The 60,948-nt window shown below is 27.9% G+C and overlaps 6 protein-coding genes and 2 non-coding genes across 14 annotated transcripts; 6 read left to right on the top strand and 2 right to left on the bottom strand.

Annotated features, from left to right (window-relative positions):
- The first annotated feature begins 3,202 nt into the window (after positions 1 to 3,202).
- On the top strand, positions 3,203 to 3,284 carry TRNAS-AGA (transfer RNA serine (anticodon AGA)). The gene has a single exon. It is a non-coding gene; the product is annotated as a tRNA-Ser (tRNA).
- Positions 3,285 to 3,338: 54 nt separating this feature from the next.
- Positions 3,339 to 3,412, bottom strand: TRNAN-GUU (transfer RNA asparagine (anticodon GUU)). The gene has a single exon. It is a non-coding gene; the product is annotated as a tRNA-Asn (tRNA).
- A 2,354-nt stretch (positions 3,413 to 5,766) lies between these two features.
- On the top strand, positions 5,767 to 9,743 carry LOC109793384 (double-stranded RNA-binding protein 4). 6 transcript variants are annotated; one of them, XR_014429595.1, is made up of 8 exons: positions 5,767 to 5,935; positions 6,233 to 6,489; positions 7,405 to 7,621; positions 7,708 to 8,101; positions 8,255 to 8,322; positions 8,665 to 8,718; positions 9,159 to 9,212; positions 9,407 to 9,423. XR_014429595.1 is itself a non-coding variant. In XM_020352848.3 (7 exons), exons 1-7 carry the CDS (start codon positions 5,848 to 5,850, stop codon positions 9,462 to 9,464), a joined length of 1,122 nt encoding a protein of 373 aa, XP_020208437.1. In that variant the 5' UTR covers positions 5,768 to 5,847; the 3' UTR covers positions 9,465 to 9,743. The 6 variants fall into 6 exon arrangements, 4 of the variants coding, with proteins under 4 accessions (XP_020208457.1, XP_020208471.1, XP_020208437.1 ...); XR_014429594.1 differs by lacking the exon at positions 9,407 to 9,423 and having other exon boundaries at positions 9,159 to 9,350; XM_020352848.3 differs by lacking the exon at positions 8,255 to 8,322 and having other exon boundaries at positions 5,768 to 5,935; positions 9,407 to 9,743.
- A 6,202-nt stretch (positions 9,744 to 15,945) lies between these two features.
- On the top strand, positions 15,946 to 18,526 carry LOC109807076 (putative transcription factor bHLH086). Its single transcript, XM_020369606.3, has 5 exons — positions 15,946 to 16,954; positions 17,093 to 17,200; positions 17,324 to 17,389; positions 17,551 to 17,616; positions 17,736 to 18,526. The coding sequence occupies exons 1-5, from the start codon at positions 16,412 to 16,414 to the stop codon at positions 17,835 to 17,837; spliced, it is 885 nt and encodes a 294-aa protein (XP_020225195.1). The 5' UTR covers positions 15,946 to 16,411; the 3' UTR covers positions 17,838 to 18,526.
- A 12,642-nt stretch (positions 18,527 to 31,168) lies between these two features.
- Positions 31,169 to 35,131, top strand: LOC109805282 (U-box domain-containing protein 45). Of its 2 annotated transcripts, XM_083063565.1 has the most exons (3): positions 31,169 to 31,566; positions 33,229 to 33,340; positions 33,999 to 35,131. In XM_083063565.1, exons 1-3 carry the CDS (start codon positions 31,467 to 31,469, stop codon positions 34,849 to 34,851), a joined length of 1,065 nt encoding a protein of 354 aa, XP_082919691.1. In that variant the 5' UTR covers positions 31,169 to 31,466; the 3' UTR covers positions 34,852 to 35,131. The 2 variants fall into 2 exon arrangements, with proteins under 2 accessions (XP_082919691.1, XP_020222904.1); XM_020367315.3 differs by lacking the exon at positions 33,229 to 33,340.
- A 1,978-nt stretch (positions 35,132 to 37,109) lies between these two features.
- Positions 37,110 to 39,910, top strand: LOC109805219 (putative aquaporin NIP-type). The gene is made up of 5 exons (XM_020367238.2): positions 37,110 to 37,353; positions 37,454 to 37,675; positions 38,910 to 39,107; positions 39,233 to 39,294; positions 39,475 to 39,910. The coding sequence occupies exons 1-5, from the start codon at positions 37,222 to 37,224 to the stop codon at positions 39,641 to 39,643; spliced, it is 783 nt and encodes a 260-aa protein (XP_020222827.1). The 5' UTR covers positions 37,110 to 37,221; the 3' UTR covers positions 39,644 to 39,910.
- A 7,300-nt stretch (positions 39,911 to 47,210) lies between these two features.
- LOC109795021 (uncharacterized) lies at positions 47,211 to 48,068 on the top strand. The gene has a single exon (XM_020354427.3). The coding sequence runs from the start codon at positions 47,316 to 47,318 to the stop codon at positions 47,700 to 47,702; it is 387 nt and encodes a 128-aa protein (XP_020210016.1). The 5' UTR covers positions 47,211 to 47,315; the 3' UTR covers positions 47,703 to 48,068.
- Positions 48,069 to 52,852: 4,784 nt separating this feature from the next.
- LOC109790903 (uncharacterized protein At1g66480) lies at positions 52,853 to 55,170 on the bottom strand. The gene is made up of 2 exons (XM_020350151.3): positions 54,360 to 55,170; positions 52,853 to 53,174 (listed from the first exon to the last, which is right to left on the bottom strand). Exons 1-2 carry the CDS (start codon positions 55,020 to 55,022, stop codon positions 53,112 to 53,114), a joined length of 726 nt encoding a protein of 241 aa, XP_020205740.1. The 5' UTR covers positions 55,023 to 55,170; the 3' UTR covers positions 52,853 to 53,111.
- Positions 55,171 to 60,948: the final 5,778 nt, after the last annotated feature.

Genomic DNA, 60,948 nt, shown 5'->3' with positions numbered 1-60,948 from the left:
AAACAAAAACTTTATTATTTCGGAAAGTACTTTTCGGAACAAAAACTTTACTATTCCATAAAGTACTTTCCGGAACAAAACAAAAAGGAAAAAAATATTGCAAAAATTGAAAAGGGTAGAAGAGGAGGTAGAGAGGTCGGAGAAGAAAGTAACGAAAAAGATAAGAAGAAAGGTGTGGAAAAGAAAGAAGAAGGGAGGTGCTCGGAAAAAGAAAGAAGAAGGGAGGTGCGAGGAAAAGAAAGAACAAGAGATATGCAAATCTGAAAATTATAAGTTTTGAAAAATATTAAAGTTAATTTAGGGATTTAATATATTTAAAAAAAAATAAGGGAGTGCGTTTATATAAAAATGGAGGTGTGTTTATCATAAACCTAAATAGTTTTATAAGTTTAGGAAAGTTGAAAATTTTGAAATTTGGGTTATTTTGATCATTTTTAAAATATTTTATTTAGATAAGTCAATTTAAAATTTTTTAATTTTAAATTTAATGGTAATTTGATTTTTATTACGGGTAAAATTGATTTTAAATATCTATCTATATATATATATTAAAATTTATAAAAATAAATATTAGCCAATTTTTAAATATTTAATAATTTTAAAAAATTAATATTAGATAATATTTAACAATTGAAAAATATTTTTGAATATTCAATAATTAAGAGATAGGAAATAAAAATAATAAAAATATATATAGGTGAAATAAGAAAAAGAATATGAATTTTCAAATTCTTACTTTTTTAAAAGAATTTGAGATTCTACTATTTTAAGGAACTCCACAAATGTTTGAATTTCAAATTCCTTGTAAATTCTTGATCAAAACAAAATATATCATCCCAAAAAAATTGAAATTCTTCAAAAAAAAAATTACTTCATTTAAATTTCTCATCCAAACTTATTATGAAAAACTCGATTAAAATTATACTACTAATAATGGTCATCCTTGAGGTACATTAATTATAAGTACTAATGCAAAGTTATCGATAAAATATCTACTAATACATTAAATTTTAATTTTAATTATAAAAAATAAAAACATTATTTAAGCACATATTTTAATATAGTATGGTACATTTCAAAATATTAATTTTACAAATATAAAAAAGTTTTGATACTAACGATTAGGGTATTTTAGGATTAATTGAATTTAAATTGATATTTAAGAAAGTAAAAAATGTACTCTTATATATTAAACACAAATGGTTGTTTTGTGTGAGAATATTTTGAGATTTTTTGTAACAACCTATCACTGATCCCTACATTTAATGACATAACTACTAACAATATAAAATAAAATAAACAATCACCTAAGGACAACATCAAACAATTAATGGACACTTTACAATTAATGTACTAGACAAGTCTGCAACTAAACTAAAGCAAATCATATATATGTATAAAACTATACAGTAATCCGTATAACTGAAAAAAGCAATCATAGGTGTCAGTTAAAACATCTATATAAAAGTTACATAGTAGTAATATCAAAAGACAACAATTCACCATCCGCTAGATGGCCTCAACTACACAATACTTATCCATACTTTACTCTCATATCAAGTATAATCATTACAGTTCAACCACATGAAAACACATAAGGGGCAAGCTGGAGTTCAAATAAATCAACATATACAACAAAAGAAATACGAGCAACAAGATATATCATCACATCTCATATTTAAACAACTCTAACATCGAAACACATTCTACACTATTATCATAAATAACTCAACCTACTACAAGACAATGTCAACTGAAACAACACAACATCAATGACTCAAATTTCAACACAATCTACACATTTTATGATAGGTCAACATCACATATGAATAACTCAATTTAATCAACACATCATATGCATAAACAACAATTATATGCGTCATTACACATTTCAACTAGGAGATTACTTACAATACAGATGAACAATTTAAATGTCTTAATCTTATTGAACTAATAACACATGATGATATTTTTGGGCTTGTTAGATCATAACAACAAATTTGGATATAAATCCATAACATAACTTAATTTATCGGATGTCACCACTTAAACTACGAAGTCTAGCCTTCTTGTCAAGGTATAATAGTTTGGGTATGAGCCTACTATGGTTTTAACTAGCTTAACTAAACCTTTTATGAGATTAGCTTACTAACCACCCTTCGAATATGATGCCCCTTCAATGCTTAATTAGAAATTAAGTCATTGACTTCGTATATTATTCAAATCGGTCACTTGTAATCGGTACAATTTGACCCACCTAACCTAGCTTGCTAACTTGTCCTAGCCTGCCAACCTTTTTTATTTTTTATTTTAATTATTTATTTTATGTTTTTTGTTTATTTTTTAATGCAAATTTAATTAAAACACTTTAGATTTATTTTGTGTATAATTTATGATTTATTGTACAATAAATCTACGGTGCATTTAATTTAATTTATTATATGTAATTTGAGATTTTTTTATTTTGTTTAGGTACATTGATTCATGTAACTCTTTTAGATATTGAAAAATAATATGTTGGAATAGTAACTCAAAATAAATATGTAATCTTTTTCTTTTCTTTTTTTCTTTAAAATGTTAATGGTAGCCCCAAGTCTAAACGAGTTGATCCGACTTATTTTTCCATTTATAGTAAAATATATGATATTGTGAACTTATGATATTGAGCATAAAAACTGCAAAATATTATATTTTTTGAAAAGTTATTTACTTAGATAAGAGTGTACATACATTTCACTTGTTATTTATATCTTTTCTAATTATATTTTTATTTTGTATTATATTTCATTTGTTTTTTTTTTCAACTTTTTTTATTACTATTTTTTATTTCAAACTTTTATACTTTTTTTGTGTGGAAGAAATTGAGTTACTACAACACGTATTTAAAAAGACTTTGGTGAAAAACAAAATTAATTTTAATCATTTCTATTTTTGAAATGAGTAAACATTTGATTATTGATTGAAATTTGTTTTTGATTAAAAAATAATATATTATTTTATTTATTGACTTTTGTGAATTTTTACCATACTAATGCAATGTTTTATATTTCCAAAAAACAACTTTTATGTTCAAAAGTCTTTTGTAACAGTAGTTCTAAAGAAATATTAAAGAAAAATATTGAATTATCCATGGTAAACAAGAAGAATGCAAGCAATAGAGAAGTTAGAATGAAATCAAGAATTGACATTTCCAATGATAGATGTGGGCGTGCCGGAGTGGTTATCGGGCATGACTAGAAATCATGTGGGCTCTGCCCGCGCAGGTTCGAATCCTGCCGCTCACGTTTTTTAATTTTTCAATCTATTTTCAAATGAAAAAAATTAAATAAACAAATAATCGCTAGAAGGAGGGCTTGAACCTCCGACCTTGTGGTTAACAGCCACACGCTCTAACCAACTGAGCTATTCCAGCTTGTTGATATATTAAATTATGTAGATCAATAAACCAAATAAGATCATTAAAATATCTTGGAAGGGACAAATCGGGGGCGAAAAATCTAGCGTGAAAGCGACGTGACTTTTATTGTAGTAAATAACGAACTGCACCGGTTATGAATCCTTTTCATTTTAACTTTTTTTTTACACTTTGACCTTTTCATATTGAGATACACTGTCATATAAAGATTTTTACATTTGATAATTAATTATATTTTTTAAATTATTTTATTTTAATTTATTTTTATTTAATTAAATAAGTAAATAACATGATATTATTAAAAAATGTGATTGGTTGTCAGTGTAAAAAAACTTTACACTATATAAGTGATTAACTTTTTCGTATTTTTATTTAATTTTTTTGAAATAAGTAGCTTTTTTATATATATTTTTTTAAAAATAACATCTGTTCATTTTTTAAAATCACTTATTAATTTTTTTTTTTAACTTTGAATAAACAAATCTTATACTAGATATGAATATAATACTCTCTTTGTTTAGACTTATGGTTTTATATATATATATATATATATATATATATATATATATATATATTTTCAATAAAAAATATAACTCATTTTTACTGATATACTTTTATAAAAAATTGTGGTATTTTTGGTCATAACTTTATGTGAAAGTCAAAAATTAATTAAGAAATTCAAATGTTAACTTGTGTTAATCACTTTTTAATAATATATAATTATATTAGATATAAATATAATATAAAATATTAAGATTAGTTTAGTGGTGTAATAAGAATAGTATATATATATATATATATATATATATCATAATGACTTTAAATTCAAATTCATTTGTTTTCATCGTAATTTTTATCAATAATAAAAAAAATGGATATAATACTACGTATTCGTACAATAATATATAATTATTGATTGCATTGACACATATAATCATACTAATATTAATATCCCAAATTCTATGAAATCTTTATTATTATACAAGTTTAGATGAAAGTTATATTTCAACGAATGTAAATTATATTTGTTATATTGTAGATATGACATCTTCTACCTATTATATGTTTATTAATATAAATGTGATAATAAATAAATAAATAAATAAAATTTTTAAAATCTTTTCTTAAATGGATAAGAATATCATATATGAAGTAGTTATTTTAGTTGATTTTAATATTTTTTAATTATAATGTATTTATGATCATAAAAAAAATGTACTAATTTTATTCTTATTATTTATTATTAAGTTATTATGTTAATTCTAATGATATTAAAAATGATTTTCTTAAGCAAGGTTTTGAGGGTATTTTCAATGGAAGCAACTCATTTGAGTTGCTTCATGCATTGAAAACTGAAATAAGTGGTCCCTAGTGTGCCATGTCAAAATTAAGTAACTCAAACACAAATTTAATGGTAAGAAACTTTAAGAAATTCAACTTTTATAATTTTTTTCTAATCATTTATGAACCAAATTTAAATTTTTATTAAAAAAGATAATTGCACTACAATAAAATAAAATAAATTACAAGAAAAAATATAAATAAAATAATAGTAAATACATAAACATTATACGAAATTAATTTTCATCATTATTATTTTCGAAACGTTTCCAAATATGTTCAATAAAATCTGCTTGAAATCTGGTAAGGAACGGTTGCTTGAAGAAATAACTCTCTCTTCTTCAAGCAACTCATGTTGCCACGTCAGAGTTCTCCAATAGCAAGAAACCGAGACTTAAGTTACTTCATGGGACGAACAACTCCCATTAGAGTTGCTCTGAATTTTAACTTTTTAAATAAAATAAAATTAGTTAAGAGGGGAGACCAACCATATTAATCATTTACAAATTTAATAAATATTTTACATTGATAATATAATTATAAAAAGTTATTATAGTAAAAGTGAAAATATTGCTCAGCATAAAAAAATTATGCTAACCTTTTTCAATTTTTTAAATTTCTTATAATATTATTATTTTTCATAATTTTTATTATATTTATAATATTTTTTTTTATCATTTTTAAAGAATCACTTTAACTAAAATCTAAAGATTAAACGACTAAAATGATTTCTGAAATAATAAAAAACAAAACAAGACAATATATATATATATATATATATATATAGATATATATATTTAACTTTTTTTATTAGATTATAGATATAAATTATTTATTAACTTTAACTTTGTTGATAAAAAAAATTTAATCTAACTGCACATCTTTATTAAAGTTTCTCCAAATCTAATCAAATTAATTGATTAAATAAAAAAAAATCACATTTTTTTTTTACTAATTTACTGTATTTAATTCCATGATTAGTGACAGCTAAGTTACGAAAGGGTACTTCGCTCACTCACTCACTCACCGTAAACAATATATCATATTCTTTCACTTCCAACACTCTCGCTTCATTTTTGAACCCTAGCTTCATGGATTCTTCTTCTTCTCATCTTCCACCTTCAATTCCCCTTCAACCTCAACCTCAACCTCAACCTCAACCCCAACCTCAACCTCCTTGTAAGTCTTCATTTCACCTTTCGTAAAATTCATTTCTAATTTTCAAAATTAATTTTAATTAGCGCTATTCTTCTGCAAGGTATTTCACTATTTCGCTGTTTGACTTACATGCCTTTCGTTTGTTTTCATTTCTAGATTCTAGATGTTTCATGAGGCTTCATAGATATTAGATACATATATGCGTACCTTTAATGTGGTCGTGTTTAGTTTTTGGGGATTTTTTTTTTTTTTGAATTTTTGGCCTGAATCTATGTAAATGCGTCTAATTTCGTGAATTGCTCTTGTGAGATTTTTCAGATCACTCGATGTACAAAAATCGTTTGCAAGAGTTTGCGCAGAAGGCAAGCATAGGAGTTCCTGTGTATCAAACTGTTTTTGTGGAGGGGCAGCCACATGCTCCCAAGTTTCATTCAACCGTGTGGGTGGGAGGAATGAGTTTTACTAGCTCGTTCACATTTCCCAGCAGAAAAGCTGCAGAACAGGAAGCAGCTAAGGTTGCTTTGGATACTCTCCTTCAAAGGACCAGAGATGAATTGCCATCCCTTGTCAATGAGGTGTTTTGACACAGAATTTTTTGTGTCGATTTTAGTTTTTAGTAGGTGCATCATTGGTTTGATTGACCCGTGTGAGAATTGTTAAGTAAATTTGAGCTGATGTTTGTTAATAATACTTTTTGGACAATTTAGATACTGCTGTACCTGTATATTAGCTTTGTTTTTTTGCTTGCTTTGCATTTGGTTGGCAATAATCCTAGTGCTTTGTAGTAATTAGAAGAATTTGTTTTATTTTTGTGAAAATATCTGCTATCTTCCCTTAAATGTAGTTTCTCTATTTTTTTTCCCCTTCTGATGATCTCTTTGGTATATCTAGTAAAAGCAATTTTGTCTAGTGACATGAGGTATTTTTCATATCCCGTCATTCTCAGTTAAGTGTACATATTTGCTGAGATGGATCTTGTCTATTTGAATAGGTTTTCTATAAGATTCTGCAAACTACCTTTTATTCGGATGTATATATCTCTTGTAGTTATAGAGTATCTAAGTTGAAGATCTGTGTGACATGTCACTGAGATTCTTAGTTTTCAGCAGGTAAGGTTAGAATAGGATATTCATGCAAAGTTGATATGAAAGAAGTATCATTGCAACAAATAATTTTTGGTTTTGCCAATGGAACTAGAGTTTAGACCCATCCTTATATTTTTTTAATAATGGTTTGAAACTGATCTAATGTAGCTTGAAGTAATCATTCTTAAATCAATGTCTTGGAAAATCATTTTCATATTCATTACTGTTGTAACTACTCATTGCTGACTTGCAAAAAATAAATAGCTGGTGAAATAGAATTAATCTTAATAATTGCTTTAATTGATATTTGATAATTGTTATTGCTTCATTTTGGCTTGGTTTGGCAATATCATTCAATATTATCTATCTTTAAAATGTTGACTTTTTGTTGTCATCATCTTCCAGATTTCTCCATTTTGCAAGTCTATCATTAATGAATATGCTGCTAAACTGCATGTAGAAAGACCTACATACAACACTGTTCAGCAACAGCTAGGAGGAGTGCTTCCTGTTTTTACGACTTCCTTAGTTTTCAATGGTACTAGTTACACTGGCGATGCTGCTAGAACCAAAAAGGAAGCAGAGCAGTCAGCAGCGCATGCTGCTATTCTAACAATTATGGGTATCCTTTTGCATATGCTTTATTACATGTTTTGGGTGGATTTTAGTTAGAAATGTGCCTACCTACTAAATGAGTATTTAATGCAGGTGATCCTAGCTCAGGAACTAAGCTCATTGAGATGATTAAGTCAAAGTCTATATTTTATGATGCACTCAAAGGAAAGAGCCTACCTCTGTTACAGGCCAATGCAGAGTTACCCACAGCAAATGCAGGACAATTGGCTGTTACATTGGATCATAAAGATACAGGAGTTACAGACTGTGTGTCTGATAATAATGAAGCTAAAGTTGAATTTCCCGAGTCTTCTAAGATGCTTTCCACCTTTGAAGGATTTCAAATGCCAAAACAAGATATCCCCCCTGAAGCCACCAATGTAGCTCTGCAACCGGGTTCAACAAATTCTATTGATGATGGTTCTAGTTCGAAAAAGCGGAGAAAGAACAAGAAGAAGGCTAATAAGAAGGCACGGCTGGAATCTCTGTAAGTTTCAATAATATCTCATCTGTTATTTTGTGTGGTGTTTCTTTTTGCTTCCTTTGCTATTTTTTTCTTCATTCTCCCCCAGCCCTCCCTAGCATTTTGTCTACATGTTTCCCTTGTCTGTCCATGATTTTTGAAGTTTGCATTGTCCAGATGGATGTTAATGCTATGCCTCAGTAAATTACCAGGGAGGTGAACTTGCAATGAATAGTAAATAAAAAGTGAGTGAATATTAGTTTAATAATTTCTGGATACTTTTCATTCTAAAGAAAAAACAAATTCACCTTACAATCTGTTTGAGATCATCCTTGTTGTGTTGGTGCGTGTATGCTGGAGCTTTTGCTTGGGTAAAAGAAGTTTGTGTTGGAATAACCATATTATGTAGTGAGGGATGACGTGTACAATACATGTTTAAGTGGCCTTATAGTGGGATGTGATTTAAGCTAGATAGGTAAGTACATGTATTTGCTTGTGTGGGAGGCAAAGTTATTTATATGCTTGCTTTTTTCTGTGTGGATGTGTGTATTATGATTAATTGAATGTTATGTTGTGAAAATTTGCAGGTTACCGGTTACTGCAGTTCCCATGAACCAAGTCCCTCCTTGTTCGATGGTTCAGTAAGTTGTGTTTGTATTATGTAGTGAGGGACTATGTATACAATTCATGTTTTAGTGGATTTATAATGAGATGTGATTAAAGATAGATAGATATGTACATATATTTTCTTGTTTGGGAGGCATATATATATATATATATATATATATATATATATTTGTGTGTGGATGTGTGTCTTGTGATTAATTGAATGTTTTGTGAATTTTGTTGTACTACGTTTCCCATGAACCTAGTCCCTCATTTGATGGCACATTAAGTCATGTTTGTATTTTGTAGTGGGGGACAATATGTACAATACATGTTTTAGTGGCTTTATAATTGGATGTGACTTAAGCTAGGTAGATATGTACACATGCTTGCATGGGAGGCAAAGTTATTTAAATCTTGTTTTGGGTGGATGTGTGGCTTGTGATTAATTGAATGTTGTTTTGGAAATTTGCAGGTTACCGGTTACTGCAGTTTCCATGAACCAAGTCCCTCCTTGTTCGGTGGCACAGTAAGAAGTTTGTGTTTGTATTATGTAGCGAGGGACAATATATAGAATACATGTTTTAGTGGCTTTATAACGGGATGCGATTATGTTAGATAGATATGTACATATATTTGATAATGTAGGAGGCAAAGCTTTTTTTTTTTTTGTGTGCATTTGTGTCTTGTGATTAATTGAATGTTTTGTTGTAAAATATGCAGATTCCCAATCACTACAGCTCCTATGAACCAAGCCCCTTCTTATTCGGTGGCACAGTAAAAATGTGGATGTGTGATGAATTTTTTTGTAGATGTCGCAAATCTTGTTGCAAATGTGCTTCCATGGAGAAAAAAACCAAAGTTCCTGGTTAACATTTAGAACTTTGTTAAAATCCTTGTTCAGTTGTATTTTATTTATTAAGTCCATGCCTTAACATGTTTTGGGCTTCGAACTTCTGTGGCACACAAAAAATGTGGAAGTGTGATGAAGCATTTGTAAATGTCACAAACTGTAAAGATGAAAAGTTAGTGGATAAGAAACGGAATTTCCTTGTTAAAATTTTTTTCAGTGGTTGCTTGCTTGTATTAAGCCATGCCTTGCATTATTTGAGCTTCCAACTTCTGTTGAGAATGCATAGGTTTGCTCTCCAGTGGGAGTGTTTAACTGTTTATAAACCATTTTCTCCCACTAACTTGTCTCAATTTGGCATGATGGTTTTATATTATATATATTAGTAGGATAGAGCCACTTTGTGTCGGCATTGTATTAAAAAATAGTTATTTTTATGAGTAATTATTCATAAGTAGTTTTAGAATAAAAAAATGAAGAGTTTAAAAAAATTGTACAAAAAAAAAGAATAAAAGAAAAAAGAAAAATAGATAGTAGAGGATTATTTTTAGCAAGTTGTAGAAAATAAATAAGGATAAAAGAAATATTGTTAATATTATTCATTAGAGGAAAAATTGTAAATTGTATTTTAATTCTAGTTTTTTGTTTTTTCTAATTCTATTTTTGTACTTTTATATTATGTTAAAATTGACATTTTATGTTTACAAATTGGTGTCATAATACTAGATTTGATTTAAATGTTCTTTTGGACTTCGTAAGCTTTAGAAGATAAATTTGTCTTAATTTGGCTTGTTAGCAAAACGAGATTCTGACCAATTCATCTACATTTTTTTTGTTCTTATGTGGTCTTTGTGTGTGCTTGTATAATCGAGTGTTGGTTAAGATTGATTTTGTGGTAAAAAAAATTATATTTAGATATTTTTACTTTGAAAATAATGTTGTAGAATGTATTGTAATTTTTTTTAACCTGACACAAGCTATTTCTCTAGTACTTTTAGTCAAATTGAAATTTAAAGGAAAAATCAATTTTGAAAAATGTAGTAATATACTTTTTAACATATTTTGAACATATATTTTACTATTAATTGAAAATTATTATGAGAATTGTTATATAACGCGAAGATGTTTCGTATGAAGTATGAACTAAGAGCAAAAACATGCCACAAAAATCACGGTTGTATCTATCATATTAGTCGATGTCAAAGTTTGTGCGATACTTACGTGTAGGATTAAGCATTTTTTTTAATGTTAAAAATCATAAAATTTTATAGATCTTACATGTTATTTAACAAATTTCTCATGATTTTGTATTTTCTTTTATAAAAATAATCGATAGGAGTATGCGTTGCTAAATGTTAACACTTTCCATCGTTACTTTTTGAACAATAATCAAACATTTGAATCATGTTTGACAAGGATAAAATGTATGTTTTAGTGAAAGGAACGCTCGTCACTTGAAGCATATTTAAGTAGCTTGTGCGCCATTTTAACTTATTTAATGTATTTATTTGTTTATTTGTTTATTTTTTATTTATATGTGTGTTCCCAATACAAAATTAAACACACTAAAAAATCACCTATAAATATTTATTTCTACAAATTTCACATTCGAAGTGTCCAGTTCTTGATACAAGGGAGTATGTTAAAGATCCAGCATTATCTAGGAATAATGTCATATAAATTTCATGTTCGAGATGTTTAGTCTTTGGTGTAAAAAATGTGTTGGAGATCTTTCATCGATTAGAAATAAGATCATAATAATGTATATAAATAGAGAAAAATCTTCACATTACAAATCAATTTTATAAGACTGAGTTAAACCCCAAATTAAATTTTTTTAATATTTTTTCCTTCAACTCTTTCATAATAAGTGTTGTTTAAAATCTTTTTATTTTACATAAAAAAAAACTGGTACCAAATTTCCTTCATTTTAAAATGAGATGTATTTGTGGCTTGTCTTAATTAGTTTGCTGTTTGTTGTCCACCATTCTTCATCTGTCGTATCAAACATGCCCATTATCAAACTGCTTGTGGAAGTTTTATTATAATTTATAACATAGACTTATAATTTATAAATTATTAAAAATATATATACAATTGTATTTTAATGGTTGGACATAAATATAGTTTTAAATTTTTTTTAGAGAATAGTTTTAATCACTTAAATATTAAATATACGAGATAGAGTCGTTTTAAATCTTTTAAAATTTAAAATTATTTTTTAGTTCTTTAATAAAAAAACTTATATCAATTTCCTTTACTAAAATATTGTTAGTAAATTCATATACTAAAATGTCTTGTTAATAAAAATATGACATTAAACTTAATTAATGATTTATAATCGACTAAATCTTATTTGTTATTATTTTAAATTTATAGTAAATATTTATTATATAATAATTACTATTTTCGTTATCTGTAATATTTATAGTATTAGTTTACTACATTTTTAATATTTTATGATAAAACATTATAATTGTGTAGGACTGTTCATTAGTATTCAATACTAACAACCATTTTATTCCAATTTGCACTAGTGGAAAAAAGACTTTTAAAATCGGTTATTTTTAACTTTTAAAATCGGTTCTTTAACCGATTTTAAAAGAGTCGATTTTAAAAGTTAGACTTTTAAAATCGGTTAAACAACCGATTTTAAAAGTTAACTTTTAAGATCGGTTGTTTAATAACCGATCTTAAAAGACTGGCTGGAAAAAAAATTAAACTGGAGGGGGCCATTCCAAAAATGGAACGGGCCGTTCCAGTTTAATCAAAAGACCTAAATTTAATTTTAAGTACGGGGCGTTCTCTTTGGAGAACGACATGTTCCCAATGGAGAACGGCCCGTTCTCCTTGCAGAACGGGCCGTTCCAGGTTCGAAATTTAGCCAAAATGAGCCTAAAATAGAGAGAAAAAAAGCGTGAGAAAACAAAAAGAGACACGACAAGAACATGAGAAGACGAAAATTAAAACGAAAACGACAACAAAATTTACCTTATTGGAGACTTTAGAAAATGAGAGCGTCACAGATTAAAAAGAAGAATGAAGGGAAAGATTAAAGAGAATGAGAATGGAGGGGAATATAAAAGATTTCTGACGATACTTTTAAAATCGGTTATTGAAGAACCGATTTTGTATACTACATACAAAATCGGTTATAGAATAACCGATCTTAAAATTACTTTTAAGATCAGTTATTCTATAACCGATCTTAAAAGTACTTTTAAGATCGGTTCTTTTGTAACCGATCTTAAAAGTGTTACTTTTAAGATCAGTTCTTTTATAACCGATCTTAAAAGTGTTTATTTTATTTACAAATTTGCCACCGCGTCACTTTTAAGATCGGTTACCTTATAACCGATCTTAAAAGTCCGATTTTAAATCCAATTTTTGCACTAGTGTTGTATAGACCAGTCAAGAAACTCTCTCAAATAAAGAAAGGGTATTTTTTTTTTTTGGAGATAATTAGAGTAAAATTAGCTTAGATATATTTATATTCAGGTTCATTATTCATCAATTTTTTATTGCTTATCTTTAAATCTTGAAAAAAAAAAGGATCTAATAATTTCTCCATTGGTTCACTTTACAGGAAATTGTTTTGACAATGAAATCTAAAACCATAGATGTCTTTCTTTCGGGGAAGAAGAAGTTGCCCAAAGATTCGAGCACATTCTTTCTTGGCCACAGCAATTTAGTATATGCATTGATAAGTATGTATATTGTATATATATATATGAGAAAGATGCGCCATAATCATTTCATTATTTAGTATTAACATATAATTATATATATATATATATATATATATATATATATATATATATATATATATATAACTTAAACCTTTTACCAATAAACAATATAATTATGGAAAGCTAATGACAGAACTAATTGGAAAATTTTGAAGATGTGCACAAAATGTTTAAGTGGATTTGGAAGATATGGAAAATTCTGATCTGCTCCCTGATCAAGAGTTTCCAAGTTCATGGTAAGAAGGACACAATTAGACAATTTGCATGAAACAAGGAAAAGGAATTGCTCATTATTTTTAATGCCAGCTCTAACCCGAAATTTGTTTATCTGTAGTAGAACTAAGTAGACATGTGGATGATCTTCTTTGTGTCTACAAAAGATATACTTAACTGTCTTTCATGAGCACTCACAAATTGTTCTGCGCAAAAAAAAGAAAGATATAGCCCTAAAAAATGATCATAACTAAACTGAGTTGACCACAGGAATTCCATTTTGGTTTAAAAAATTCAGTGTGATGGAATCTGTTTGAGAGAATGTTGACTTTTTTCTTTGGCAACAGCTAATTAATTGTGAGTGAATTATTTAAACTTATCATCAAAGCCAGCGTTTAGGTGTTAAAGGCAGAGATCCTGACTGGTACATGAATGGCGTTTAAGAGAGTTAAGTAATGTTTATGGAAATAAATAAAAGATTAGGAAATTAATCTATCATTTTATTTCATTTATTTATTTTAATGATTGTAGAAATAAATAAAAGATTAGGATCAACATAAATAATATATATATATATATATATATATATATATATATTTATTTATTTATTATTATAAAAAGTTTAGATTAAGAATTTAAGATAAAGTGCAACTTTATATAAGGATATAGAATCAATTACTAATTCATGTATAAACTAATCTGTCATCTTATTTCATTTATTTTAACAAAAATGTTATATTCAATAATATTAGTTACGCCAGTAATTTTGAGAGAATAAGAGTCTTATTCTTCATATAGTATATTTTAATTTTTGTTACGCCAGTAATTTTGTTGATGTTATTAAAAAAAAACGTTTTAATTAAGGGTATGTTTATATTTCAGTTAAATTTAATGCAACTAAAAAGCAACATCAGACTAACTTTAACTTTTTTATATTAGAAAATAAAAAAAAAAGTCTGATCAAGAGAGTTAAACACACACTAATAAGTATATATATATTTTTTTGGTGTTGTGCTAATAAGTATATATAAACACAAATAAATATATAACTCTTTTTAAGTATAATTTTATATTTCAAGTACAACATTGATATATTGAAAATAACTAGTCACTATTTTCCTACACATTATACTATTGAAAATATAATCACTGCTTACATCTTTGTATTATATTTACAAAATTATTATCCTATCAACTGTTTATTTTAATAACTAACATGTAAATATAAAATAAAATCTAATTTCTTTAATAAAGCACAATTACAAAATGAATAGAAATTTAAAATTTCAACACTTGCCATAATACTAAATACTATTAATTACTACCTATATATTTATTTATTTACTCGGACACATCTTTATATAATTTGCATAAAGCTCTTGCTTTTCTCAAGATTTGTCGATCGATAACTATATCTTTTTTGATTTACTCGCACAAATATTTATCTAATTTCAGTATTGTACATATATTCTTGTTCTTCACAAGACTTGTAGATAACTATATATTTGTTTATTTACTCGTACAAATCTTTCTCTGATATATTCTGCAGGTACTTAATTTGTATATAAAAGTGTACTAAACTTTTTTATTAGAAAAAAAACATGTATAGAAATTTAGTTTAAGATACGAGATGAGATTGAATCTTATTTACCCTTACAAATTAATCTTTATCTAATTTTCATATAGTTCTCGTATATATTTCTCAATATATACTTGTAGATGAGTATATATTTATTCATTTACTTGTACAAATCTTTCTCTGTTGTTGTACTTAAATTTGTATATAATAGTAGTGTAGTCAACTTTTTTTAGAAGAAAATATGTATATTATTTTTGCTAAAGATAAGAGATGAGATTAAATCTGCTTTAAGAAGATATGTTAGATAGTACGTGTAAATCTTAACTTTTTGTATTTTGAGATTCCTTTATCTAAAATGTTCTTAATCTTAAATTTTAGCTTACATCTTATTTTAACTCTACAAAATCAATTCGAAATGTGAGAATTATCTAAATCATTCAAGTTCTATATAATTATAATCATTAAGACTATAATTAAAAGAGACCAACCAAAACATGCTAACGGTGACTATTAAGACAACTTTCCGATACTAGCTAACTGCATGCACTCAAACCATTGAACATGACCTTAAGTAAACTAGTAGGGAATTCATCATTAATTCATGCTACATGAGACTTCTAGGTCGGAAGCTAAAAAGATCATTATTTTTTTTTATACTTTGTGTACGTGAATTCAAAATGTTCCACGTTACTTATGTCAATCTTACAAAAACAACAAAACAAGGAATTCAGAGAAAAAAATAAATAGAGTTATACACAAACCCGTCATTCCAATCAGTGCTATCTTAGCCAGTTCAATAACTAGTGCAGACAGCTGCACAGAATGTTAACATAATATATAATATATGTTACATAAATTAGAGTACGAGTCCACGTGCTGACGTTATAAAGGGGAAGCATGTGAGAAGCAACCCCAAGAGCAGCTCAAGCTTCTTCATCAAAATGAGACTAACCAAAGGGAATCAAAAAGAGACGTGGCATTGGCGAAGGATCCGCCGATTCTCATGCCTCTTTTTTATTCTCAAATGCATTCTCTTTTGCCAGCTAACAATCCCAACATCAAGATGAATTAAACTATCACTTTTTAAATTGTAAACACACATCAATATTTTAGTATTAGATTTTGATTTTTTGTTCTCAATAATAGTATTTTTTTTTTCTCTCACGGTATTTTTTACCTATTAGGTTAAAGACTAATTTTACTTATGATCACAGAACTATATGGTACATAGTTGGTTTTTGAAGGCTATAAAAGACCTCCTTCACTAGTTGTCATGCTCATTATTGACCTTAACAAATCATAGTAGCTTTTGCATTTGGGTTTCCCCTACCTCCTTAATGGCACTCTCCTTGACATCTCATGGGGTCAATGAGTACCAAAAGCCTGTGATTGAAGAGGAAGATGGTTCACTGAACACTAATGGGCTCAGCAATGATTCAGCTTCAGCCTTAACCCGTTCTCCTCCTCTATGTGGCAATGACAATGGTCATGTTCATAAGGGCACACATTACCAGCTTGAAGAGGCAGAATCTCTGATTAATTTCAAAGCCAATGAGCACAGCAACCTAATGCAAGGTAGTGATCAATCTTTTCTTGGCTTTCAGCAGAGTTGGCTTTTCTCCAAAGAGAGTAGTTTGCATGAAGATTATAGCCAATGGAACCATGTTAGTCCTAAAAGCACCACAGACACGCGCCTAGTGCAAAATTTGAGTTGCTTTGAAACTGCCACTGGCTATAGCTCCATATTCAATGGTGCAAATGAGAAGCAACGTGGTGGAAGTTCATCATCTGGGTGGCTATACTCTGAACCAAATGTCCCTAGTGATGGCCTGCATGAGTCAGCAGCACAAGAATTGGTCTTAAAAAAACGCTCTTCTATGGTATGTTGTTGATTTCTCAATCATATATATATACTTAACCTCTTTTTTTTTTTTTTTTTTTTTTTAATGTTTGGAACTAGTCCATAAAGAACTCTATGAAATTAGAATGGAAGATTGAGTTCAGATTTATGTTTATAGGGAGAGAACATGCAAGCTTCCAATGCCAAGAAGCCATGCACAACTGCAAATAAAGCAGCAAAACCAAAGTCAAACCCTTCCAAGGATCCTCAAAGCGTTGCTGCCAAGGTTTGCTTCAAACCTAAGTTAAATTATGTCTGATATGTACCAAGTATGTTTTGATTGCAAATTAAGAAAACTTAGTTAATTATGAGATTCAATACTGATAGAATGTTTGTATGTGTATCACAGAATAGAAGAGAGAAAATCAGTGAGCGGCTTAAGATACTTCAAGAACTTGTACCCAACGGTTCCAAGGTATATGTTAAACTAGTCCTGAATTGCTTTCTTTTGCACTTTGTAGCAACAACTGGAAAATTGATCATATGTTGCAGAGTTGAAGCTTTAAGTCAAACAAACTCTATGAAATTTTACTTAATAGGATTGTGGTTTAATTATTTCATTGATAAATTTTGCAGGTTGATTTGGTCACCATGTTGGAGAAAGCAATTAGTTATGTAAAGTTTCTTCAGTTGCAAGTGAAGGTGGGTCTTGCATACAGTGTGCACTACTTTTCTTCAGTTTCTTCAAACTAAGTTCGTGGCTTAATTTGAATCCGAACCTCACCTATGACATCTTTGTTCTCTACTTGTTCATTGTGAAGGTGTTGGCAGCTGATGAATTTTGGCCTGTCCAAGGTGGAAAAGCCCCTGACATTTCTCAAGTGAGACAAGCCATTGATGCCATTCTTTCATCTCAAAGATGAATAGAAGATCATGGATCCAAGAAATAAGTGTTATCATAATTCAAACACAACTTTGAAGAACAAGAGAAAAGTTAGTTCTGGAAGTTGGTCGTTCTGAAGGGCATTTTAGTATTTCAGAATGCTTAACCTTTTCTAATTTGTTAACTTCGAAATCAAGATCTAGCAAAAAATTTGAGTTTTAGCTAGTGTTTATTTGTGTTTATGCTGGGCCTAAAAACCATGTCCCAGGATTTCATTCACAAAATGTCTACGTTGTACTAGTGGTGCTGGAAGTGTTTCTAATAAATTAGACTACTATATATGTTCAGTTTATTATTAACATGGAAAAAAGGGAAAACAACAAAAGATGTAAATCATTCAGTGTTCTTTGACTTTTCTATCAATTGAACATCAGAATGAGCTGTTACCAATTAATTTGGTTATGGTAGATGAAACATCTTCTAGGTGAACATGAATAAGTTGGCAATGGGCAAATAAAATATATATAAATAAAAAAATCGAGTTAGTGAGAATAAAAAAGTTTATCATTGTTATGATTTATTTATAGTTAGCTAAATGACTAAGGCATCAGCATATCATAACTGACTTTTTGTCCTAATAAATTGCATGAAATCGGGAGTTTCATGACACAGACAAATGAAATTAATCACATGCAGGCATTTGATTTTAAACTTTGAAGGTGTGTTTTAAGTTTCAAGCTGTAAAATGCATGGTTATGTGTCACTGTTTGACCTGATTTTAAAATGGAAATACATTCAAATATAAGAAATTAAACCGGTTAACTAATTTACAAAACGAGGCACATATGTGTCAATAAACCGAAATTTTTTCAAAATGTCGGATAATGCAAAGATTCATCACTTGTTTTGAGCTACAATTTAACATTTTATTCGGAAAAGAATGAAATTGACAAGAATCCAAATATATCCCACTTAGGTTTTGTTTCTAAAAACTAGTTGATAAGTTAGGTAAAAAATAAAAAAATAAATTTTGGAAGAACGTTATTAATTAAAATTGTTGGTTAAAATTTGAAAGCTGTTAGTTTAAAGGTGAAAAGTATTAATTTAACATTCAAATATTATTATTTGAAAAAAGTAACTATTTAATTAATAGAGGGATGTAAAATTAGAATGCAGAAATTCTAATTCTCTCATTCCCTCCAAATTTTTAAACCGAAGGTGAAAAAATGATTCACTTTCCTGAAACTAAAATATATAAGCTGTAAGTTTAATAAACCCTATTTTTTTGGGTAGAGAAACCCTATTTAAAATACTGCCTTTAAAAAGTAAGTTAATGAGATAAGTTAGTTTACTTAACATCTCTATTTTAGTTAAATAAGTAAATAAATTACTTGAAAAAGTAATTGATTAAGTACGCCTATATAGCTCCAACATTGAGTAAATCGATCGGCGAAATTAAATTTTACTGTTTATGCTTTATTGACTTGAATTTATAGGTTGCGACCCGCTTATTAGTACTTGAAGTTACTTTGTAGTTTTTAGTATGTTCTCATGAATATATGTATGCAATGTGAGGTCATACTCTATCTATATTAGGTATAGTTCAAACTTAACCCTCTTATGCAGTGGAAAATTATTATATCGTACGTGGTTAGGTCATATTAATATATGTCATTAACAAGTTGGTATGAATCAGACGCTAACTTATGTTGAGAGTTTTTGAAAGGAAAACAAATATTGGAACCAAAGAATATAGATTACACTGAGGCCATATACTCAAACCACGTGCCTCTAGTTTGACACATGCTATGACATCCTCTGATCTTCATCATCCTTGTTGTTGCCTTGCATGGATGAGTTTATTTCCCCCAAGAAAGTCTTATAGTATATTATCAAAAGAATTTTACAAATTTTATGACCTCGGTTATAGCACTTTGTCTTTCTCCTTAATTGTAACGGACGACATCATTCTTAAGAAAAATGAGATGATTATATTCAATGTTCATTATGACATGCATCTCCATAGTTTTGACTATAAACATATAGAACTAGAACTCTCATGACTTGGTAAAGTATTTGGGCTTCATCTTAAAGTCTAACATGTTCTATAATAACATAATATTGTTATATCTTATTTTTTATCTTAAATTCTTTCATTAGGGGTGTAAGTGGGTTGGGTTGGGCCGAGTCAGATTTGTGTAATTTTTTTTATTTAAACTCGGTCCAACCCAACCCGTTCAGATTTGTGTAATTTTTTTTTTTAAAAACCTAATCTAATCCAACCCAATCATGAACGAATTAAGTTGATCAGTTGAGTTAATCAGATTAATATAATTATATTTATTTATTTTTTGTAAAAATTTAAATATTTCAAAATAGATATAAATCATTTGATACATTGTTGCAAACTCAATGTTATCAACCTATAAAACAAACAATGATATAAATTAAATTCTAAAATAAATTTATTAATTTGTTACATTTATCAACTCAAAGACCAACATTAATTAATACAAAATAAAATTTAAAATAAATATATTATATTATTACAATACTATTAACCTAAAACATAATTTGTTACTAAGTAAGAGTGACAATGAGTATTATCTTGACCAAATTCATTCAGACACTAATAATAATAATAATAATAATGTATGACAGGTTGGGTCAGGTTGATAATGGGTTGGAAACATAAAACTCATTACCGGATCTGTACAGTATTGAATTTTGATCAAGTTGAATTGGATTTGACCTAAACACTAAAAAAGTCTTATCTGAACTCATTGGATTGATTTGGATTAGTTCGGGTTCGCAAATTACTTATACCTGCTTACACCCTTATTCATTTATGTTCTTGTAAAGTCAAGAAAATCAACAAAAGTCCTAAACTCAAATTTAAAATCCTCCATGATATTTGACTTTTTATTTACACATTTTTTGTCGATGGACCAAAACAAATGTTTTTTGATCTTCATATATTTAAGTTGATTATAAATATTTCTAGTTTGAAAAATGTGTTAAAAAATAACTTAATAGTTATTTAAAATCAAAAAATTCAAAAGTGTGTTTTGTTTATTATTATCCTAAAACAATAATTTTATGCTTAATTGTTGTCATCGTTAAATAATGGTTTAAGATCTTATCTAGACAAAAGTATATATCTCAGAAAAGTATGTATGCGAAACTTTCATAATCTAACAAAACACGTCTCACATTAAAACCATTACAAAATATGATATATAGGACAGCGTAGTATCCATATATACTTGAGATAAGGTACATGCATCTCTAGGACTAGTTCCATGAATTGGTTTTAGCCTTAAACACGTTTGATTCCATGATTTTTTTTTTCCACCATCCAATTGGTAACGAATATGTTATACTTGTCTTGATGAGCTATGCATGCACATGAGTCTCCGTACGGTTGTTTATGCTTTACTTTGTCAAAGAAAACAACTATTAAGATTCATATCTTGTAGAGATTCAATCGGTCTAAGAGGCATTTCAATAATTTTAATTATTTATCCTATCTGCTTCTGTTATTTTGTTGGGAATGAAGTGGGGGACCATTAATTAAGCACGTGTAACTTTTAATAAAGATCACATGGCCAAGGCTAATCGTCACATGCCCAAGCCCTCCAATGAATACTTTCAACCAATTATATACTACCAGTTAAATTAAAATAGTAATTAAGTCTATTAAATTCAAAATCAACGAATAATTTTAATTAGTTTATTTACCATTCCTCTCATCATAATTGATTCCCTTACTTGGACATAATCGTTTTCCCATATCCACTTGGACATGGACATCCTTATAGAGCAATTTGCATTTTCAATGATTGCCTTAATTTTTTTTTGGGTATAATATTTGTTGATATTTTGTCACAAAAAAAAAAAATGTAGAGTATTAAATTAGTCGAGGGAAAAAAGATTGATACTTTGTACTATAGATGATTATAAATAACTTGAAGTTATATGAGACTATGTTCAACTGCAGCTATGAGCTATCCCTTTTATTTTCTAATAATTCTGGATCTTTGAAGTTTGAATTCTTAATATATATGTATGCTACCTGCATATAATTGTGTTCCTTCAATGAAAACTAATTAAAATATATTCACGATCACGATTTAATTATTTTGTTGAAAGAAAATTAACAAAACCGAGTTGCCCAAAATAGCATTTTGAAACAAATTTTTAACATTTTCAATTGGGTGTTCTGAATTAGAAAAAGTAAATAAATGTAAGGATAGTTTTAATTATTATTTTTTTAATAAAGATGACGTGTATAAAATAAAGTAACAGGTACAGAAAGCAAATGGCTAAAATATGTTAGTTGATTCAAATTAGACTTTTTTTTGTGGCGGAGTGGCCCAAGTCTAACCAAACCCAACTAAGTCCTAATTTAAAAGCAAAACTATTGGAATCAAGAACTAGCCATTAATACTAAAAAAAACTTACGAAACAACTATTAACTGTATCATCTTTACCTTGAACACTCTTTTATTATGTTCATTAACAAATATCATATGTGTCGATCAACTAGCTCATAGTAGTCATCTTAATTAGTAGTTTTAAATTAGCTTTAAGTTTTCAGTTGCTTTATATACTTGGAGATAGAAGTTTGTTCTTCAGAATAGTTTTATCAAACTTAAGCATATTAATTTGTCTATTGTAAAATATACATGTAATCTTTATAAAAAAAATCATTAACATTTTTTTTTTGTGAACGACATCAACATTTTTAATTTTTTTTTTTAGAAACATCAACATTGAAACTCACATTTATTAATAAAATAAATTAATAAATAATAATAGTAATAGTAATAGTAATAAATATATTATTATCTTATATGAAATAGTTAAAGAGATGAGATTTTAAAATTAAAAAAACCATAAAGTAAACAATTAAATCAATATCTTTAATTTGATTTATTGTATCCAGGTTTAGCAGTTAAAATTTAAATCAAATTAATTAAAATTAGATATGAATTGTAGCATTTGAAAGAAAAAAAAAATGACATGAACACAATAACGAAACGAGTGACCTTAAAAAATTTAGAGTTAGAAATGGGTTTTTAATTTTCTTTATGAAAAGATATTGACGCCACACTAAAAAAAATTGAGAAGATGAGTGGTAAATCATGATCACTACAAGTTGTATTGATAAAATTATATTTAGTTATTTGTCCTAAAATAATGGAGAGATTATCACGATGAAAAATATTCTATTTGATTACTGTGCAAGTTTCCCTTAGTTGTTTACAAGAGATACATAGTTATGCAATTACTGAAGTACAAGTGAATTCGCATCAATATTTTCACAAATAATTGAATTATCACTGTCATTAGTTTACATATTATAATACATCCTATTACTGGAAATTACTTTCTAAACACTCACTAAATATTATAAAAACACTAAAAATCCAACTAAAAAAAGATATGAAAAAAAAGACATCCAAACGTATTCAAATAAAACTAAATACAAAATATACATTTAAAATAAGATAATGAACTTATTTTAGTGTAGCCTCTATACCACTTTGATCTTATATATCTTTCTTTAATCTCTTGGCCTTTGTTTCATTATTTAACTTTCAGATTTTTCATAGAACCTCCAATATCACGCATTTATTAGTTTTTTTTTTAATTTTTTTTAAGTTGACTGGTTGGTACTCTATAAAAAATTCAAACATAAAATTAGATACTAATTTTTAGAGGACACATGATTTTAATAAAGAAGGAATTAAAATAACTTCTAAAATGATTTTAGTCAAAAATAAATGTTTAAATTTATCTTAAAAATATATAAAATAAAATATTATTAGTCTTCTTTCAAGTCTCCATAAGATGAATACAACAATTGTTATAAATGACAAACCGAAAACTAAATTTGATATGAAAACATGACAATAGAAACTTTTTAAAAACTAGTTGTACTTTTCTCTGAATTACTATACGTAATAATAAATGTCTCATATATATCATTGGGACTTAGGGGCTGAGCAGAACCACATGAACTATGACTAGTCAATCCATAAATATTTAATGTTTAATTTAAAATGATTATTGCATATATATGTATACATCACGCGTGCACATCTTATAAAATTGACACCTTAGGCTACGATGTGACCGATTCACATAATTGTGCTTCAAACGTATGAAAAAATGGCCCTATTCCTATTTTGTTTCCCTCCATCATTAAGGGGACCCCTCCTTTAAAAAATTGTGGTCACATTAATGTGAAACATTTAAAGGGCATTAATCCAATACTTATCGATGCAATCACACACAATCGCCAATGGGGTTTCTATCGGCTATTGTCATTTCTTTGTCTTGAGAAACTACTTTTTCCTCTTGACTCAATTAGCATAACAATTATGATGATTGAATATAAAAGTTTTTTATTATTATATATTTATTCATTTTCAACCATTAAGTTGATGTTGGTGATTCATTTTATTTTACCTCTTTCTAAATAACGATATATGGATATAATATAATTTGATATTTTGAAAGGGAAAAAAGATAGAAATATATATAGATAAGAATAAGAATAAAAATAAATTATTGAAAAATATAACCTGTATATAATTTTTATGCGTAATTTTTAATAGAACTTTTTTCATATTGATTTCTTAATTGATGTCATGAAAGCATAAGTTAGCAGGATCCATACAGATATAATTAGTAATAATACAATAAAAGATTGTACAGGAAAAAAAAATGAAAGATGTTAAATTTAATGAGTGGATAAACTATATATAAAGTATGAGTTTATTAAATATATGTATGTAGGGGTAAAAAAAAGGTTTCATGAGATAGATGAATTAAAAAATCATTCTTGATAAGATTTTTAAGAATCATTAAAAATTAATAAATTTATTATAGTACACATATTTATATTTTTAATACACATACTATATACTATTTTTTCTATTAGTGAGTGAGTGGCATAGAGTACCTTATATATGTCCTTATCAATGGGCTAAGAAGAAGACAGCCACGTGGCAGAGAGTAATTAATTACTTGCATTGCTTGACCCAAGATTCCTAATCTTGTGCCCCTTTTTTCAGAGTGTCGTACTTTTGAATAGTCCCTAAACCTGCTTACAATTACGAACGGGGGGACCTTATAGTTTAGCGTAGATCATCACTAATTCTCAATTCATTATGTGAATTCAAATTTAATGCTTTAATTACACTTTTTATTTATACAGTTTTATAATCTCACAAATCTTTTACTTGGATAAAAAGTTGTGAGAATTTAAAAGAAATATTGTCACAGAATTATCTTAATTATGATTGTTTAAAAGAAAAAACCTCATTAAATTATCCTAATTTTGACAATTTTACTATATCAGGAAATTTTTTTTTGATATATCATAATAATCTCCTTGCAAATATCGATATTGGTTATCTTAATTCATTAGAAATTAGACTGGTAAGAAAATTTCTAAAAGAACCACTTTATTTCATTATTTCACCTTTTTGTTATATATACCCTGAGCATTCATTATATATCGAAGGAATGACATAAACATGGATTGTAAACTTCCTTGAGCATCACCAGTCTTATTCTTTCAATTATAATGTACAAGATTTGACTGCTTGCTTTACCAAATCTTTCAAATTTAATTACTTCCTTCCCAAACAAAGTCCTCCTTCACTCTCATGCTGAAGAACCATCCACCAAACTTCTCATATCCACCACCTTAGCCATAATATTTCCTAACTTGGGAAACAAAATTTGTGAAAAATTTCTATGATTATAACTTACAAAATTGAGAAACTTTGGGGTAAAATATGCAATATTAAGTTAAATTTAATTGTATTACATGTCCATTTTCATGATAAAATTGATTTTTTTTTTATATATATGAAAGTTTTTAGATTATATATTTTTTCCTTGAATTCTGACTTTAATTAATCCTTGATTTTTCAATCAATATAAAACATAAAATAATATTTAACATGGGTTTAAATCAATTGATTAAGTATAGTGCCTGAGTTGTTATAAACTCTCTCTATGCTGTGTATAATTCTCATGTATGAAAAAAATACATAAGTGATATTTTTCAAACTACTATTTAAATAAATAATTGTAAAATATACAAAATATTTGCTAATTTTCCATAAATTTAATTAGAATGAATAAACACACATGCTTAAGACAATTAATTAATATTTTGATAATGTGGTAATGTGACATGTCATCTTTTTTTTTTTTTTTTGTGTGTATTGTGTTATATATATAAGGAGTTAACGTTGTCCATCAGTTAAACGAAAAAAATCACATTAAATTTCTTTAAAATTAAGAGACTAAATTAAACTTTTTAATAAAAGACTAAATTGAATCAATTAAATACAATGAAGACCAAAAAAAAAAAAATAGTCTTCATTTTATTATGCAACTTATTAGAAAAGGGCATATTTCTTGCCTCATGCGATGAGCTATATATCTTATATCTACCTTAATTTCTTTATAAATACTTGTTTTTTTAAATATTATTATTTATAAGCTAAAAATAACTTCATAAGAGATAAGTTAATACAAGAGTTTTTATAAATTAATTAATACATGAATTAAGTTTAATTTTAAAAAAGTTTATTTCATTTTTTTAATGAAGAAAATTTCACCCATATACTAATTATATATATATATATATTAAGTTTATTATGTATTTAAAACAAGCTAATAATGTGGCTTTGTTAAATGTTTTATTTTTGAACATCTTAGCCATGACCATGACAGTGACGCGGGTAGTTAGAAACATTATGGAAACTCAAAAGACATAACTCAATAGCTGGTACAGATCAGGAAAAGAAAATATGCTGGAAAGATTAAAGTGAAAGAATCTTGTAAAAAAAATCACTTCAACCTCAAGGAAGGAATTTAATCAATTTATTCACGCCTTAATTTTTTAATCAACACCCTTTTGCCTTTTTCATTTTCATCCCCCTATTATAATTATATATCATCCATTAATTAATACTGCCACTATTTTATATTGCACACAAAACGTGTACTCTACGACAGCTTAAAAAAAATACTTGTACTTTACGAACAAATATATGTCATGTGGCAAAAGTACACAGTAATGTGCCAACAAACGGTTCCACATCAAAAACTAAATTCCAACAAACCCTTTTAATTTTTATTTTTATTATTTATTTATATTATATTATCCTCCAACCAGGTTGCTCATCCGTACCTTTTAAGCACATTTTCCCAGTTGATAATGGTGATTTTTCCTTATTGAACTATGCAACAAAAAAGGCTATAGTCATCGCCATTATTAATTCATAGATGCTTCGATTTAAAATTGAGTTATTAGTTAAATAGATTAAGAGGATAATTGCATACACAATGGTGGGGCTTATGAGGAAGAGTCTTGACAGTTTTAGATTTGGCAACCACCACCTATAAAGTTGTTGATTGGTTCAGAAGAGATATCATATCTTACAATTTTTATTTCTCATACTCATATTAAAAAGAAATAGTCACAAAACATTCGTATGCTTGGATTAATTTTGTGATAAAATTGTGAGTATAAAAGCAACCTTAACTTTTTTCTTTTTTTTTTTACAAAAAAAAAAAGAAGATAAAGTGGATAAAAAAGAAATTCAAAGCAAAGAGCTTTCTGGCTAGCTTATTGGAAGTTACTTTGAGATAATGATTTACAAAGGCATGAGCGGGAATAATATAAAGTTGTAACTAATACTATATGGTTGTTTGGAAAAAAATGTCATCTCTTGCATCCGAGTTTTGTTTGATAATAAAAAGAGAAAATACTACATCTTGTTATGTTTTAACAAGGTTAAAGTATAAATTTAATCCCTTATTTTAATATTTGGTTTTAGTTTGTTCTCTTAATTATAAAAAAAAATATTATTATTTTAAGAATGTCTTTGTTAGACTAAATTGACCTTTTGATTAATTAATATCACATGATGAATTGTGAAGAATGTCACATCAATTAAAATTAATATTATTAATGTTAGAATTAACAAAAAGGATTGATAAAAACATTTTTTAACAAGTCAATATTTCTTTTTAATTAAGATATAAAAAAATCACAAATAAAGATAAGGACCACAATTCTATTTTAACATTTTAATAACGTGTTTTTTTTTCAATGTTAACAAAAATCCCCTTATATAATAATTTTATCTACTTTAATAATATTACATTAAAAATAATTTTCAATATAGTTATTTATTAATTGATAATATAAAAATCCTAACATTCATACATTCTAATAAAAAATTATAATTTTTTAAATGAAATTAAAACAACATATAAACGAAAGGATTGGTAATTAGCTCTAATTTTATATAAGATAATATTTTATTATAATAATTTATATATATAAACTATATATAAGCACAAAATATATATAAAAATAACAAAGTATATATATACTATAAAAATGTTATTTCCATGTAAAAATGAAAATACTTAATTTTAATTATTAAATTGAAATAAATAACTTAAATTGAAAGAATATAAATAAAATATCATTAAATGTATTATTGTTAGTAATATCATTATTGTCTCGCTAATAATAATGATAATAATAATAATAAAAATAAATAATCACATTAATAAAAATATGTAATCTTTATTTATAACTTTTTAATTTAAACGATTTATTTTAAGTAGGGGTGTGCAAAAAATTTAAATTGATCCGAACCGATCCATAACCGATCCGATCCGTTTTGAAAAATCCGATCCATTTTGAAAAAAAATCCGAACTGAACCTCTTTATAAAACCGATTCAATTATCCGATCCATTTTTATAAAGTGGATCGGTTTGGTTCGGTTTGATTTAAAAAAAAAAACCGATTCATATGTGAATAAAAAGTGGATAACCGCACCACACCGAACCGATCCATTTTCAAAAAATCAATCATATTTTAAAAAAATCAAACCGATCCACTTTATAAAAATGGATCAGTTAACCAATCCACTTTTATAAAATGATTTAGTTTGGTTCGGTTCGAATTTTTCAAAAAACCGATCCATGAACAATCCTAATTTTAAGTTAAAAGTTGATATCAAATATTCTCATTACGTTAAAAATAAAATATATGTAATATACGCTTTCACACTCTACATACACACCACATGCAATGAGAGGAAAACAAAACTCTATTAGCTTTAGTTTATAATGTTAAGCCATAATTGAGCACATGATAATTAAAATGTAATAGAGTTCAATTACCCTTATAAAAAAGAAAAGTATGTTAACCGAAGCATAAAAATTAATCTTTGGCATTTTAATTTTGCTGCTACAAATAATACCAAGTACATAATAATTAAGTAAATGAAAGAGAAAATAATTGCAATGACTAACATTTAGATGTAATTATAGCTAAAACTATAGTCAACTGCACCTAACTGCCAATTAAATCGTCTACCTAGCAATTATAATCTAACAATCACATCAATCTTTTTAGAAACATTTGTTAATTTCACACACATTTTATGGCCTTAAGGGCCTAACACATAGGTTATTCAAGTTCAACACATGTAGAGGAGGGCATATTGGTGATTAAAAAAATCAGAAAAACTGAAAATTGTAGACGAAAAGTCTTGAGAATTATATATCTGGTAGACTATGTTTGTATAATACCACCACGTTGCCAAACATGTAACGACAAAATATAATAAAGGAACAACAACTCCTATAGTTTCTTCCTACCGAACTACCGAAACTAACGACTACACTCTACACATTATCCTATCTATATAAACCAACATTATTTTATTTTATTGTATAAGAGTATTTTTTACGAGTCTTTATACAATAAGACTTATTTATTTATTTATTTTTATTTTTAACCTTTATTTATTTTAACTTATCTTTTCATATTTATTTTTAAACTAAATTATATACTTTAAAAATAATTTATGTTGTAATATAGGTTATTTATTATAAATTTAAAATATAATTTATATTAAAATAGTATTAAGTATAATTTTAAATATAATACTTATTTATATATAATTTATAATAAATTTTACTTACGTAAAATAAATATTCAATACATTAATTACATATTTAAAATACTAACTTTAAATAATAATGATCATTTATGAAAAATAGTGATAAATCTTAATATGTGATTGTAAATATACATAAAATATGTAATTTTTTTTTAAATATAATTTATTTCATATTTAAGATTAAAATTTAAATTATTAATAATTTATTAAAAGACACGAGTTATTATCATTCATTTGTATCATATAGTGTATATTTTAACGAACCTAACATATTTAACAACTTTTTTTTCTTCGTTTTTTAAAGGAAAAGATCGAATTAGAAATGTTTAAGAGAAAATAAGGTTTTGTATTTCATCCGCTAAAAATTATTAATGCTATTAACCGTTAAAATAAAATAAGTACTTATATTTTATTAAATTTAATTTTCACTGGTAATACACCATGTAAAAGGATCCTCTTTTTAAAACGACAGATGTTATAGCCTAATATATTTTTGGTCAAAGCATAAAGTGTTTTTCAAAATATTGTTAAAAACTAATTTTTGCTTAAACATGATGTTTTTATACACACATTATTTTGAAATAGAATTTAATTTAAATTAAAATAAATTCTAAACCTATAACTATTCTATGTTGTCTTTCAATTATATACAAAATGAGAGGGTGATCCAGTGTGGCCAATATCACCGACACTTTTTTTTTTTTTTTTTTCGTAAAATCATTTATTCATGTAATGTAATTGTTTTTAATTCGTAAGAATCAAATTTGATATTAAGATATTTATAACTACGAAGCTAATTGAGTCAGACTTCTTGATGTTCTATTTCTTTTTTATGTACAGATTTTGTATTTAATATAATAATATATTTTTATTTATAGAAAATATTAATTTTTTATATATATATACGTGAAAAATTAATTTTTCTTTATTAAGTCATGCTTTTACTTAGCCCCTTAAGTTGAAACCTTGCCTTCGACTAGATTATATTGACTTATATAAAATTTACTTTAAAAATAATAATATTTAAATTGATTATTAATTAACTGACTGTATTGAAACTTTTTGGTCTATAACACTTAATAAACATTTTATTGTTAAAATATTTTTATAACAAGTGAATATTTATAGAAATGCATGGTAATAATATATTTTTGAAGCAGATTCTTTAGTATTAGGTAAAAAATAATTAAAATATGTCAAATAATGTGTGAATAGGCTTCTTTAGTTGAAAATTAGATAATCTGGGAAATAATGAAATGTTAGTTGAATGAAGTTAACTAAAGAGTGTTTGAGTGGTTTGGCAGTGAGAAAGAAAAATGTTAGTATAAGTTTGGCAATTTGAAATGAGAGTTGAATAAAGAAAGAAAGAAAGAAAGAAAGTGTCTCAACCAACAACTACCCTCTCTCTCTCTATATATACCAACACAGTACAACAATAACACTGTTGTGTTGTGTTGTGTTGTGAGTTATAACTGTTGCTTAACGCAATCAACTCTCTCTCTCTTTCTCTTTGTGATGGAGGAGGCGGTGGCCGTACGGCGAGCCTTGGAGCTGCTCAACCAGAACGACCCCGTTTTGAGGGTGGAAGCCGCCAGGGACATACGCCGCCTCACCAAGACCTCCCACCGCTGCCGCCGCCACCTCCGACATGCCGTGCCGCCACTCGTCTCCATGCTCCGAGTCGACTCGCCCGAGTTCCACGAACCCGCGCTTCTCGCTCTGCTTAACCTCGCCGTCAAAGACGAAAAGTACGCCTCACTACTCTCAACCCTCTTTTTTCTTCAATCTCTATTCACCGACACGTATTAATATTTAACAAAAATAAACGGTTACGCATATTATTCAAGTAAAAATTTAATTCTGATTCAAAAACATCACTCATAATAACATCTGTGTATAATTTTTTTTTAATGTATTCTCAAACTGCTTTCTTAACGGGAAAAAATAAATTATTTTGACTATATGGATATTGGTAATAGTAATTATTATATTTTATTTGGTGAAGGATGTTTGTTTGTTATACTATAATTTTGGTTTAGGTTTTAATTCGGGTATCCGAGATACTCCTCTGAGTTGGTGCGAATAACTTTGGTTTCTATATTATTTTTCTTCTGATTCCTCAATTCGTGTGGGTATTGTGAAACATATTGGATCCATGGAAGTTGTCAAGTTGGGAATAGAATACAAGTGCCATGAATAATTTTGATTTGGTAAACAGACAAATGCATGGTACAATAACGAGGAGTTTTTTATTTGTGGATATTTAGAAGAGGTTATGAGAAGTTTATAAAATAGTTAATGTCATTAGTTTTTAATTATTTTTGTTTGTTTAACTTATTAAATAAACTAGATTTAGTTAATTAAAATAGGTTTCGTAATTAAATTTATGATATAAACCTTCACATAATAAAAAATTATTAAACAAGTTTACTCAGCGCACTCTTTCTTAGTCTTCTCTTATTTTTTTATTTACATCCCATTTATTAGTGAGAAAAATACAACAAATTTCAGGCCTTATATTATTTTCTTTTAAATTTTAGCAAGATATTTGATGGGACTTAAGGAAGAAAGATGATGGGTTTGAATGAAATTTTCACGGCTGGTATTCCCCTTTTTGTTACAAAAAAGAAAAAAACAATTTTCATGGATTGGAATTAAAATGCAAAAGTTGGTTGGTTGAATTTTGGGGGGGGGGGGAATGAATAATAGGAAAAGAGAAAAATTGAGGTGATGATTGAGTATTTGCTTGTCATACTTTTCAATTTTAATATTTTTCACTTTTTTATACTGTGTTTATCGTTGTTTCTTATGGATTGGATGCGTGCATAAACTAGTTAACAAGAAATAATTGGATGCTTTAACAGTAGATTCTGATCCAATTGTAGGGTAGTTTTTATTTGGTACAAATGGTTCACTTTACCTTTTTAACGTTTTAGATTTGTCTTCTTTTCAAGAAGTTAACCTGATATCATTTGTTGGCGAAATACTATTAGCTAGGAGGAGTCTGCAAAAAGTTGTACAGGATAGCAAATAGAAAACAGAATTCAAACAAATGATATATGATTTAGGTGTGGTTTAATTTTTAAAATATCACAAAGAAAACAATAAAAACAAATTTATTCTATAAAATTATTAAATAATAAATTATAATTGTAGATAAAAACATATAAACTTGACAAGAAAAAAGCCAACAATCAACCTAAACACCGAATAAAACCTTTAGTTGGGGGAATTCTGGTTATTGTTGTCCTATTTGACTTTCCCATATGAATGCACTGCGTCCTCTTGTTTTTAATGTTTATTGTTGGAGATGGTTCATGTCCATTCATTCAATGCCGTATTCAATCACCGAATTGCTTTATTCAACTTTCGTACTCTTCTTTTCATTAAGGCTATGCTTGTGGTTGTAGGTGGAATGGAAAATAAAGATGGAACGGAAAGACAAAAAAATATTAAAATAGAATGTTTTGGTTTTACTAATTGCTGCCTGGTGAAATCACTTTCATATCTCACTTTCAGCCTGTAAGAGTGGCCAACATTTTATATTGGGATGTGAATCATTTAAGCTCCTCCTCTCTTTCCTTCTTTTTTGTATCATTAAGTTTGAAGTATTTAAAATTTTCACGCCTCGATTTTCCATGTAGTCAAAAAAGCATAACCAAAAATTTCTAGTTTTGGGTTGTGTTTTGATTCCTAATTAGCTTTTATATTAAACGCTTTTGAGAAGAGAAGACCATACTTTTATGTGTTCTATATTCAAATTTCCCTTTTCTCTCTTTTTGGGTCCCGGGGTGGGTAGGGATTTTGAGGCTTATAATTTATCTAATAACAGATAGATTGTCGGGTCCATAAATGAGCTATGATCATAGAAAATATCTTCATATTCAACTTCAGCAAGGAATTAATTATTTACAAACTCTAGCCATCTTCATAAGATTAAGAGAGTAAATCAGGGGATCTAATGTTAATCATGCATCTGATGCCTGTTTTAGTATGTTCCAGCTTGTGATTGAAGAAAATCTGATAATCTAATATGAAAAATAAAAGGATTATTCACGCAGTTAAACATGCACTAAAAACTGTCTTCCTTTATCAAATGCTTTAGATTCAATGATGTTTAACTTTCTGCTATGTAATTACTATGGCTCAAACATAATTCATTCCTATTCTTATCAAACAGGAACAAAATTAACATTGTGGAAGCCGGTGCATTGGAGCCGATAGTTAGTTTCCTCACATCACAAAATCCAAATCTGCAGGAGTATGCAACTGCATCATTGCTCACTCTATCAGCCTCTCCAACCAACAAACCAATCATCAGTGATTGTGGCACCATTCCTCTTCTTGTGAATATTCTCAGAGATGGAACCCCACAAGCTAAAGCCGATGCTGTAATGGCTCTGTCCAATTTGTCAACACACCCTGATAACCTCAGCATCATCCTTAAAACAAATGCAATGCCATGTATAGTCGACCTTCTCAAAACTTGTAGAAAGTCCTCAAAAATAGCTGTAAAATGTTCTGCTTTGATAGAATCCTTGGTGGGGTATGAGGAGGGAAGAATTGCCTTAACATGTGAAGACGGTGGGGTTCTTGCAGTTGTGGAGGTTCTTGAAAATGGTTCCCCCCAAAGTAGGGAACATGCTGTTGGAGCCCTTCTTATAATGTGCCAGAGTGATAGATGTAAATATAGGGAACCAATTCTCAGAGAAGGTGTTATTCCTGGACTTCTAGAGCTTACAGTTCAAGGGACCGCTAAGTCTCAGCCAAAGGCACGTACCCTTTTGCAGTTACTAAGAGAGTCTCCATATTCAAGACCTGAAGTTGAACCTGACACTCTTGAGAACATAGTGTGTGACATCATATCTCAGATTGATGGTGATGATCAATCTGGTAAAGCAAAGAAGATGCTAGCTGAGATGGTCCAAGTCAGCATGGAGCAGAGTTTGAGACATTTACAACAAAGGGCTCTTGTATGTACCCCTAGTGATATCCCTATTACAAATTGTGCTTCTCAAGTTTCTTCTAAATAATACTTGGGGCTCTTCTACTTTGTATCTATCTTTCTCTTTCCACTTGGAACTAGCAAGATAAATTTTCTGTTACATAAGAAAGAAAGAAAACTGAAAAGGAAAATAACATAGTAAAAAAATGCCAGTCCAGGCCATCATGGAGGTATCGAGTGACTGGTAATTGTCAATAAAATGATGTTGTAAAATGATAAGAGAATGAATTTCTAGTTGATTTGTAAAGGAATTGTTGTTGTATAAAATAATTTACAGAAGTAGTAAGGATCTTATCAATTCTTCTTCCTCCTCCTCTGTGCAATTGCGTAGTGAGAAAGAAATTGTACATAGTACATCTTGATAGGACTTTTTCTTTATGAAGTTTGGTATTTTAGATCTCAGAGAAGGACCCTTTAATGCTACTTTCATCAGTACAAGAATTTTTCTATTTGGGCGACAATAATGTAATACCTTTTTTTTATGGCAACATTGATGGTGATGTTGATGGAGTGAGGTTCTGGTGTTTGACCATTCAATTGCATCATTTTGAGGGGAAGGCTTAGATCGTTTGATAATGATGGATAATAATTAAGAACAGATATATTAATGCCTTAATATATAATTTATTTTGAGAAATATTTTTTTTTATTTAGATAATTATAATATTGGTCCGGAGTTTCTACTGTGGTAATTTTTTTTTCAAAAATTGTGAGTGTTCAAATGTGTGTATTCTCATTCTAACATAAATTATATTTAAAATTAAGATTTGGACCTTGAAAACTTAATTAAGGAGTTAAAAGTAATTATCAATAATTTAAAAAAATTCAAATAAAAAGTGCATAAATATATTTTATTCTTATATGTAATCACTTTATCGTATAATGTAGTAAATTATTAATTTTAATAATAATTATTTTATAAGTCATTTAAATTATATATAAAGATATATTATTTCTTCATTTTCATTCTTCTTAAGATCTATTTATTATTGAGTTTATTTATCTATTTGTTTAAAATATTTTTATTTTATTCCTTTTTGTCATTTTAAGCACAGTCTCTTTTAGTAACTTATTTCACTCTAATCTCCATTATGTTACATCATACACCCAATAACTATATATAACTATTTCTTTCTTCTATGTGCAACACATCAAATTAAGTCAATTTTTTTTTTACATTTTACTTTTTATTTAAATAAAATATATAGAGACAAAGTCTCTACCCCACTAATGCTTATAAATTAAACTCTTAAAAACTAAATTTATTTTCTAAAATTAACTAGTTATACGTGTATAATTTTTAAGGAAAAGAGTTATAATAACACCGTTGTAACTTTTATTAAGTATTACACAACTTAATAACTTTATATTAAATGTGAATTTTGTAAAAGCAACCGTTAGATTGAAAATTCTTTACTCTTAGATCATATATACAAAATTTTATATTAATCTAAGATGATTTGATACTTCATTCTTATAAAACAAAATTGACATAATATATACATTTCAAAATATATTAAAATATGAACATTTTGATTACCTTCAAGTTCTTGTTTAATTTTAACAAAATTTGATATACACATATAAAGTGATATGAACTTTCAATCTAACGGTTGGATTTATAAAATTCACATTTAATATAAATTTATTGAGCGATATAATTCTTAATAAAAATTACACCGATATTATTATAACCTCCTTATTTTTTAAAAAATTAAAATCTTCTCTTTTACCAATTAATGTCCTATGAATGTTTAGTACATGAAAAACTTTTCCATATACATGAAAATAATGATTCATGAGAATCATAACTCTAGATATCATAATTCTTAAAAATAATTAATATCTAGGTTGATTATAAATATTTTTAGGAATGTTTATAATCTTATCTAGGAATCAAATATTTTTATTGTATTAAATAAATAAATAAAGGTAATATGACATTTTTACTTTAATAAAATTTTATTTTGAACTAAATTTTAATTTCTTACCTCCTCCATGAGAAAAATTTCATAAAAATTTATATAAAATCTAAAATTTATTCTCAAAAAATAATATTTTCTACAAATGTTATTTTTTAAAATAACAAAAATGGTACATCAAACAAAAGGAAGACAACGAAACCCAAACAATACTAACATTACTAGAAAGTAAAAACTATAGTCCCTAGTGGTTAATATCTTTGAAACAGAATCTATCTAATATCCATTTTCAGTTCTGTATTATACGTTACGAATTTGATTGATTATTTAAAAGTAAAAATAAGTAGGAGAAAAAAAAAGTTGTTAGTTTATCAAAAATCACGGAACAATATTAGTATATCTTGATGCAAATAGTTTTGGTAACAAATAGCATCTCCAAAACTGCATGCCACTCACTCTGACACATTACCACAGCAATGGCCACCAAAGCCGAAGGCATCCAAGAAGAAGAATTCTCACGTATGGAAGATGGTGTTTCCTCTAGCCCTTCCAGATGTGACACATTACATAACTGTTGTTCAAACAACGTTGTAACCCTAGTACAGAAGGTTAGTCACTTGATCTTTTGACACAAGAATTAACAATTAATCACACACAAGTAAATGAGGGTGCATGATTGTTTTTTTTTTTTTTTGGGATTGTTACTAGGTGATCGCAGAATTGATTGGCACATATTTTGTGGTATTTGCGGGTTGTGGGTCTGTGGCAGTGAATAAGATCTATGGTTCTGTGACATTTCCTGGAATTTGTGTCACATGGGGGCTCATCGTAATGGTCATGATTTACTCAGTTAATCATATCTCTGGAGCTCACTTCAATCCTGCAGTCACCATCACTTTGGCCATCTTTCGCAGGTTTTCATATAAAGAGGTAACTTTCTCTGATTAGTTAATTGATTCGGATTTTAAAATTTGAGTTTCATCTAGTGCATGGTTCGCTTTTTTACCGAACTGAACTAGATCATTCTATAAAAATAAAATGGATCGATTCATTTAAAACAAAAAACAAAAAAACAGATTGAATTTTTTTCTTTTAAATAGTTTAATTTAGTGTAATTTGATTGTCTATATAATATTCATAATATATACTTCATTTTTTCAAATAACCAAATTCAAATGTTTTATGAATTCGATTAACTAAGTCATTTAAATCAAGTAATAATATATTTCATTTCTGTTTTGAATCGATTTGTTCCGTATGATTTTCTTAAACACTTATAATTTCATCTAATTCAATAAAAGTCAACAACTAATTAATAATTTTGATATGAGCAGCACACCATAATCACGTATAAATTTTTGAAGTCTCTTTTAGGATCAGTTTAGTTTAAAGGAGAGAATGAAAAGGGAGGAAAAAGATTTTAATAAAGGATGGTGGAAAGGAGGGAAAAGAATTTTAAAATTTTATTTGATTGAGAAGAGATGAGAAGAAAGAGAAAAGATAGTTATTTTCTTGTTTAATTTACAAGGAGATGAAAGAGATTTTAAAAACCATTTATTTATTTTTATATCCTTATAATTTTAAATTGAATAAAGTAAGATTATCTTGAATATTATATTAAAAATGCTATAAAATCTGTCTTTTATCCTAAAAATTGAAATAAAAACTTTTTTTTTAATTTTATTTGCGTCCAACCAAACACTATATTTGTTCATTATCTCCTAAATTTACAATATAACAACCAAAAAAAAAGTTTATACTTGGTGTTTTATCATATCATAATAAATAAGTTTGTTTATGAAAAAGATACTTAAAAAATACAAAATAAACTATCATCAAATACTTAAAAGAACTACTAGGATCACTTTAACGGTGAAAAAAGTCTCAAGTAGTGTGTTCTGTCTGTGCAATATAAAAATAGATAAAGAAAGAACAAGTTAAAAAACTCATCTGCTTAAAATTAAAAGAGTAAAAACTCAACTCATAAAAGGAAACAGGGAAAAAGGAAACTATTTTTTTTTTTTATATATATATCTTGATGTAGTGCTATGAATGCTTAGAATAAAATGTGAACCTTAATTTATATATAATGATTAAATTTGTTGGTTTCCTTGAAATAGGGTCTTATAGTGTGTTGGTATATATATAACTTTTGTGCATGCAGGTGCCACTGTACGTTATTGCTCAGTTGCTAGGGTCGATACTTGCTAGTGGCACATTAGCCCTAATGTTGGATGTAACGCCTAAAGATTACTTTGGAACAGTACCAGTTGGATCCATTGCACAGTCTTTAGTTGCTGAAATCATCATAACCTTTCTCTTGATGTTTGTTGTATCTGCTGTTGCTACAGATCACAGAGCGGTTTGCCCTCCTTCATATATATATCTTTAATAAATAGTTTTCATTTTTCACATTTTCCCTTTATTGATTTTTTGTGAATTCAAGATTCTTATAAGCATTTTGTACTCGGCTTGATAAATTCGCAGGTGAATGAATTTGCTGGAGTTGCAGTTGGCATGACAATAATGTTGAATGTCTTCATTGCCGGGTAATTAATTATTGGATTTTAATTTTAATACTCATTTTAGGCATCATTAAGAAGGATGATAAGTATTGTAATTATTGGGTTAAGAGTCATAACTTAAGTAATTAATTAACTACACACAACTTTGGTCTTATATATATGTTGGTTTGTTATTAAAATTGAAAATGGTTTTGTTGCATGCAGACCTGTATCAGGAGCTTCCATGAACCCTGCAAGAAGTATTGGACCTGCGCTTATAAAGCATGTTTACAAAGGGTTATGGATATACGTAATTGGTCCAATTATTGGAGCCATAGCTGGAGCACTTGCCTATAACCTTCTTAGATCCACAGAAATGCCATCTTCAGAATAAATCACTGAGACCAGTCCATGGGGAATTTCATCATTTTCTTTTTTGGTGTACAAAATTTCATTATTTTAGTCCGGCAAACTTTTGTATTTTTTTTTTGTTGACCAAATTTGGATTAGGTTTTACTAATTGAATGGTGTCGAAAGGTCCATGCAACTAGTGAGAATTTTAGAGGTTGAACTTCATCCAATATTGCTTTCGAAGGCTCGGGGTTTTGGATTAAGTGATGATTGGTTTCAGTTATAAATCTTTCAAACGTAGTTTTATTTAGTTACTGTACTTTTTTTTTTTTTTGACCCATTATATGTGAGAATTTTCTCTTGCTCTGGTTATTTGGAATTGATTTTATGATATTGTAGTAGTGTTTTCGATGAAATTTGATAAGTGAATTCTTTTAATCCAAGTAACAAATCAAGTTTTTAACTTAAATATGTTTTATAGAAGTAGTTTTAGTGATGACCTATAATCTCCATAAATAACTCAATAATTATTGAACAAATTTGTTATATAATATCAATAAATGATTAACGCATATTTCAATCAAATTAAAAGATTGAATTTGATATCTAATTTTACTGCTCTAACTAATACATGCTTATTCCTTGAATTATCTCCTTTCAACATCTTCGATTGTTAATATTTCAATCTTCTTCCTTCGATGTTTTTTCTTCGAGTAACTAAATCAACTATAACAAATAGATAAATATTATTATCTCTCTATTTTTTCTCCCGTGTAAATACGAGTCGTGTTATTTGATGAATAGTGGTTTCAGCGTTGGTTTACCAAGGCACGAAGTTGGAAACCAATAAAGATAATACTCGAATTGTTGAATTCAGCATTTAAGATACATGCATGTGAAGCATATTGACGTTGTAATAGTTGAGTTTTTTTAAAGTAATTATCGTAAATGTCAAATCAAAAGTGATTTTTGATTGCTTTACGATGTAAAGGTTTTCACATAGATATTCCTTCCTGAATATACGGTAAGCAAAAAAACAAAACCTCTTATTTGTGTCTCTTCCTAACTCGTTATTACTTTAATTGCTTAGTGGTAGCATTCCTTTCATTCTATCACTTCTCGAAAGTACTAATCATTGTTGGTAACACTTAGTTAGACGGCAGATTTTACATGTTAAATGTTGTTTGGCTGGATCAAAGGCTGAGAATCTTTTAGAACAATTAATAAAGAAGCAGTTACATGTTTCCGTGACATTACATTGAAAATGCTTGCCACACTAATCATGGAAAGCTTCATATGACTATTTTTCGGGAGGCTTGCGAAAATAGAAGCACTTTGCTAATTAATTACATTTATTTTATTTCTTTCTTCTGATTAAGCAGGGGTTGCCTGTACTTTGCCTTAATGTTTGATTTGCATGTGAATTGATCTTTATTTGGAATGGAAATGGTACAATTCATGCAATTAATTGGTGTATTACTCCTCTAAACCTACGTACAAGTAAAAATTATTATTTTTATATAAATTAAAAAAGTTCATTAAATATATTTAATTATCATAATTTTACATAAAATATATACTATATTTCTTAAAATATCTTTAACTATGATAAATTGTGCTTTTATTTATTATCTATTGAATACTTTTGAATTAAGAACATTAAATAAAATTGATTTAATTAAAATTTATTTATATCTTAATTAAAAAGTTTTAAACATTTTTTTTCTCATACATAGATGCAGATAAAGTATTACTGATCAGGATCCTCATCCATCAGGACGTGGTCTTGGATTTCTTCCTAAAGAAGGTCATGGTGTGTATATGGCAAGGTGTGGTTTTATCTTGTGATTACAATATTCTTTTGTTTATTGACCATGAGAAATACAAAGCAGATGGAAAAAGAAATTTGAAATTGGTCTTCAGCAGTTGTCTTAATACAAAATATTACAGTATTAAGACATTGGAGATTTCTCCTTTTTTAAATCTTTTCCATTTGATATTTCTTTTTAATTTTGTGAGTACCCATCTAACATTTTAATACAGGGACAACATTTATCTACCAGACTGAAAAGCAATGAATAAGAACTAAATTGTTTACATCAAATGTTAACACTGAATTGTTCACCATCGCTCATTGGAACCAACAATTTTACCAGCAAGACAAAAAAGCAAAGGAAATTAAAATGAAATGAACAAGAAGTACCTAAAAATAAAATAGAATAAGATGAAGATGAATAAAGAAACAAAGTTTGAACAAGGAAGATAAATGAAACAATGAAGCTGTTGTTTGATGAAGTCCTCAGCCAAATAACATTGTGATTGACAATGCTCCCAAACCAGCCAAAAGCAGCAACCCCACAACTCTGTTTTGAGAAGCAGAGTAATAGTTTGCAAAAGCATCCCCTGGCACACCCGTTACATATATAAACCTTGGCGGTGGTGGTGTTGGTGGTGGTCGTGATGGCGGTGGTGGCGGTGGTTTTGATGGTGGTGGAGGTGGTGGTGATTGATCACAATTTTGTGGTGAGGAAATCTCAGGGAGGAGTAGTGGCGGCGGCGAAGGTGGTGGTGGAGGAGGAGGAGATAGAAGTTGTTCATCACATGGGCTTCCACAAGGACATGATCCACATTTGATTTCAGTATATGGTGGCTGGGAAACCAGTGGTTGATCTAAGTTGCTAGAAATTGTAACACACAAAAGAAGCAGCAGCACTATTGTAAGTTTTTGAGGACTCCAACTCTTTGTTGGAGACACCATTGTGTACTTGGAATTTGGTTCCTTTTGAGGCAAGGTATATAAATAAGAACTTGTATGTGAAGTAGGGTGTGTGAATCTTTTTGGATTGCTTACGTTTCTTGCACGTATAATATGCCAAAGCAATGGTCACTTATTTGGTTAACATGGGCATTTAAAAAAACAAAACATTTAACAACTTGATCTAATTAGTTCACTTGGCAAATGTTTGTATAGACATAACTTGTATCTGCATGAAAATTAAGAATTTCAATCCTATGAGTTTAGGAGAAACTTCAGGTTTTGGGAGGGAAGGATTAAGTTGTGAGATTTTTTTGACAGACTTTGTTATTATTATTGGTGAAGTATTTATTGATTGTTTTTAATGATGAATTTTATCAAAGAGAGTAGTTTGATCACTTTTAGTACTCTCTAACAATGTATTTTATTTTCTTTGTTTAAATATAAAATGCAATTCTTAATACGAATTATTATAGAGCAAATTATATGATGTTTCTTATACAAGCTCATCTTTTATACAATCAATATACAAAAATTGTTTAACAATTTTTATCAATAAATAAATATAACTTTATAAGTAAAGAGTCATTAAAAATGCGAGAGACCCATTAATGTTAACAACTTAATAAGAATTGAACAAATAAAAAAAAAATAAACAAAATACTTATTAAGAAAGATGATATATGAGGTCCATCAAAATTCACTCAAACAACTCAATACTATAATACTTGTAATTAGATCTTCTTTTTTAATATTTTTGTTTTCCATTCATATTCCTTGAATATGGAATATTGTTTAGGAGATTTAAAATCAAGTTTCACACAAATAAAAAATTGTTAGTAATTTCCTATGTTTGGGTACAATGATTCTATAATTGTGTGATAATGGGAGATCTTAAGAAACAAAAGTGAAAAAATTGTATAAATATATTCCTACCTTTTGCATCAAGCATATGGTGACACACTAATTACAAGATAGCTTCTCCTTCATTCTCTCTACCCCCCACCGTCCTATGTTAGTTAACTCTATTGCAATGTGTTCATACATCTATGTGCGATTTCTTGCACATTCGACAAGATTATAGAATTTTGTTAGTTGTTGTGAAGAACAAATTATCTTGGACTTAGTCTCCTCTAGTCAATAATGGGTTCTCCTTTGTGTGGCAGGGAAGGTAAACACAATTAAATTACATATTTAAGTATACTCAATTGTTTCAAAGATAATTTTTACATAAATTTCAAGTCCGTTTTTTTTATTAGGTATTGGTAAATATTCCATATCATTCTTTCTAGCTTTGCATCAAAAATTTTTTATATATAACAAAATACTTACTTAACTTTGCATAAAGTGTAAAGCTGGCATTATTCCTCCCCATACGTGACCAATTATTGGCATCTTCATTTAATGTAGCTTGCACTTGACATATAAGTATCTCATGATTCTGCTATTTCCCTTTCATCATTTTTAGTATGAACCTTATAGCTAAGTTTAATTACACAAGTCTAGTAGCGTTTAATAGACTTTGAATAATTGACTTAAAGACTATACACATATTGAGTTTCTATTTAATCGTGTAATATTAAGTTTTACCTTCTTTAAAAGCCAAATTTTGACGCACTGTAGTAAAAGATTGTTTTGGGATAAGAGATTAAGAAAGGAATAAAATGTTGTGTAAGAGGATTAAGAAAGTGCACTACCAACCTGAGTAGAGAATCATTGCCTTTTGTCTTGAAAATTCTTGGCCACCTCGTAGTTGTATGTCAATTGTTCTTGAACAAAGTAAACTCTCTATTTTGCACAGATGCATCTAGAGACAAATTTAAAATAGAACATGAATAAGAAAGCAGAAGTTTTTGAATAATGTTACTTTTATAACATTCTTTTTCCTTTTTTGTGTCTTTTTTCTGTAAAAAATAATACAAAGATGGCATTGCTGAAATTTTCTTACCAATCATAGACAGCAAAGATGCGTTGGGAAACATGAAAATAGAAAAGAAAAAAAAAAAGAAAAAAAAAAGAAGAAGTTAATATTTAGTCATTTTAAATTTTCACAAACCAGTATGCAATTCAATTAGTTTATTTTGAAAAAATAATCATCGTTTTAAACAATTTTAGTGATTTTTTTAAGATAAGAAATTATTTCTCAAATATAAATTCACGTTAATACTCATTCAATGCATGATCAAGGGTACTAAGAATATATTAAATATTATAGGCTTTAGGTTTAGGTTTATTAATAAAAAATAATATTTTTTATTTATTTTTATAAAGTAAAAAAAAAGTTATATATATATATATATATCTTATTAAAAAAAACTTTTAAAATTTATTTTAGACTTCATTTATCGTTGAGTTAGTCCTGATTCAATAATAAAAAATAATATAATTTTCTTGTTAATATTTAAAAGTTCAAATACGAATAGAAACTGTAATGCAAATATTTATGTTGGTTCATAAAGTTAAGTAACTTGAGAATACCATTGAAGCAAATAAATTCTTATAAAAAGGATTTTATAACTTGCTTATATAAACAACAACAACTAAGGTTGTTTAACTATTAAATAAATATTAAAAAAAAACAAATTTCAATTGAAAATAGAAATTCTTGTGCGAGTCCAGTCAATAGAGGATTTTTTGGGCTTTGTTAACCCAATAGGAAAACACACAACTCAACTGGACTATGGACTTCGATCTTCTTTTTTTTTTTTTTTTTGGTAAATGAACTCAGGACTTATATTAACTGGGTTATTATAATATTATTCATTTGTTATTTTCAAGGAAGATATTGAATGTTGGCTAATTTATTTTCTTTAAAATTTAAATATATTTTTAAAAATAAAATATATTTATATTATTAATCAGGAATTAATATAATTTTTTCTCTATTTATTTATTCCTAATTAATTAAGGAAATAATTTTGTATTTATTTTTTTATTTATTATTAGCATTATATTGTTAACAAATCATAAATAAAACAACTTTAAGAAAATATCGAAAAGAGGAATTAAAAAGGTGAATAAACTTAGTCCATGTGGACTAAATTTATACAAACCTATATTCTGGAAATAAAAGATAAGAAAATTCATATTTCTAAAAACTAAATTGTATAGAGACACACATATACATACCTATATATATATATATATATATATATATATATATATATATATATATATATATATATAAATCAGACTAAATAAATAACTTGTCAGTTGTCATTATCAGAAACTAACTTATAGATTAACACCACTATATAAAAAACAAGTTATTTTTTTTATTATTATTTTGCTTAGCTTTATTTAATTAAAGACATAGATGGAGCTAATAAAGCGATGGATGTCAAATGGACATCCATGAGTGTGACTATTGAATGGCGATTTGAGTCCTTCGTGACCCATAAATTGACATCTTGACTGGTTCAGCCACTATTTATTTTTTATCCCCAAACTAAGTAATTATTGGAGCCACTAATTAAAAATCTTAGCTTTCCCATTTCTTTTTTTATATGCCTACAATTACACATCAGATCTGGCAAAAAATCAATTAGTGAAACTCCTTGGTGGTCCCTTGACTCCTATTTAAATAGGTAAGAACCTCTTGTAAATTTCTTTAAAGTGGAGTTTTGTTCAAAGTAAATTTTCCCCCTTTGAGCACACTGGTCTTCACCGGTGCTTTTGTTTTTACTCTAATAAATGTATAAAATTAAAAAAAAAAATTCACTAAGAACTTACGTAGCCCAAATCACTTGTAACGTGTAGTTGCGTAACCAATGACTCAAATAATTTTCTTTTTATTATTAGTGTAAAATATACCTAATCATCATTTTAATTTACTACCATTTCTTCTTTCAATCATTTATTTTTCATTTATAAAACTCAATTTCAAAACTTTATTTAAAAAATTTCGAAAACAAAGAACATGTACACAATTTGTAAAATTTAGTTGTCATCAACACTATTTCTACCTCTTCATATTCATGGTCAGTTTTGAACCTTTGTAATTTATCAACAAATATTGTAAACATTCTAATATGAACCAAAGTATGATTAATTATAGATTTAAAACTTAATTCAATCTTATAAAATTGGTTTATAAAATGAGAATTGTTTCTCACTTATAAATTCCTTAATTATTTTATTACTTAATTTTTTCTAATATATCTATAGAATATGAATTTAAAATCTAATTGACTAATTCAACCTAACAAAACAGTTCATGTCCCATAAAAGATAGTAGTCAAGACAATTGTTCCAAAGGTGGTGGTAAGTGGTAACTAACTATGATAAATAAATAATTAATTGGGCAGAGATGAAACGTACTAAGTGAAAAGGAACATCAACTTTCACCATCTACTTTCACTAATTTAAAATTCCTTATATGGTATTGGAACTTGTGGGGTCTTTGCTTAGAAGCAACATGAAGTGCGTAAAGAAATAAAGTAAAAATGAATGAAGTGCGTAAGCGTAAGCAAAGTAGAAGAGTTTTACAGATGGAAGAAGAATATTGACAAAAACGAAGACCCAGTAAGTCTACCAGTCTAAGTCAAGTAAACCCTTTAGAGAAGCAACAAGGTCCATTTCCTTGAACTGCCATGCCAAATCTGTAGCCACTTGTACTCACACTTACGCCCACTAGATTAAGGAATTTCCCTATTTCCTCATCCATTATTTTCTACACTTTTTATTACAAAATAAAACTATATTTTGTGGAGTGTAATTATAATAATATTAAGTATGACCATACTTTCACTTACTATAGAAACAATCTATATAACAGAAAATTCATGTTTTTATCTTCCTCATATGTAAATATATTAAAATAATATGTAAGTCACTTAATTATTTAAGAATTAGTATGTTACAGTAATGTAGAGAGTTTGAGTTAGAGACGTATTAAGATAGGGAAATAAGAGCGTATAAGAGAGTCGTCTCTTGTGTTGTAAGTAACTTAAGAGTTAACATGGCGAGGCCTCTTCTACTCTCCTCCTCCTTCCTCACCCTATCCATGCCCCTCACTGTTTTCTGCGTTGCTCTTGCTGTCTTGAGCGTATTTTCTGTCATCACTTTTCTCTGTGGTTCTGACAAACTCAACAAGTTCCACAAACAAACCCAGAAAGCAGCAACGAGATCCAAGGAGCAGAAGATGATTTCGAAGCTGAACAGCAACCTCGGCCACAGGGCACTCTCCATGGCCAAGATGCTGTCGTGGAGGAAAGTGCAGGCAGAGGGAGAAGAAGCAGACAAAGATGATGAAGAAGAAGATGATGATGAAGAAGCCCTTTGGAGGAAGAACATCTTGATGGGAGAAAAGTGTCGTCCTCTTAACTTCTCTGAACCCAAAAGCTAACACTTCTTTATTTCTCTCATGTATTTTCTTACAACTTGTCTTTCTCTTCCTTCATTCCCAGCTTAGAATCTGGTTGCAGGCATGTTTTAGGTGTTTTTGAGAACGTTTTATTAAAAATAAACAGTATTTTTCTATAATAATAAAAAAAAAAAAAAAAAACTCAAAAATGATCCTAAACTTTGTATCCAAATAGATTCTTAGTTAGCTACTAATTTCTCAGGTTTTGCAGAGTTTGCTATTGTAATATATAGTAATAAACTTAGCAATCTTTGTTTTTTTTTGGGTACTCGTGTGTGGCTTTGCGGGGTTAGACACAGTTTATAAACTTTATCATGAAACATCTGATGCTATTTCCTTTTGTTCTTATTCTTCTTCTTTTTTACTAAAATTTTGTTTTCAGGTTTTTAGAACTTACAGAGAATAAAATGTTAGAAATAAGATTCCCTTCATTCTGATACTTCTTATTATTAATACTGCATAATTTTATTGTGTGAACTGTGAACACTGAAAAACTCTGCACAATTGACTTTCTGAAAGTCTTTCTATCGAGTAACTTTAAATTGAAGTATTAGGATCACGGATTTATTTATTTATTAATTTTTGTTGTTTGACGATTAAACATTTTCAATCTATTATGTGTTCCTTGTACCTTTGATTTGGTGGTTGTAGATTTCCATGTCGTTCTGGATATTTCATTTAGTGCAAGCTTTTAAAATATATAAAAAAAATTTTCAAGAAATACTTTGTGGTATTTGTTAATAAATTAATCAAAATAGCTTTAGATGATGCTTTTGCATGAAGAAAAGAAAAATATAACCAATTCCCTTTTTTCTATTTCGAGTGTTTTCTTGCCCTATCAGAAAATTCAGATGGTCCCCTACACCCTTTCCACTGTTTTAATTGGAATATTTCAAGAAGAGGAATCATATATCTATCATTTTCCACTTTAATGGCTTGATTGAAATATCTATTTTTTTTTAATATTATATCACATATTATATTTATATATCTCATTCTTCCATAACTCTTTCTATCACTAATGTTAAATAGGTGAAGGGTGACCACCAATTATTTTTTATTTTAAGAATTTTATTCTTTGAATTTGTAGACTAGAGGAAATTGATAAGTAAGGGCATCTTAATTTCTATAAATGTATGAAGTAAATCTTTTTATATATAACTATTTAATTATATAAGCTAAAATCATTTTATTATACTTCAATAAAACAAATTAATATAAAATAATATTTAATTTGATATAAATTTAAATTGAATAGTATAATTATTGCAATAATCATATTTTAAAGACAACATTTTTTTTAGAATTTAAATAAATTTAATTTAATTTTAGTCATGATAGCATACTCATAATAATAATAACAATGAACATAATTTAATATAAATTTTCAATTTATTATTAATTTTTATAATTTAAATTAAATATTATTTAGTTTAAATTTAGATTTGAAGATAATGACAGACTCGTAAAAATGACAATTTTAGAAAAATATAAAATTAACAAAATTATTTCACTCTCATAACTTATGTAAGAAGAACAACGAAAGAAAAAAAGAGAATATAATTAATTAATTAATTAATCGAGAATGTAAACAAAAAAGTAACACTCTCACTTTCCAAAATTAATACTCAAAATTATATAGTAAGAATAGATTTTATCATCGGACAAAAGATTAAAAAATTTCAATCTAAAATGGGGTACAAATGTCTTATAATTTTTACTGCTAAGATAAATATTTAAAGATTTAAATATGCATATAATCTTGCATTATTATTAAACAAGTTTATATATAGTTTTTCTTTATAATTACTCAAAATTAAAATTCGTAATCTTTTTTAACTAGGCCTGTAACAAATATCATTTAACGTCGTAACACTATCAAAACTATAGCAACTTTACAAGCAAAAGCAACTATTTTCTGGTCCAACAAGTTTTCTTTAAATAGTTTTATGGCTGATGATATATACACCTCCATTTTTTTATACATACACCCTCTTTTTAAAAAAAAATATTAAATTCTTAAATTATCTTTAATATTATTTGAAATAAAAAAAATTATCCTGGAAATTTTTTTTCGGAGGTGTATTTGTTAGAGCTATCAAATCGGGTCAGCCCGGCCCATGTGGGCCGACCCACCTTGACCCACTTTAAAAATGAGCCAACCCAATCCAGCTCACTTTTAATTTTCTCAAAATAAAATTGGCCCGGCCCGGCCTACCACGGGTTGGTGAGTTATACGGGCCAACCCACCAAAAATTAAAATTTTTTTATCAAAATTTAAAATTTAAAATTAATTATAAATTAACATAATAGTCATAAAATTAGCATTATTAATAGTCATAAGTCGTAACCATCATACAAAATTAAATACAAATCATGATAAAAGTTTAAAATAAAAAATTTCAATATCCCATCATACAAAATTAACTACAAATCATACTTAAATTTTTATTGCAAAAAAAAAATGGTGGGTTGGTGGGCTACCCGGCCCACCACGGGTTTAGCCCGGATGGGCCGGGTCAAAGTGGACCGGGTCGAAATATACCCACCTATTATAAAACTTTAATTTTTTTGGCCCGGCCCAGCCCGTTTTCAAGGTGGGCCGGGTTGGTCCACGGGTCCCAGCCCACTTTGACTGCTCTAGTATTTGTACATAATTATGGAAAGTTCTTTCTGGAATACTAAAATTACTATTCCGGAAATAACTTTCCGTCGAAATAATTCTGGAAAGTACTTTTCGTAACACTAAAATTACTATTGCGGAAAGTTCTTTCCGGAATTATGATAACAAATACACACTGTTAATATTCCGGAAAGAATTTTTTGCAATAGTAATTCTAGTGATATGGAAAGTATTTTCCATAATTATTTTGATGGAAAGTTATTTCCGGAATAGTAATTTTAGTATTCTGGAAAGTACTTTCCGTAATTATTCTGACGGAAAGTTCTTTTCGGAAGGCTCATGATATATATACCTCCTGTTTTTTTTTATAAGTACACCTTCTTTATTTTTTTAAAAAAAATTATAAAATATTATATATATATTTTTTAATTTTATACCTTTAACTTTCAATTTTCTACTTTTTTCTTTTTTTTTCACACACTTTTTTTTTCTCTTTCAATTTTTACATGCTACCAAAATAGGTGGAGTGAAAGAAAGATAACGGGGTGCATGTAAAAATTGAAAAAAGAAAAAAAGAAGAAAAAATAAAGATCTGTAAAAAAAAGTACTAAATTAAATGTTGTGAATATAAAATAAAAAAAAAAAGGAAAAAGTTAAGAATATTTTAAAATTTTAATTATTTTTTTTAAAGGAGGTGTACTTATAGGAAAAAGGAGGTGTATATATCATCAACCTTTGAAAAACACTTTCCAGAATAATTTTTTTTATTCCAAATAATATTAAGGATAATATAGGAATTTAATATTTTTTTTAAAAAAAAGGGGTGTATGTATAAAAAAATGGAGGTGTATATCATCAACCTAGTTTTGTTCTGGATAAGTGTTTTAATGGGCCCAACATCCTTCCACCATACGATCCATTAGATGACCCACGCAAAGCCTGGCCCAATTCGCCTTCTCCCCTGCCCCTCGAACCATATCACCCAAAGCTCACTGCCCAACTCAGTTGGGCAACCCAAAATTTCATTGAATGGCACAAAAAACTTTTGGGTACAATATGTTTTTACTTTTTAGTCTTTTAAAATTTTCAAAATTTTATTTTTAGTATTTAATTTTTTTTATCATTTGAATCTTTAGAATTTTGAAATGTACCACTTTTAATTTTTAAATAATATTTTTAAAGATATTATTTACGTGAAGTTTGAGTGCTTCCGTGCATCTAAATCAAAATTAATTTTATAGATGTTTATCCAAACACACTCTTCCACAAAAATGCATTTTTGCTTCATCTTCCTCCTTATTATCTCATATTTTTACTCCTTTAATCTCTTTTAATTTTATTTTGCCACATACTCTTCTTCCTTTTTTATTCTTTGTGTCATATTTCTATTATTTTTTTTCTTCATGGGGTGATGAATGGTGTCTGACTTTAAAGTGTCATATTTCTATTATTCTTGATTGTGTGACGGTCTGTCCAAGTAGTTGACCACGAATAAAGAACCAACACAAGTAAAATTGACATACTACAAATATAAATATAGGAATCTTATAAAAAGGAATTGTTGTACAAGATAAAATTAGGAACACAATCCTTAGAGAGAAAAGAATATCTCCTTTTAACAATCATGAAAAAGTGACATGACAGGGATAAAAGAAAATAAAAATACTTTTAAGAATAAAAGATTCTAATGAATGCTGATGGAGAAGAATACTTTCTTACTTGGGTAGAAATATAACTTTTAATTTTCAAGGTGAATGATTTTGAATGTAAAATTACAAAACTTCCTCATAATAATTGATGGTAAATATAATGATCAAAAGTTGAATATTATCAAACACGTATTATAATTTTCCCCATGAGTCATACTCTTAAAAATATCATTCTTAATAAAGTAATTTAGTCGAGAATAAAAGATTTTTTTTCTTAAGAACATCTATAAGTCAGACAATTAATTAAGAGTGAGGTATAATTATGTAAATTAACTTATCTTTTTCACTTAACACAACTTGCACATGGTAGAACTTTATATCAATATATCTAGTTGATCATAACTAATAAAGAAGCTAAACCCTAAACTTTGAATTAGTTATACCAATATGTAGTTGATCATACCTAATATCTAGTTGATCATACCTAATATCTAGTTGAATTAGTTGAGGCTTAGTTACTGTTATTTTATCAAACACATTATTACATTAAAATTAAATATTTTTCATCATAATTCTAAATTAAACTTTGAAATAATTATCCTTATCTTAATAATTCTTCATGGTTTAATTGTTTTTACTCATAAAAATTGAATTTAATATAAATGAATTTACAACAGTCACGCACACTGCTATTAATCTCTTTAATGAAAATAAGCGTTAAACATCCAAAAATCATAATAATTTAAACTTTGAAATTAGTATGTTAATGTGTTTGTTTAACTTAATATTTAACGCCAGGGTGTTTGTTGGTGGAAATTAGAAAATCTACAAGTCTTTCTTAACAAACAAGGCACTGAGGATGAAATCAGAAAAGGAATAATCTTCTAATCTTATCACTACAAACGAATGCACGTATATACATATCTGTATCTGCATTCAAAGTGAAAAAATAAAACATAATAACTACATATATATAAAACATGCTTCAAAAACACTAAAAGAAAACTATGAGGGTGCTACTGCTCTGGCTAACTTTACGTTTTTGGCTTGATCACGACTTGCTTCTACTTAATTAAATAATTACAATTACAACCAAGGAATACCCTTATTCACTAGCAACTATTGTGGACCTGCTTCTACATGAATTTCTTCATTTTCCATTGGGCTAAAACTCACTCGTTTCTGCAAAATCATAACATTCAAGGAAAAATAATTAGCATCAACATTAACACAATCCCAAGAAGAATCACATATTTACAAATTAGTAAATTAAATGAATTGTTAGGAAACTGGCAACTGCAAACATCATCGATTACATTGACTTTTGAAATGTCTTTTTTTACCCCTCGTTATTTGAATACACCAACTTACCAAGTCTAAGTCTCCGATAATACATTACATTGTTTTGTGTATTTATTAGGGCCACAATCAATAAACGACGAGTACTATAATTGAGTGCACATGTAATACCACCAAAATTGGGAATTATTCTTTGGGTGGCGTGTTTGATTTTACATAAACTTCCAAAATCCTGTTTGTTTCCCTCAATGCAACTCCATTTGCTAGTGTATATGTTAGGTATGGTTTTGAGATAAAGTTAAATTTGAAGTCTTTAATTGGAAAACGAACATTTTGTTATTTTTACAATAAATAAAACTCAAGTCCGTCGAAACTCAAAATTCAAGCAAATAGTAAATCAAGTTGTGTTGTGTCATGACTCATGACTCATGTGTGTAGACTGAAGTAGTCTTCACACATTGGATTTCAGAAAGTTGGTAATAATGGTTGTCCTCATATACGTAGAATTGGCAAACGTTATTCATAAAATCCAAAACATAGTTTGGGTTCAAAATGACTTTATAAAACTTGGTAAGAAGATTTTTGTCCTTTTGAAGAAAAAGAGGATGAAAAATTGAATCTTGTGAAGTTGTGAGTAATGAAGAAGAATTATAAAAGGCTTAAAATAGAATTAAAAATCCCTTGAAATCCGCAAGAAGAAAACGACCGTGTCTACGCAACCACATGCCATTTCGCGTGCGTCGACATCATCATTAACAAACGCCTTAATTAACGCCCGTGAACGCTAACGGCCAAACACATGAAAGTTCAACGCACTTTCAAACATTCAAACAAATGAAACAATATCTTTTGCTATACTCCTACTTATCTTTTTTTTATTCGAATTAAATCTAAAGTGGGCCTCATAATAAGAATCAGTTTAATTTTTTTAAAATACGTTAATTAAATCATTTGTATCAATTCACAAAATAGTTGATGGAATAAGTGTTTTGTTAACATTAGACATAATTTAAAACAAAATTTAACAATATCATTATCAAGTAATAGCAAAAGCAGAGAAATACATACCCCACGTGGTTTGTGAATGTGATGGTGCACCGGCGCAGCGGCGGCGTCAGCCTCGGCGGCATTGGCTCCCATGTACAAACTTATGATTTTCTCCGCCACCTGGGACCCGTCGGTGCTCTCCTCCATCAGCTTTTCCAATTGGGCCTTGGGGAGCCTCATCTTAACCCTCATGGGCCCGGGCCCGTCCGGACCCAGATTGGGAGCGGGCCTGACGAGGTCCGAAACGGAGCGTTTGGAGAGCATCAAGAGGTCGAGTCTATCCTTAGCGTTCATGCCGCGTATTCCACTGGATCGCACCCTCCTAGGCAGCGCCGTTTTTTCCTCTTGGGGCTGAATCTTGGGCAGCTCCACGAGGAAGTAGATTTTCTTGGGCCGAAGCTCCTGGTGGGGCTCCAAGGGCCTGGCCCGAAGCCCGAAATGTTTGACAGCTTCGGAGTCCATGAGAACGTGACCAGGGTAGTCCTTGACGACGTCGTTTGCTCTGGCTGGAGTCTTGAGCTTGAACGTTTCCCCATCCACCTTCATCACCTTCGCTTTTTTACTCCTTCCCACGCTGTTCCCCATCTCTTCTGTTGCTTTACTCTTTCGCCAAATTAAGGTACGTCTTTTTGCCTCAACTAATATTGTGGGGGTATTTATATCATAAGAGGTTGACAAAATCATTTTTTTTAATTATGGGGTTGCATGTGTGAATCGGTGGAATCTTTTCCTAAGTATATAATTATTAATTGAATTGTGATATTATGGAGAATAGTAGTGGGAAAAGTTTGGGTGCAAAGGGATAAACTCTAGTTTGGTTGGGTTGTAACAATAGTTGTGGGGTAGGGCAGAGCAACCTTCAATCTTAATCAAACTCTTGTAGTACCCATTTGAGAAAAGGAGTGGGCTACCCTCATATTCTTTTCATATGTGTTTTGTCTACCTGTCGAGGGAAGTTGCGTTTGAGATGGATGATGACGTTGGATAATGTTAAACGAGGTAAAACAATTCATGATTTATTCAATTTCTATACCCACAAGAGAAATTCTTTATTACGTACCATATAAACCCTTTTTACAAACCAACATAGGTCTACCAAGAATATGTAAAAAAAAAAAAAAAAAAATGTAAACTGAAATTCAATCAATTACAATAGAATCTTCTAAGTTGAGATTCTAGATGGAGACGCGTATTTTTAAGGGGGAAAGAGAGTTTGATGGATATGGTAAAGGGTTGAAGCCAAAGATGAGCATAAAAAACACGTATGTATAATGTATGTATGTATATGGTAGGCACTTGCATTAGGCAACTCTTAATGGATAAGAGCATCGACACTCACTTTTACTTTTTAATCTCTTCTTCCTTCCATCCTCTTTTTCAAACAATGGGTGTCGCCGTCCCACACCTTCTGTCTATTGTTGACTTTTTTTTTTTTTTTTTAATCACTTTTTTTATTATTATATTAATATAGATCTTAAGTATTTGCTCGTATTATCGATAAGTAATATACAATCAATTGCGTAGATCAATTGAATCAAATGGTTTTCAGTTTGAATATACTGAGTATGCACAATTATCTTAAATACTTTGAGAATTTTTTTTTTCTCATATAATTATTGTTTATAGTAATTATTTAACTTGAATACGTTTGCTTTTAAAAAAATAACTTAATCCATATAAAAAAAATATAATAAAATTGGTATCGTTTACTTCTCTACTTTTTGTCTTCTCTTTGTGCTTCCTTCGGTAGGTACATATTAAAGAGCGACAATGTAACAACTCCCACGAGAGGTGAGGTAAGTAGGTAACATTCAATCAACTACAAGGGGGTTTTGTGTGTATTTATTCATAGGGTGTATTTAAATAAATAATTTAATTAGATATATATTTAATAAGTTATTTGTTCAATAATAACTTATTTATTACTTTAATTATAAAATTTATTAAAATGAATTAAGAATTTATATCTATGATATTATTTATGAATTAATTAAAATAAAATAAAATTTTGTAGGAAGTGTATAAGATATTTTATTATGTCCAAGGTTACATTTGAAAACGTAAGTTCACATGCTCATTGAAAAAACAAATTAATTGAATAAAGTCATTGGATTCACTTATAATATTAAAACTTTTTAATAAAATAATTATTGAACTAGTTAATAAATAAAAAGGCATAAAGGAGCATGTTTATATGATCTTTAATATAATTTTTATTTTTTAGAAAACAAATATTTTTAAGTAAATATAATTTCAGTTTTTAATTAATTTTCAAGTTGTATAAATTTTTGCTCAATGAATAAATATTTTATCAAATAAATAAATAAATTATTTCATATAACAAAATTAAATCTTGTAATAATATTAATAAAATTTTAATTAAATTAATACTATAATATTAGACAAAAGAATAAATGAGGATTTTTACAATAAGTGAGGTTTTTTTTTTATCAAAGTAATAATGGTACATCCGGAAAAAAAAATGGCTAAATTATATTTCTTATCCTTTATTTTATTTCTTAGATTCATTTTGATCTTTTATTTATTTAAATGTTCGTTTCAATTATTTATCTTTTTATTTGGATTGATTTGCTCTTTTTTAAAATAATGATCATTTTTTATTTTGTGACATATTTTTGAATCAATTTTTTATGGGGATTCAAGATGTCAAATTTGTAACATTAATTAGATTTACTTATATAAAAATTATAAATTGAATTACATTTGAATCCAAAAGAGTTATATAAATATAGTGAAAATCATGTGAAAAATATATATATGTTCCATGAACAACTAGAAAGTAAAATGAAATTGGATTTTTGAATTTTTTTTAATTTCTTTTTAGACTTATTTTTATGTGATTTTTACCATGTTTATGACACTTTTTTGTTTGAATTACATTTGAGTTCAATAGTTTTATGTAATCGAATTTAGTAAGATAAATTTTAAGTTTTAAATCAATCAAAAAGTAATTTAAAATCATGTCTCAAAAGTAAAAATAATCATTATTTTGAAGGGACCAAATCAACTCAAAGTAAGAAAATAAATGATCAAAATGAATACTTTAAAAGATAAATGAATAAAATGTATAATTTAGAGAGAAAAATTGTAAGTTGCAATGAATTTTAAGTTTGAATGTTATTACTTTAAGACTTTAATTAAACTTGTTGATTAGAGGAAAAAAGATGTAACACACGTACACAAATTTATTCAACATGCTTATCTCTTTATCATATTATTTATTATATTCCAAACTTTTTTCTTTCCTTTATAAAATTTATTGTACAATTTATCGTATAAATAACATTGTTTCAGCTAAATTAGACTAGTTGCAACAAGAAAACTAGTAGGCAAATGAAGAAATGAAAATATGAAAGCTCATGTCAATGATCTATGTTTCCACGAAGGTATGTTGGATCTCTCAATACTTAATGTTTATTAATATGTGTTAATCATACACCACGAGATGATTCAAGATGATATGGTACAAATAGGAGTTCTAAACGGTCAAGAAGTTAGTACTTGAGTTCATGTGCCCTCTAAGAAAGTTTAGATAATGAGACAAATCCCTAATAAGTTTATTTTATGGTCAAGAAACTAACTTGGGTGATTGTAGTAAAAGTAATTCTAAAAATTTTCTTTATTTTTATATTTTTTCTTTACATGTGAAAATGCCTTAATTGTGTTTACTAATATTATTTAAAATTTGATATTTGTTTAGGATGGTTTTGAAAAGAAAAAACAAATTTCTGTCAATGATTCGAAACTTCAATTTTCCCCTCTTCAATGTTTGATTAACTATCAAGAGAAACCTTCTACATATAAACATGAGTCTTGAAGTTGTATGCAAGAGCACTACGTACCATCCTTTTCTTATATGTCACAAGGATTTTTTTAGACATATGTGATTTGTAACAATTTGTTCAATATATCAATAGTACAATTATAGTTGTTGTAAATATAATTTTATTTATGTAAATTACTTAATTAATATATCAAAGTATTTATTCTAATATTAATTTATTTAAATATTTAAGGTGTTTACATCGAGAGGAGAACCATATATATATATATATAGAGGAGGGTTCAAACGATACTGGTGTAACTTTTACTAAGTGTTACACCGCTTAATAACTTTAAATTAAATGTAAATTTTGTAAATCCAACCGTTAGATTGAAAGTTCTTTACTCTTAGATCATATATACAAAATTTTAGATTAATTTAACATGATTTGATACTTCATTCTTATAAAATAAAATTAACGTAATATATTTATTTTAAAATATATTAAAATATGAACACTTTGATTATCTTCAAGTTGTTGTTCAATTTTAACAAAATTTGATATACACATATAAAGTGATATGAATTTTCAATCTAACGGTTAGATTTACAAAATTCACATTTAATTTAAAGTTATTGAACGGTGAAACACTTAGTAAAAGATACACCGGTGTCGTTTGAACCGTCCTCATATATATATATATATATATATATATATATATATATATATATATATATAGAGATTTATTGGTTCGGTGACATAGAGGTCTACTTAACACTTACTTGCATCAATAAGTACAAATTTAAATATTATTCAAAATTAAGAGTTACTTATTAGTAATATAGTTATAAATGCACGTTTTATTGACAACTAATAGTTATTGTTCCTTGACAAATTATTGTAATTTTCTTGTGTTAATTGCATAAAAAAAAAAACAAATACTTTCTTCATCATGAACTTAATTAACTCATAAGTTTATAATTCTAATACATTTTTTTTCATTATTTTAATGATAATAAAGTCAATTCATTGTCTATAATCGTGCTATGGAAGCACATATGAGATTTCTAAAGATTCCACCTAAATCTAGGAAGAAGCTTACATAAGTTGTGTCAAATATAAGTTAATTGTTAAACCAACGTTGAATTACAATTTAAAATACATGTATTCTCATTGCATATATATTCAATTTGTAGAGTCCAAGATAATTGGATAACTATGAGTACCAATATTATGTGATGAAGTACATATTCATCTCTGCATGTATATTGTTGACTCTTTAAGAGAGATTATACATTTTAAAATCAGAGTATCTATTTAAATGTCAAGTAATATTTTATGTCCAATTTGAATCGTAGATATTCAACAACTCATGTCCATTTAAGGAGGAATACTTTGAAGACATTTGCACACGATAAACTTCATATTACTATATATATTTATATATAAGTTGGTGGTTGTTGCATGTATTTTAGTTTAAACATGTTCATGTTAGTTTACACATGTTATTATGAGGACTATTTAGTTTACCTTATGTTTATGTTTATGTATACATTGCTTAATTTTATGTAATTTATATTATTTATAAAATTTACAATACTAAAGTCTATCATCATTCAATTCATTGAGGTTTTTAATGATATTTCAAATTGAATTGTTTGGTTTAAGGTTGTCTGTTAGTAAATTACATGGAGAAAAAATAGCAAGAACAAACAAGTTATATATATATATATATATATATATATATATATATATATATATATATATATAGAGAGAGAGAGAGAGAGAGAGAAAGGATCTTTTTACTCTAAGAGTAAGTCTACATAGACTTACTTCGTTCAATCACTCATGTTCTACATCAAATTTTAATGATCCAACCGTTAAATTTAAATTTCTTAATACATAGATCAAATCTGCAAATTTTTATAAAATTTGAAAATTATTTGATACTTCATTTCATTAATTCGAACATTTTATACATTGATTCGAATTAATGAAACAAAGTATCAAATAATTTTCAAATTTTCTAAAAATTTGCAGATTTGATCTAGCATTAAGAACTTTAAATTGAACAGTTGGATCGTTGAAATTTGATGTAAAACATAAGTTATTGAATGGAGTAAGTCTATGTAAATTTACTCCTTTAGTAAAAGGATCTCTCCTCATATATATATATATATATATATATATATATATATATATATATATATATATATATATATATATATATAAGACTTTCTTTACCGGTTATGAATATAACAGACAACGGTTATTATTATAGTGGACAAAGAAAGTAAGCGCTAAAGACAATTTAACAATAAATGTGGCACACATATTATGTCGTTTATCAAAAATCAACATAGAAAATTCAATTTCTATGAAATGTATTTGATTACCATAAAAAGTATACACTTTTTATCTTACTTTGATTTTTTTTCGATTTAAGAATTAACATAAAAATAAATTATTTTAACCATCATGAAAAAATCTGATCACGATAGTAATTGTACTACCCATATCGGTATCAAGGTCCACCTCAGTACCTAAGAAGTCGGGCCACATCGACTTATCAAGTCGGCCTACTCTCCAATTGATATGATAAATTGCTAGGATCTCAATCTTATCAAATCATAACCGATCCTACTATCTGTCGTGAGAAAAATCCTAATCTACATTAAGGTACATGCATTATATATATGAGACTTACACACCCACAAGAACTAACTTAAGCATTGAAGTCTCTTTTATAAGTACTAATCTCATCTCGAAGCAGCCGACGTACCAAGCAAAAAAGACTCGCCGATCTTGCCCGAAGATTGTCTCTC

Source organism: Cajanus cajan, chromosome 9, assembly GCF_000230855.2.
Source record: "Cajanus cajan strain Asha chromosome 9, NIPB_CcT2T_4, whole genome shotgun sequence".
In the NCBI taxonomy this organism is placed as follows: domain Eukaryota; kingdom Viridiplantae; phylum Streptophyta; class Magnoliopsida; order Fabales; family Fabaceae; genus Cajanus; species Cajanus cajan.
This window is presented reverse-complemented; position numbering and strand designations above follow the sequence as displayed.

What these genes read in the sequence shown, in the direction of transcription:
- LOC109793384 (XM_020352848.3), top strand. Translation starts at nt 5,848, where the DNA reads ATGGATTCTTCTTCTTCTCATCTTCCACCTTCAATTCCCCTTCAACCT. An exon ending in AAGGCACGGCTGGAATCTCT is followed by an intron (nt 8,102 to 8,664) that starts GTAAGTTTCAAT and finishes GAAAATTTGCAG; the next exon opens with GTTACCGGTTACTGCAGTTC. An exon ending in CCTCCTTGTTCGGTGGCACA is followed by an intron (nt 9,213 to 9,406) that starts GTAAGAAGTTTG and finishes TAAAATATGCAG; the next exon opens with ATTCCCAATCACTACAGCTC.
- LOC109807076 (XM_020369606.3), top strand. Translation starts at nt 16,412, where the DNA reads ATGGCACTCTCCTTGACATCTCATGGGGTCAATGAGTACCAAAAGCCT. An exon ending in TTGTACCCAACGGTTCCAAG is followed by an intron (nt 17,390 to 17,550) that starts GTATATGTTAAA and finishes TAAATTTTGCAG; the next exon opens with GTTGATTTGGTCACCATGTT. An exon ending in TTCTTCAGTTGCAAGTGAAG is followed by an intron (nt 17,617 to 17,735) that starts GTGGGTCTTGCA and finishes TTCATTGTGAAG; the next exon opens with GTGTTGGCAGCTGATGAATT.
- LOC109805282 (XM_020367315.3), top strand. Translation starts at nt 31,334, where the DNA reads ATGGAGGAGGCGGTGGCCGTACGGCGAGCCTTGGAGCTGCTCAACCAG. An exon ending in CTCGCCGTCAAAGACGAAAA is followed by an intron (nt 31,567 to 33,998) that starts GTACGCCTCACT and finishes CTTATCAAACAG; the next exon opens with GAACAAAATTAACATTGTGG.
- LOC109805219 (XM_020367238.2), top strand. Translation starts at nt 37,222, where the DNA reads ATGGCCACCAAAGCCGAAGGCATCCAAGAAGAAGAATTCTCACGTATG. An exon ending in TTGTAACCCTAGTACAGAAG is followed by an intron (nt 37,354 to 37,453) that starts GTTAGTCACTTG and finishes GATTGTTACTAG; the next exon opens with GTGATCGCAGAATTGATTGG. An exon ending in GCAGGTTTTCATATAAAGAG is followed by an intron (nt 37,676 to 38,909) that starts GTAACTTTCTCT and finishes TTGTGCATGCAG; the next exon opens with GTGCCACTGTACGTTATTGC.
- LOC109795021 (XM_020354427.3), top strand. Translation starts at nt 47,316, where the DNA reads ATGGCGAGGCCTCTTCTACTCTCCTCCTCCTTCCTCACCCTATCCATG.
- LOC109790903 (XM_020350151.3), bottom strand. Translation starts at nt 55,022, where the DNA reads ATGATTTTGTCAACCTCTTATGATATAAATACCCCCACAATATTAGTT. An exon ending in ACATTCACAAACCACGTGGG is followed by an intron (nt 53,175 to 54,359) that starts GTATGTATTTCT and finishes ATGATTTTGCAG; the next exon opens with AAACGAGTGAGTTTTAGCCC.